The 63,974-nt window shown below is 32.1% G+C and overlaps 1 protein-coding gene across 1 annotated transcript; it reads right to left on the bottom strand.

The window, feature by feature from the left end:
- Positions 1-28,247: 28,247 nt before the first annotated feature.
- On the bottom strand, positions 28,248-56,341 carry LOC101243809 (phospholipid-transporting ATPase 3-like). The gene is made up of 27 exons (XM_004228317.5): positions 55,931-56,341; positions 54,087-54,152; positions 52,823-52,884; positions 52,303-52,384; positions 52,017-52,127; positions 44,361-44,438; positions 44,104-44,200; positions 40,144-40,250; positions 39,775-39,840; positions 39,324-39,445; positions 39,139-39,229; positions 38,970-39,047; positions 38,753-38,869; positions 38,416-38,562; positions 38,244-38,345; positions 37,255-37,397; positions 36,361-36,462; positions 36,213-36,276; positions 35,922-36,134; positions 35,091-35,256; positions 34,914-34,993; positions 34,593-34,832; positions 33,332-33,553; positions 33,084-33,251; positions 32,602-32,961; positions 32,418-32,524; positions 28,248-28,853 (listed from the first exon to the last, which is right to left on the bottom strand). The coding sequence occupies exons 1-27, from the start codon at positions 56,102-56,104 to the stop codon at positions 28,553-28,555; spliced, it is 3,666 nt and encodes a 1,221-aa protein (XP_004228365.2). The 5' UTR covers positions 56,105-56,341; the 3' UTR covers positions 28,248-28,552.
- Between the last annotated feature and the right edge of the window lie 7,633 nt (positions 56,342-63,974).

The following is a 63,974-nucleotide window of genomic DNA, read 5'->3' as shown; positions in this document are numbered from 1 at the left end:
ATCAAATATCATTAACTTTAATTTGGCTCGTACTATGACTACATGTTGCAAGAAATATTACTCCATCCATTCAGATTAATTTGTCATGTTAAATTTTTCAAAAGTTAATTTGACTAATTTTCAAAGTTAGATTAGATTACTTTAATTTGATATTTCAAACAAAATTTAGATAGTAAAATACTAAAAGAAAAATTACATTGTAAAATATTAGTGAATTTTTTTTTATAATTTGACTCTAAAAGAAGAAATTATGATAATTAAAAGTAAAATAAAAATAGTAAGTATGAATAATTAACCTCAATTTCAGTAAATAAAATGAATTGTGATAGAATTTCAAATTTGAACTAATCTAATTATGTATTGGTACATGGGATAATCTTTCTTTTCTTCTCTTTACTTTAATTGGTTTTGTGTATTTTCATGCACTATACGACACGACCACAACCCGCATGCCGCATTACAACTTTTTACGTACCTAAAATTACAACTACTTGATTATGTTACGAACTATATATTACAAGCATCAAAATTTCATTGTAAATAATTTTAGTTCTTTTTATAGGAGAGGGAAAGTGGTACTTATTAAATCCTTTCTCTATGGGGTGGGGATGAAAGCAGTGACAAATCCAAAGTTTTTGTTAAAAGAGTTTCTCAGTATAAAATGTAAAATAATCTAAATCAGGGTCGTTTTAATTTTTAGGTCACTAAAATCATCGCTTGGGGTTTAAATATATATATATATATATATATATATATATATATATGAGTGCTGCGATTTCTACTAAGGAAATGGCATGTTAGATGAATATTAACCTAAATTTCATAAGAAACAATTTGATGAAAATATGGATAACGAAACCATAAAGTCCCTTGAAGAATCTTCTAGAGTTGATTACTTTATATATGTAGAGTAGATCAAACTATTTTTTCATTTAAAAATAGATTTGAATTAATTGAAACATATAAAAAAAAATGATTTCTTATTAAATGGTAAAATATTGAGATATGAAAACTTTAAAAAAAATTATCTTAACCTTAAACTTTCTATAACACATAGTAGTTATTATGATACTGATGATTTAGATTTACTTTTTGAATTAAAAGTATTAAAAGAAATAATACAAGTAGAAGTCTAATGAAAATACTCAATCAAATAAAAAGTCATATTGCTTATAAGATAGTATTAATAGTTCATGTAACTATTACCTCAGCCAAAAAAGTTTTTTCGAAATTAAAATTGAATTAATCTTCTTTACGATCAATAATGTATCAAGAGAGATTGAATCAATTAAGTATATAACTTATAAAACAATTGATCATAAAATAGTACTTCATAATTTTACATCTAAAAGAGTTAGAAAAGTAAATTTTAAATAAAAATATACATGATAAATAAATAAATAATTACAGGAGCCCTCTCTTAAGTTTCATTTTAAGCCCACAATGTTGTTGGGTCGGCCCTGAGACAAACGAATCGTGGTCATACGGTGAAATTCTGACGTGGATCTGGTTCGCGGAATGTTTAGTTGTTTGGTGGACTGCGAAAAAGGAAAAAATGGGGTTTATTTGTGTTTGGGTCATTTAGGGTTTTTTTGTGTTATAATTATCTACGTCAATTTTTGGATTGATTTTTTAATTATGGATAAAATTAAAAAAAAATTGAATAGGCCTTTAAGATTATGAGATGTGTCCCTTCATTAGTTCAAAGGCTATATACATTCAAACACTTAGATGATAAGGTTATTAGTGTCCCAAAAATATAACGAAGATTATTTAGATACCATTTATAATAGTTTAGAGATATATTTATCTTTTTTCCAAGAAAATATATGAAAATATACTAAATACCACAATAATTTATGGCAATTCAAAATATTTAAAAAACATTTTTAAAAAATTATTATCAAATAAAATATCTTTTAGTTATTCAAATAGTCTAATATAAACAAATTGAAATAAAAAATAATAACTTCAACCATATGATCAAATAAAATATATTTTCACTATCCAAATAATTTAACAAATAATTGAAATGGAGGGGATCCGGTTAAACCCTCTTGTGACCAGAGACATTTTATAACATCAATCCCAATTAGCTGGTAAGGCAAGTAAGGCCAACTCTTTAGGGCCTCAAAAAATTGAAATGCCCCAAAATATACCAAGTATCATTATATATGTTCCATCTCTCTTTTCATTAAAAGTTTTCTTTTAGTTCATTGAAAAGAAATGTTTATCTATATTCAGTAAATTTTTTGTTTTAATATTCTATGTCGCACACTTAAAACTACAATAACTAAAAATATTTTCATATATTAGAGAAAAATAATATTAGAATAGAAGCGGAAGTCATCAAAGTCTTCAACTCTTGGAACCTCGATTAACTATTATTAGAACACTAAAATAATATATCATCTTGAGTTGATCCCATCAAAAGAGATGAAAATATGAGGAGTCTTCCACAATGCATTAATAGTAGTTAGTCGATCGACTCAAAGTCTTTGTAATTGGCAGCTTACCAACTTAGGGGTGTTGCTGAAGTTTGGTTCAACCAATGGAAGGAAGAGAGAGTTGTTGATCTAGGTCCTCTTGGTTAGGGGAAGTTTAATATTGCTTTTATTGATAGGTTCTTTTCCCTTGATATGAGGGAGGTAAAGATACTTGAATTCATTAACCATAACATGAATGCAAAAGATCGAGTATGCCTTTAAGTCCACAAAATTGTCTAGATATGCCTCTACTATGATTGTCGATCCAAGGGAAAAAATGAGCAAATTTGTTTCGATAGTGTCCGAAATTGTGGTTAAGGAATGTCGTATGGCTATGCTCATTAAGGAAATGGACATTTTTTGTCTAACGGTTCATGCTTAACAAATTTAACTGGAGAAACTTAAGGTATGGGGAGGCAAAGAGGGAAAATACCGATTATGGTGACTTTTCACATTAAAAGTCCGATGGACATGGTCGTTCTAAGTTCCACAAAGGTTTTTCGGTCAAGGTTCCTCCAATACTATGACTCCTTAGTTTAACAAAAAGAGGTATGTATAAACCTAAGCCTTACGGAGAAATTAGTGGTGGAAATAGATATTCGATTTTTGCATGCCGAGAGTGTGGCAAGAATCATCCCGAAAAATGCTTGATTGGCACAAACAGTTGTTTTAGTTGTGGCAAGAGTGGTCACCTCTTGAGAGAATGTCCATTTTGAATTGACAGGAGAAATGATGGTAAGCATGCTTCACCTAGTGACTCGAGTTCAACTTCCTAAACAAAACTGCATTTCAAATTCGATATGAGCAAGAGGGTTCTTCCGATGTTGTTACTGGTATGTTGAAAGTCTTTCATATGATATCTATTATTTGGTAGATCCCAGTACTACCTTGTCTTTGTGACGCCCTATGGGGCTATGAGGTTTGATGTTTCTCCCGATGTGTTGTTAGATATTTTTTATATCTCTACTCCTACTAGTGAATCTATTGTGGCTATGAGATTCTATGTTAGATTTTGATGTTATTCTTCGTATGGATTACCTTCATTCTTGTTATGCTTTATTGATTGTAGAGCCCGAGTGATAGAGTTTTAGTTTCCAAATGATTCCATCCTAGAGCGGAAAGGATGAAATTCTATGCCTAAGGATTAGTTTGTTTCTTGTCTTAAAGCCAAAAATATGATTTCTTAGGGTTGCATATATCACCTCATTCGTTTTAGGGATAGAGATTCTCAAAATCCTACTCTTGAGTTGGTCCCCCTTATGAATGAGTTTCTTCAAATATTTCTCGATGATTTTCTCAACGTGCCTCCCAAAATAGAAATACACTGTGATATTAACCTTCTCCCAGAAACTCAACCTCTCTATATTCCTCCTAACCTGATAGCTCCGACACAACTTAAGGAATTAAATGAGCATTGAAAATTTATTGGATAAGGATTTTACCCGGTCGAGTATTTCTTCATAGGGTGGTCCAATTTTGCTTGTTCATAAGAAAGAAGGTTTACTTTGCATATGTATTGACTACCAACAATTGAATTAGGTCACTTTTAGGAATAAGTATCCTCTTCTAAAGATAGATGATGTGAACTTCAAGAAAGGTCTTGATCCGATTTCAGTTGCGCTGAAGCAAGTGGTTCTTAAAAAGCCTGTAGAGGATTTCCCCAAGGAGAAGATGGTGTACTTCGGTATCAAGGTCATTTATGTGATCCCGATGTTGATAACTTGAGAGTTAAAATTTTATCAAAAGTCCATAGTTCTCAATATGTTGTTCAACCGGAGTCACCAAGATGTATCGTGATTTAGGGAGTTCTATAAGTGGAATGAGATGAAGAAACATTTTACGAAATTTGTGGTTAAATGTCTTACGTGTCAACATGTGAAAGTTGATCACAAAAAGTCGGGAGGTTTTTCCGAAGATATTAGTATACCTAATTGGAAGTGGAGAGCTTTGAATATGGACTTTATTGTTGGTTTACCCTGCACGAGGCAACAACACAACTCGATTAAGATTATTATGGATTGTATGATAAAGTTGTTTCATTTCATTCTTTTCAAGGTCTCTTATTTAATGAAGGACTATGTTAAGTTGTATCTAAGGGATATGGTTAGGTTGCATGGAGTGCCCCTATCTATTATCTATGATCGTTGTACTCAATTTACTTCTCAATTTTAGAAGTCTTTCCAGAAAGGTCTTGGTTGTGTCAAGCTAAGTATGACCTTTTATTCTCTAACTGATGGGAAAGCGGAGCGTAATATTCAAACTTTATAAGAAGTGTTGAGAGCTTATGTGGTTGACTTCATGGGTGATTGGGATAATTATTTGCCTTTGATTGAGTTTGCTTGCAATAATAGTTATAATTCAAAGCATTGGTATGACTTTATTTGAGGCTCTTTATGGTGGGAGGTGTAGATATCCTATAGGGGTGGTTAGATGGTAAGATTGCTTTGATAGGTCCCGAAATGATATATGAGGCTATGGAGAAGGTTTATCTTATTAGAGAGGTTGAAAATGGCTCAAAGTCGGTAAAAGTCCTATGTAGATGTTAGAAGAAGAGAACTAGAATTTGATGCTAATGATTGGATCTACTTGAAAATTTTACCCATGAAAGGTGTGATGATATTTGGAAAGAAAGGAAAACTTAGTCCTGCTTATGTGGGACCATATCAGATTTGAGGTGTATTGGTAAAGTTGCTTATGAACTTTATTTTCTTAATTATTTAGATTCGTACATCTGAATTTCCATGCCTCCTTATTGAAGAAATGTGTTGGTGATCTGACATCATTGTACCATTGGAGAGTCTTGATTTAAAGGAGATTCTTTCCTATGAAGAATTTCATTTGAGAGTTTGAACCGGCAAGTTAAATGTTTCGATATTCCCATCTCTTTCCCTTCGATCCTATTATACCTTGAGGTATTTAGTTCTTCATGGTTCATCCCTATATCTTGGTCATTCTTATGTTTCCTTACGCATGCATGCTCATGAAAAGTATGACTTTTGAAATTTGGAATTTGTCTTGATTGATTGGTTCATGAATATGTGTGATTGAGCACGATTTGCATATATGTCTTACGAAGTGATGTTTAAATATATTGTAGCTTGGAATCGATGTTCGTATTTGATTATACGCAATTTGATGAAGTTGCATTCATGTTGTGTTGTTAAATCTCTATCCCTAATGTTGTCTTGAGTATAATTCGAGGATGAATGTTTCCAAGGAGAGATAATGTAACACCCCAAATTTCAAAAAAATAAAGATTGTATTAAATTACAACAACAGGTCTACAAGATTAGTCTATGGTTCGTAAGTTTTCCTATGGGTCGTAGACTAGTCTCGTAGAAAGGGAGAAAAAAAATCAATTACACCAAGTCCCAATACCTATTTATCAAGTGATGTACAAGTTGTAGATAAGTCTTATTGGTGAGTCCATGACTTAGTTAAATTTTAAGGTCAAATGTTGAGTCCTACAGTTAGGGTCTAGTTACTGTCGAAGGTTTCCCATAAAAATTATGTAATTTCATGATCCTAGTACTTGGTCTAAGATTGACCAGTTCGCACCATAGAAGGTTCTAGGATCCATAGGTTGATTTTGACATTTATTTCGAAGAGTTTCTGAGTCATTTCCCTGATTGTTTTAAGTTAAAATTAAGTCATTTTGGCCATCATCCTAAGAACTACATAAGGCTTTTGAATCCTAAATTACCCTCTTATATATTTTGCTGAAGTGATTTTCTTTATTCACAATCTGATATATATATATATATATATATATATATATATATATATATATATATATATATATATATATATATATATATTTATATATATTTATATATAGCTTGATACAAATCAATCTAGCATCGCTTTATGTAAGAAATTGTGATCCCCAATTAATGGGATTCGATCTACTAATATGGAAACTAAATATACGAGAATATATGTACAAAATATGTATTTCTCAACACTCCCCCTCAAGTTGGAGAGTGAATATCATGAAATCCTAACTTGTTCTGTCACAAATTGATCTTTTCCCAAAGCCTTTGTAAAAATGTCCTCTAATTGAAAGTGTGTAGGAAAATATGAAGGACTTATCAGTTTTGCTTGCAACTTTTCTCGAACTATGTGACACTCTATTTCAATATGTTTTGTTCGCTCATGAAAGAATAGATTTGATGCAGTATGTAAGGCAACTCGATAGTCATAAAATAGTTTTACAAAAGTCACATTTGAGATCCTTAAGTCTTGAAGTATATAGCTTAACCATATAAGTTCTTAACAAGTGTTGGTCATAGCTCGATACTCTGCCTCTGCTGATGATCTACAAACAACTAATCGTTTCTTTGATTTCCATGAGATAAGTGAATTTCCAAAAAAAAATGCAGTATCCTGTGACAGACCTTCTTGTGGCCCGACAACCACCCCAATCTGAATCACAAAATACCTATAAAATAAGATTGTTTACTGAAGGAAATAACAAACCCTTGATATGTTTGAGAATTCTTACAACAGCATCCCAATGGGGTTTTCTAGGCTCTTGCATAAATTGGCTAAGTGTACGAACATAATAAACAATGTCAGGCCTTGTGACAGTGAGATAAATCAATCTACCAACTAGTCTTTAGTATTTTTTTTGGATCATTCAACACAATTCCATCTGTAGAAGTTAGCTTCAAATTTTGTTCCATTGGAAACTTTTCATGCTTTGCTTCTAAGATTCCTGAATATTGCAAAATATCTATTGCATATTTTATCTGAGACGTAAAGATGTAACGAGAAAACTCAATACCTACAAAATATTTCAACTCTCCAAGATCTTTAATACGGAAGCATTTGAGAAGAAACCTTTTGATGAGTTCAATTTTCTTGAAGATCATTTTCTCTTAGAAGTATGTCGTTAACATAGATAAGTATTATTGTGAATGATGAACCTTTCACCTTGGTGAAAAGGGAATAATCAGTCTTTGATTGTTGAAAACCAGCTTTACGGATAGCTTCTCAAAATCTGAGAAACCAATTTCTCGATGATTGCTTAAGTTCATACAATGATTTGTGAAGTTGACATATATTATTATCCCCCTATCTGCGGAGACTTGTGGAGGTTCAATTACATATACACCTCTTCATGTAGGGCTCCATGAAGAAAAGCATTTTGGACACCCAATTGATAAGCGAACCAATTTCTAGTAGAAAGAACTGATAGTAGACAACAAAGTGTCAGGAGTTTCGTTGTTGGAGAAAAGGTTTCTTGATAGTTCGATTGCCTCAATCTTAGTATATCCCTTTGCGACAAGACGAGCCTTATAATGCTCAATCGTTCCATCTGATTTGTTTTTAATTTTATAAACCCAAAGGCATCCAATGAGTTTTCAACCAACAGGGAGTGGAACTAAGCTTCAATTCTTGTTATCGTTTAATGCTTCTAGTTCAGTATTCATGGCTTGTCATCAATGTGGATCAAGAACATACTGAACATATGAAGAAAAGTCTGTGTGACCTTAATGTTATCTAGGAAAATGCAATGTGCTGAAGATGTGCGAGAGTAAGGAAGATAATGAGAAAGAGGACATCGAGTACCTGATATTGTTAGACTTGGCATAGCAGAAGATCAATTGGCTTGAGCTGGCAATATGTAGTTTTTATGCCATTCAGGAGTTTTTTTTAGATGAGCAGATTTTTTTAAGAAAGGAGATGAAGGAACCACAACCTCCGAAATGACTGGAAAATATTCAATAGCTTCATCAAATGTTGAATTTTGAGCGAGCTGGTTGGGATTGGCAAGATTATCATCTACCGTATTTGCAGATTAGGTGGGATGCCGAAAATGATTTCAGATTGGGTAAGATTACATGAAACAATATCTAATTAAGTAGGATTGCTAGAGACGTACTCTATAATTCTGGGTTCATGAATTTTACTCTCCGGATAGATTGAGGTTGAGAGATGATACATCTTCAATGACAGATGGTGGAAAGGACCAATTGTAAAATATACCAGAAGAGGATTGAGGTTTTAGTGAGGTCGAAGTTGGTATACTGAACTAAAAGGAAAGATAGTTTCAGAAAATTTGACATCACGACTTACCAAAAATTGCTTGATTTCCAAATCATAAAGCTTATAACCTTTTTGACCAGTAGGATAACCAACAAAGATGAAGTGTTTGGCTTGAGAATCAAACTTCTGTTTATGTTTAACAACAGTAGCATAACACAAACAACCAAAAACTTTTAGGTGACTAAAGGATGATGATTTATGATATAGAAATTCATAAGGAAACTTAGAATGTTATAATGGAGTTGGTAATCGGTTTATAGCAATCAAAACACATTAACCCCACAAAGTGATTGGCAAGTAAGCTTGAAAACGTAAAGCTCATGCAACATTTAAAATATGATGATGTTTGCGTTCAACTACCCCATTTTGTTGGAGTGAAAACACAAATTCGTTGGTATTCAATTCCAAGAAAGTTAAAAAAAAATCAAAGGTTAAAATTCTTTTCCATTGTCTATCCTAACTTTCTTAACTGAAGCAGGAAATTGGTTTTTAGTAAATGATATAAAGAATTGCAAAGTATGAGAAGTTTCAGACTTGTATTTCATAAGATAACCAAGTACATCTTGTAAAATCATCTAAGATAGTAAAAAGGAATTGAGTCCCTGAATCTATAGGTACTCGATGTGGACCCCAAATATCATAATTAATTATCAAAGAGAACATTACGAACAGGTACCAATGTTTTGTGAAAATTATATTTATTATGATAGGGTGCTTTTAGGTGAAATTACCAATGTTTTGTGAAAGTTTTTCTCACATATGAATATAATCATGACTTGTGAAAGGTAATTTTCACATTTTGATTTACATTGGTGAAAGGGTTTCTCATCCATGTTGAATTATGTTTAAGGAGAATATGTGTTAGGCTTTAGAATTAGCACCGGGAGAACTTTGAGGTTGAGGCACAAATAGGGTAGACTTTAATACCAACCTCTATTTTCTAACTACGTGCCTCCATAGAATTGTCTTAAGTGATCTAGTTAGTGGATCCACTTTAGCAAAAAGATGATATGTATGGATTCTACCTTATAAAGTAGACTTCCCTTCTTTCTGTATAAGGTATATACCAGATTCTATAACATAGCTCTCATGGTCTCGTTATAGATTAAAGCTAATATCCCACCAAAGTACCATGTTTCTTCAAAGTTTTTTCTATATCTCTTATTTTATTATCTTGACCATATTCCATATTTGCAAGTCATTTCTTCTTTTAAGTCATTAAATGTTCAAAGAATGATCATGCCTACATGTTTTAAGTCATTCATGCTATCAAGCCTATTTTATGCATATTTTCTCATACTTAGTAGTTAATAAATTTCAAGTATTAATACATACTTGTACCTACATGGTCTCACTAATGTAGGGTCGGACACTTACCCCTCAGTTTCATGGCTAGTTGGTTTCCTTGGCGTTCATGATTAATGTGTTTTCATGTTCCGAGGACCAAAACATTTTTGTAGCTTTATGTCATTTTCATTTTCAGAATTTTACGTCCCAATCACTCTCTTTATGATGTATTAGATGGATTATCTGAAACTTATGTTAGACTTCTGGATTCTTTATTTCTACTATATTATATGATGTATGATAAGCGACTTATTTGTGACCTTTTCGGGAGTCTATTCATTATGTTACATTGAAGGTATACTTTGGATCATAATATTACCTTTCATATCAACATATTCGATGTAGTAATGTTATTTGCGCTATATCATTTTATGATGTAGATTTCAACACTCTAATTTAAATTCACTAGCAAATGTTTCATTAAGTTTCTCCACTTTTTTCGGTTTGTGGTGAGTCCTGCTCGCATTCAGAGGACTTCATTTGTGATTTAGCTAATCTTATTCACTTCAATTGTGTTAGCTTTCATGTAGCTCGTGTTCTTTTCTCGGTAGACTTATCTATCTCAATTATTTTAGAGGCTTCATTAGACAGAGTTATGGGTCATAGACATTGATAGTCTCTGTTCTATTTCAAACATTTTCTTGGATGTTTTAATGTTCTTTATTTATAAAAGATCACTTCAGTAGCTTAGCACATTACTATAAATAGCAGCTTATACATTAGTCAATGTTCAATATTATAGCATGCAAGAGAAAGGGTTTCTTTGGGCTAAAAATGATTTCGAGGTTTCTTTGGGCTAAAAATGATTTCGAGTGCTGGCCAAGTCTAGGATGTAGTAATTGTGAATAAATTAGCTAGGATATCCTACTCTAGCTATCAAAAATACACTTTCAAAAAAAAAAGGCTTGTAGGATCAACTTAGACCTTGAAGAGTGAATCTCAATATCATCCCTAATGAAGTAGAGAGGAACACCCCTTTTTTGGCGTCACATGCATCCCCATAAAAAATGTAGAAAGTTCTCATCTATATTATCTTAAAATTATGAACTTCTAACTTGATGTTAAATTATTATAATATTTTTAATTTAGATCGTGACTTTTTCGATGAGTTATGACTTTTCTTAAAGGATTGTGATTTTTCTATGAGTTGTGACTTTTCTAAAGATTTATGATTTTACTACAGGATTGTGGTTCCTCATAAAGGTCATGAATTTTAAGATAAGACATAAAAATATTTGTCCATATGAGTGGTGACTTTTCAGATAAGTTGTGCCTTTTCTCAAATGGTTGTAACTTTTCGATGAGTTGTGATTTTTCAAAAGAATTGTGACTTTCAAAGGGTTGTTTTTTCAGAAAGGTCATGAATTTTCAGATAAAACACAAAAACAAGTGTTCATACTACTCTTTGTTGACTATAAATAGAGGGGCTTTCACTCATTTTTCAACCACAATTATTTTTAATTTGCTACTCTTCTTCTTCTTGTATTTTAAATTCTTTGAATGATTTACTTTCGTTGGGTGAGTTAAAAGTTTAGCAGAATATGAGGTAGCATTATTCTAATGAAGTAAATCGTTCTATCCTAAGAGGGTATATTCTCTAACCTCAAGTACTTAAGGAAAATAATTTTGATGATATCATAATTATTTTTTTCTAAATATATACATTAGTATTTAATGTTCCAATTTATGTATGAAGCTAGCATGATGTAATCCAAATTCATTTGTTTATGTTAAGAATTTCTCTTGAGATGCAAATATATGCTTCTGAATATCTTTTTTCTAAAATTTAAGGAACTGTCACGATTTATTTTTTATGCTCACGACAAAAGAATAATTTTCTTTTTATCGATGCTACTTATGTGATTAGATTGTTAGAAAGTTTTCTTCAAAATATTTAATACTACATAAATATTGGTCTTTTGTTTTACTTATTAAATGTTTCTTAATATTTGAGTAGTTTACTTTTTATATACACAATAAATATCATCTACAATATAAATTGGTCAGATACAACTAATTGCATGGTGAAACCTCATCAAATTAAAATAAATATGGACATTATTACATTTAACTAATAAAATTTTCATTGATCATCTTCATAGATTCACATGAATAAGATATATATATATATATATATATATATATATATATATATATATATATATATATATATATATATATATAATTCACATTGAACATTCACAAAAGAATCTGCAATACTATTTTGTACTAAGTTTGTTATTCAATTTTTTTTTTAAATAAACAATAGTATTTACTATGATATCTATTTATAAAATTGATAATCATAGACAACACACGTGTCAAAATACTAGTATAAAAAACTTGTGAACCCCAAGAATGGAAAGAAAGAGCAAGATGTACCAAGAAAGAAGTTAAATTCACATGAATACCTTCTCTTTCTTTGATTTCGTGGGATGAGAAACCCCAACCACTTCGAGACTGAACAATAGTTCGATATTGATTAGTAATTAATATGCGGTGTATTGACTTCATCATTTCATGTTTCTCTATTTCTCTTTCTTTGACTAATATATTAATCTCCCATCAAACAAAACAATTTTTCTAGCATTACTTATGCTAGTAATTCTGTAAATGTAAACCAGAGTGAGAAATATGAAAATGTAAATTTTGAGGGTCCATGCACATAAGCATTTAATTAACATACGTATTTACGATAAAAATGTAATTTTGATAATTCTTAACGTGTTAATAGTTTATCCAATAAGAAAATTGAGTGATTCATCCCCGGATTGATAAACTATTACTATAAGATTTTAATCTTTTCACTAACCATTAATAATCTCATAATCAAATACCAATAAGATAATTTTGTGATTGGCTTATTGGCTACGGTTCCATTTTGAACCATTGGACTTCTTTAGTTATTTTGATTTACTAATGATTATTGAAATGGTGCCTGGACCGCAATTCAAGTAAAAATAATAATTAGAAGAGTTTGTTGAATTTCTTTAACTTAAGACAAGCTTCTATATATAATATTCTTACATTTGTTTTTATACCCTCATTATTAGGATTCCTTATTCTTGCATTTCAATCTTCTATATAACATCTATATAACTTATTTTTATTGTGCTTAGTAAGTTTTGGTGTTAAAAATACTACTTTCTATTGTGCTAGAGGTTGACTCACTTGAAACCACTCTTTGTTGTAGGTAGTAAATTAAATTTCTTTATATACATGCTCACTCTTTTAAAATTGAAAATATATTTAAATATATACTTAAACATGAGTAAAATAGCGTTGTACGTCATCAAATAAATTGTCAAATCTCTTGATAACAGTCTTTTTTATATAATAATATTTTATAATATAACGTCAAATTTTCTTTTTTGAAATCTTTTTTTATTGTTGATATATATGATCTATATAATAACATGTCGTTATAACAGTTATGACATGTCGATATGTTCAGATAAATAACGTCATTATAAAGTAATTTGACTTGTATAATAAATGTAGATTGAGTTGTATTAAATAGGAATACATGGATTATTGGAACATAGGATTCCATGGATTATGGAATGTTATTGCACACATTCTTATTATATTATTCCATTTGAAAAAACAAATACTTAAGTCCTAATGCCATGGCTTATCTAGCACGAATAACCCCCAACAAAAACACTTTAAAAATTTTGTCGGAGAATCAAATTCTTTTAATTGCTTCAGTTTCAAGTTTAAAGGCATAGTTAGATTTGGAATTACATTAAAACCTCACTAAATTAATATAGGTAGAATCGTAAAATATTATTATTTTATAGAGGTATTATTTAAATGATAAATCAATTAATTAAAAAGTGTTTTCAAATTCATATTCAGAAATCCAGAGTTCAGAAGAAATTGTCGATATCATGGGAAAAATTAATGTTTGTGATGAAGTTGAAGATAATACAATACATTTGAAATCAGTTACGTACAAGAAAACACTTATCACATCTCGAACTTTTCGCAACTTTATAATGCAGTTCGAAAAGAAAACTTTAAGAAAAGTTAGCCATAAACTTCAATTAGATATAAAATTTAACAAAAACAAAAACAATAAAATCACAGTTCACTGAATTGTCTTATACATATTTATAATTTTGAAGAATTATTAATTTATTATATAAATAAGACCGTATATTTATATAAGAATCTTCTAAAAATATATTACCTTATCGAAATTAATAAATTATTTCTATTGACACAAGTCGAGATTGAAGTAAAATATTATCTTATAGAGATTATTATTTTATCGAATATTAATTTAGAAATATTTTATTGTAATTTACCAACATCATATATTTATGTCAAATCATATTAAGTAACTATCATGATCAAGTGATTAAACAAGGAGAGATATATATTAATTAACAAAGAGTAAGTGATAGACATTTTATGCGAATACATATTATGCATTCATTAATTTGATTAATTTGATGTAAGATCAGTGTAGGAGAGTCATTCTATGTTCAGGAGCGAATCTAATACGTAAAAAATGGTCTAATTCAAAATATAGTATTTTGGCTCACAGCTTATATTTATATATTTAAAATTAATTAGAAATAAGGAGATAGAGAGATATTAATTAACAAAAAATAAGTGATAGACATTTTGTGTAAATAATATTATGCATTTATTAATTTAATGGGAAATCAATGTAGGATAGTCATTCTGTGTTCAGGAGCGAATCTAATGTGTAAAAGACGGTTTAAACCAAATAACATTATTTTGATTCACATTTTGTATTTATATATTCAAAATTAATTTTGAAATATAGATAATAATATATTTTGAACTTGATAAAGTTTTAGTCACTACGATAGAATATCATACTCTAAAATAAAAATTCAAATTTCAAATTTGCTTTTATTATGGTAGCAAATCATCATATACTAAGAAATCTTAATTCTCTTTTGGTGATTCGTACATGACAACTTTTAGCACTATCCAACAACTAATTAAATAAAATTCGAGGGTTTTAAAAGTAAGAATAACGAACATGTGATATAAAGGTGGTCTTTTAGACCCAAATATTCTATGCCTTTTGAACCAATTATTATCGATTCGATTGTGAGGAATAAAATTATGGAACTTTTATGCCTAATCACCCTCTCTAACCAGGGTTACATTAGAGAGTTGGTTCATTCAAACTTAATAATTTTGACCTAATTTATTAAATAACTAGGTAATTTACTCATATTTTATGAGGGCATAAGTTATTTTTTTAATTTTTTGAACAACATTTCAAATAATCGCTTTTATAAGGGAAAAAAAGTAATTGTTATAGGTTTTTAGAACATTTCTAGAGAAATTAAATGATTTGATATTATCACATATTTTGAGAATTGTAAATATATAATTAATGATTAAAAATATTTTTATATCTAACTGTTTTTATCTTTTACATAATTTATCGTTTTATATGTTATATGATATAGTTGTTGTCTTGTTAAAATTGACTTATGTTTTTATGTAGCGACTAAACATCACATTTTATATTTTGTTGTATATGAAAAATATAGAATGTTATAAAAAATTTTTGGTTAAAATGACTCCTTGTGTAAATATATATGTGTGAATTTTTTTTATAATAAATATGAGTTATAAATAAATTAAGACTATCAAAAAATGTACACTGCAACAACATAAATAATTTTTTTAGAGACAATCTACTTGTCTGAAGTCAATCAAATGTTCACTACTTTTCGTTATTATTTAGAGCAACTTACAAAAATGACTATATTTATAGGGTTATTAAAGTTCAATAGATATAAGTATGTTATTTATAAAAAAAAATAACTACAGTTTAACTCTTTTTCTAGCTATATTATTGTATATGTTTTTTATTTTTCTATTTACACATTTATACAGTTTTAATTAAAATGAACTAAATAAGGAAACTGTAGTAATTATATGAATTCAAATTAGTATCTTTATTTATAAAATTTAAAGTATTAATATATCAAGAATACAAGTATTTGTAAAAACTTAATGTATTAATATATTAAACAAGATAAAGTATAACAATTTAGCATATGAACACGATAGTTTGAAAAATGAATACATTGTTGTTACACAAAAAATGAATACACTAATATAGTATACATATGAATACATTATTGTTAAATAAAGATGAATATATTTGACAATACAGAAACAAAAAAAATGGAAAATAATAGAATGTGTGCAAGTATTTGGTTATATAAAAAAATGAAAAAAATCAATAAACATCAATATCTTTTTGGTCTATTTTTTCTTATAATACTTGAGGCTTGGTGTTGACTCATGTATTTGTTTATAAAAAAATAGTATTAATGTATATAATTATACTTGTATTGCCTAATTAACCTTTAAAATTCGATAGATTACTTATGTATCCAAATATACTTGTATTTAGAAATTAGCATTTCAACTTGTGTTAGTATTACTATGTACATAACTATTCTACTATACACAAATTTGGTAATTACACAAACCTCAATCTCTTTTTGTTCATGAACTTCTTGTTCTACTTTTTTTTATAACTAGTCATTGTAATGTAGAAACAAGTCAATCAAAATCCTATAAAAATAGATGCAACATATATGTATACAAATATGATCTTCATAAAAAGGAGGAGATAATCAATCAAGTGATATCTGATGAATTCAAATTACAAAAATTGTTCCTAACATCATCAAAAAGGTCTTAATTTGAAAGAAATTTGGGAGAAAAATACATAAATTTTGTGATATAGGAAGATTGATGAAAGAGAAAGTATTAGTGAGGATAAACATGGGGAACCAATCACATAAACATGCCTAGACATAAAATAATAACTTTCCTATTTAATATTAATAACTTTTCTAATTATTTTTATATATAATTAACTTTGCTAGTAATTGTGTTATTATATTCATATAACATTAAAAAAAATTATAAAAAAAAAAAGAATTGTAGCTATTTATTTTAAATGTATATTAATGTTTGGCATATTTTGTAGTTTTTTCTATTATTAATCTAAACAATGAAAACTTATAGAAGGAGAATTATAAATTTGGAACAACAACAAAATTATATTGTTGACCCTTAAAGAATTCATTCTTAAATTAACTGCAGAAGGCCCTTTGGATGCTTCATCAATGAAACTTTATGACTTTTTCAAGAATATTTACGTATGATTGCTGCATTATGAAAATACAAATAGATCAAAATGTTTGATTCTACACTCATATCAAAGAAATATTTTCGAACATTAAAAATTTGAAAAAGAGTCTAACATAGATAATTCAAACGCTCAACAATGACTTGGTACATGAAGGATAACAAATCTATGTTAATAGACATTTCTTTTGTAGATTATAAGATATTAATTTTATTTAGAGTAGGTTTTATTTCATATTCTTCAAATTAAGCTTGACGAAAATAATTATAACTTACAACAAAAATATTTAAAAGAGCCGAATAAAAGGAAAAACATTAAAAGGACGAAAATTTTTATCATATTCAAATTATATACATACAATTGTAAGGAGACAACAAAACAGCGAGGAAAAACATACATTAAAGGGAGTAAATTATGGATATTCATTGATGATAACAAATCATTCTAACTAGTAAAGTTTCTATTGTTTTAAAATAAGATACCTTAAAAAATTGACTAACATTTCAATTCTTAAAATATTCATAATACCCAATGATAAAATTTAGTATAACAAATAACAATATGAAAACAAAAAAATATGGGCATGCAAAATTATTAACTCTCATAGAATTTCTGAAGAACACAAAATCGCATCCTTGTATGTAAAGCAATAACGTTCTTGATGAAGAAACTTGAGATTTGAAAGGGCTTTTTTTTAATGTACCTTCAACAATTTCAGTAGAGAAAAATTGCTTGAATATTCAATTGACATATGTTATTTAATTTGTAGTAACAACTATAACAATAACTTTGTATAAACATAAACAATAATGTTTAAAACATATACTCAAAAATGACAACTTATAAAATAAGCATAAACTAATGATTGTAAAAAACATACCAGGATATAAGGATGGCAGCGGGACCGAAATCGAGACTGCCGGAACGATATTAACCAGAATTGACACGGAACCGGAAACCACCACCCGAAATAGTTCCGATCAAATATACATGTACCCATTCCAGTCCGCTAGGGAATCAGTACGAAATTGGATCGGATCGGATCGAATTTCGAGATTGGACGGGATTAAATTTTAAAAAAAAATATTAAAATCATGTCAATGTTAAAGCTTATATCGTTTTAAAGTTAAAAGATTATATTTTCAAACTTTTAAAGTTAATCATTTATACTTTTTAAACTTCAAAGTTTGAAAGTTTGTAAGACTTTAAAGTTTAAAAGTTTGTAAAATTCAAACTTTCAAATTGTAAATATATAATTTAAATATTAATTTGAAACTTTGAATATAAATTTAAATTTTTATATTTCTTGTTTAAAATTTTAAACTTTAAAAGTTTGAAAATTTAAATTTCAAACTTTAAAAGTTCAAAAATTTAAAATTCAAACTTTGAGGTTATAAAAGTTAATTTCAAACTTTAAAAACTATAAAAATGTAAATGTCACAATAATAAAAATTAAATATAAGACAATAATAAAAAAAATAAGGCAAATAGTCTAGAGTTTTATTAATATTAATTTGATAGTATAATTTGATCTACAAAAATATTAGTAGAGTATTAAAAGTTGTAATCTACACAGCCACCTTCTAGGAAGGATTCTCTTTGAATTAGTTCTCGAATTATCATACTCATACTAATAGACAATTAAATATTTAAATGTAATAGTCGGTGCTACTATAGAGATATTTTCTTAAATCATTTAACATTTCTCTAGTAACATGATCGGGAATTGGTTAAACAGATAAATCCTCCATTGCTTTAATGTCATCGTCACTATAGTTTTGCATTATTTCATCGTCATTTTAAATTTGATCGGTAGTGGTTCGCGACCCAAATTTCTTCTCTCAGTATTAATCCGATCTCTAAACAATACTAATATCTCCAAGCTATCTGCTGCTAGTGAATGCCTATGCTCTCCAATTTGAAACATTGTTGCACTAAAAAAGTCTTCCGAAGCTACTGAAGATGCTTGAAAAGCTAATACATCTCGAGCCATCGGTTGAAGTTTTGGAAATTCTTTGCCGCGATTTCTCCACCATGCTAGAACATCGTCAGTAGGTTCTGTATTTTGATTAAGATATGCATCAAAATCATTTCTATTATTGTGATGAAGTTCAAGATAAGAATCTAAATAATCATCAATATTATCTTCATTAAGTCTATTCCTAGAACTTTCAGGTTTTTGATCACTTGATATAATTATATTAGAATTATATAAGTCATACAATTTTCTAGCTTCAGTTTTTATACTGTCTTTACCTTTTTGAAAACTGGGTATTTTATCCTTTTCACTATCAATATCCAAGTTAAAATATATTTTAACAACTGCCTTAGATGCACCTACATCTTTGTAATGAGGGTTTAACAAACAAGCGGTTAAATAAATTTAAAGTATAGGAATAAAATATTTTTAAAATTTTTCAATCATTTTGTTAATAGTTTGTTCATATACTGATTTATTTTTAAATTTATAAAATTTAGAAGAAATCATACAAATATCAGGTAAAATAGTTGTCAGCCGCGAGTGGCACCCACACTTACCCTCCTATGTGAGCGAACCAACCAATCTAAACCCCAACATTTCAACCATAATAAACAGAAAATAATGCGGAAGACTTTAAACTCATTGCTATAACCAATAAATAACTTCTAAAATTTAATACTTATTATTCCCAAAATCTGAAAGTCATCACCACAAGAACATTCTATCCTCAAATTACTAAATCTAAGAGTGTCTAAGAAGCTAAATTAAGTAAACAGATGGTCCATGTCCGAACTTCAAGGACATCAAGACCTGAATGAGAGAGAATCCAGTCCGAGCTAGGAACAATCGCTCACTCTGAAATCTGACGCGATGAAGACTGGCTAGAGTTGGGGACGAGTTGAAGTCGATGGCACGTTTGCTGCATTCCACAAATAACAAAGAAGAAAATTACAAGTAGGGGTCAGTACAAGGCGCAAGTACTGAGTAGGTATCATCGGCCAACTCAAAATAGAAAGCAATATATATCGAATAATAACATAAAACCAATCAAATACTTAACAGGTGACAACAACAAGTACCATAACCATTGGCCACCACACCAAGCACATCTATGAGGACTCAAGCCTCCACACCATACTCATTTGGGAAACAGGTTCTTTAAATCTGAGTATATTAGCATATTTCAAGATTCATTCTCTTTACTATCCTGGTGTCGGAACGTGACACTCCGATCCCCTCAATATTCATTCATCTTACTATCCTGGTGGCGGAACGTGACACTTCGATCCCCTACTATCCTGGTGTCGGAACGTGACACCCGATCCCCTAATCTCATTAATTTCCAGTTCATCAACCTTCTTTTATACCAAGGCATCATCATTAACAAAGTGGATTTAAGGTTTAAGATTCACAGCCTCATCTTTCCAATCCATTACAATTACATAATCACATCATGCAAACACACAATTAAGCATATAGAAGACTTTACAATACTACCCAACACATATCATTCGCTATTAAGAGTTTACTATGAAATAGCATAAACTATAACCTACCTCCACCGAAGGATCGTGATCAAGCAAGCTATCCCCCAAAACCTTTGCTTTTCCTCTTCGTTTCTCTCTTCTTTCCCTCGTTCGTTCTCCCTTTTTCTTTTCTTTCTCTTTTTCTTTTTACCCTAATTATCATATAATTCAAGTATAAAAGATGGTAAAAGTAACCCACTATTTATTTCAAGGTTATCTCCTTTAACCCCCAAGTAATTGAATTATTAACATTAAACCACTAACTTTATAATCATAAGCAGGAATAGTCCAAAACACCCCTTAAAAACTTTTAACAAAAATCCGACCCAGTCAGGGTTACGCAGCTTATGACGATCCGTCATAACTGTGACGGTCCGTACTGCAGGCCCGTCACGAAGTTCAGAGAGTTAATTCTGTGGAAAGATTTGTGACGGTCCGTCGTGCAAACGACGATCCGTCCTGCCATTCCGTCGTGAAGTTCAGAGAGTCGATCTCAGTACCCAAATTTCCAGGGTCTAAGTGTTTTGGAACGAGACCCCCTCGACGGTCCGTCGTACCCATGACGGTCCGTCGTGGGATCCGTTGACTTAGACAGCTATTACCAGAAATAAACTCTACTGCTCAAACGACTAAACAGGTCGTTACAATAGTGCAAATGGATGTATAATAAAGTGCAGATATTCTTTTGGTAGTTAAAAAAAAACTCTTAGGAAATCTATGAATTCATGTATGTCATGTCAATCACTATCATCGAGCCTATATGACATATCTGATTTATGAGCATTTCAAACCATTTGTAAGAGTTTTCTACATTCGTAAGAGACTACAAGCATTTCATATAAAGAATTCCATCTAGTAGACACTATTTTTGAAATTTTTCTCGGTGGAAGATTATATTTTAAACAACAATTTTGAAAATCTCTATGGTTAGACTTAATTTGACATATAAATATAAACGGCAAAGGGCCTAAAATACCCTTAAAATATTGAAAATGGTACAAAATTACCATTCATCCACCTATTGGTTCCAAAATACCCTTCCTACCCACCTATTGGATCCAAAATACACTTGTCATCACCCTTTTGGTTCAAAATTGACCACATATTTAACGGTTTTATATTTAAACTATTTAAATATTTTTTTAAATATGTGGCGCTCAACTATTGTTATAATTTAACTTATTAGTATAATTTATAAATCAATCCACTACCCACAGATTACTAATTAAAACCAACAAATTAATAAACCCGTCAAATTATTAATGCAACAACAGAAAAGCTACTGCCAATCGAGTATTTTTAAAAGTTTGAGACGAAAATATCTATAGAAGTAAATTATCATACATTCAAGTGTCTAAATAAAAGTTACCGACAAATTTAAAAGTTTGACTATGTTCATTTTAATTATTCTTACGTCTCAATTATGTGATGTTACTTCATCAGTAACTTTTTTTTCAAAATAATATATTAAAGGTTTTAAAACAAATCATAAATATTTATAAAAGTATATTTTTAAAAAGTGCATGAATTAATTCGGGATAGATTAATTCTTTATATTTAATCATAAATTTCTAATTCAATCTTGAAAGAGAATCCTATTGAAAGTGTCCTAAATAAGCGGCTCAACATAAATTTAATTGGGGCTTTGATTTGAACTCAAATAATTTTGGATGTCATTTTCACGAATCTATAAGTTCATTGTGTTTTAGTAGTGTTTATGACGATTTTGATATTATAGTTGGATTATTAATTGGGTGGGATTTAGTTAGTTTGAGTGGGTAGTGGGTTGGTTTATAAATGATACAAATAAATTAAATATAACCAATAATTGAGCATCAAGTATTTAAAAAAATATTTAAATAGTTTAAATTTAAAATCATTAAATAAGTAGTCAATTTTGAACTCAAAGGTGGATGACAATGATAATTTGGAGCCAATAGGTGGATGAAAAGGGCATTTTGGAGCCAATAGGTGGATGAATGGTAATTTTGTACCATTTTCAATACTTCAAGGGTATTTTAGGTCCTTTTCCGAAATATAAAATGACATGCATTATCAACTTTCGTGCAACCGTTATCATATATTTGTATACCATCTCTAACAATCAAATTATATATGTGTGCAGCGCACCTAATATGATAATCATCACCATAAACAGGGCAAAGAGAAGGTTTTAGCATTTGAACAACACCGTATCATTTGCAGCATTATCTAAGGTGATACTACTTATTTTATCACAAATTTCATATCTTTTTAAAATATTTAAAATTGTTTGAGCTATATAACAACCAGTTTTTTTACATCTGACAACACTTATAACCTAAAATTCTTTTTTGCATACTCCAATTTTCATCAATCCATTGTGCAGTAACAGTCAAATAATTATTTTACAATTATCATAATAAAATAAACAACGAAGATATTGAAAATGTTGTGCTTGATAATCAAATACAACCTTTTTAATTTTATTTCTAGTAAAACCTTTAAAATGTGGATTATACACAATTTGAATATAATATATAAATCTGGGATTTTCAGCAGAACTAAATGACAAACCCGCTAATTCTTCAAGATCTTTACTATACGACCATGGTAAACTATAGGTAGAGCCAGAAACATTAGAAGGATTTAATTGTGTTTGGACCATGTTAGAGTCGCATACTCCTACAGTTTCAGGAGGAGGGGGTACCATTCTTTTCAGATTCGGCTACCGCTTTAGCATGCAAAAATTTATTTTTTACAATATGACATTAAATAATTAGTCAAATGTCTCATCCCACCTTGTTTTTCAACAGTTTTATGATTCAATCTATGTTCACATTTATTACAAATAGCTTGTGATTTATATTTATCTGTATCATAAATTTTCACACAACTGATTTTTTAGCACGTTCAACATTAGGCCTAGGATGTACGGGGAGAACGGGAGAAGGACAACAAAAGGGAGCGGAACTAGGAGTGAGACTGGGCTACGAGTACTAGTAGTCGTAGGTGGCTCAGTTTCATCATCATCATCATCAAAATTAGGTGTATCAATATAATCATTAGTATCATTATCATGTTCATCATCTTGAGGCAAATCTTCATTAAAATTACCAAACTTTCTTTTTAAATGTTCATGATAAAGATATAATCCAGAATTTTTATCAATATTAAAAAAGTATCATTAACATGTGTATAATCCTCCATATTCATTCTTACTATAATTGATTTTTTAGTTTTAGATCTAAAAGAACTACCAATTTTTTTATTATCGGGGGATCTAAGGTTCGTCATATTTTTAACACGCTCGACTAAATTTTTTTTACCTTTTTCAACAACATTTTTACCGAAATTCATATTCAAATATTAAAGGTAAGTAAATTATATATAATACGAAAAATGTAATGCAAATAAATAATTAATCACAAAATAAATAAATAATTATTAAAAAAATGAGATGTACATTGTAAGTCGGAACGAATGTACCGAACGTCTACTTAAAAAAATAGACGTGTATGACCGCCGAAAGTGAAAAGTAAAAAGTTAAATTTTGAAGCTCCAAATCCAATTTTCAAAGACCAAAATTGAGATCTCAACAATTTTAAGAGATCAGAGAGTGCACAAGTAGAGAATAGAGAGTTGAAGTATAGAAGATGATTTTGTGAATTTGTGAGTTAAAAGAATGAAAGTTAAGGGGTATTTATAGGTAAACAAAAGGGTTAAAATGTATTTTTTTTTAAGTTTGGGGTATTATAAAAAGTTAGGGGGTGTAATTTGGAGTAAATAGGGGAAAAGAGCCGTTGGTGGGCCCCAACAGTATTATTTCAAAAAACCGGGACAAGAACAATTTATCGAACCGGGACTAACCGGTAAACTCCGGTTGCCGTCCCATTACCTGTCTCGAACCTCGTCTCTACCGTTCCATACCGGGACTAATCGGAACGGGACTGGACTGGTAACGGACCGGGATGGAACAGAACCGATTCCGTTGCCACCCTTACCAGGATATGCAACATTAGAATGAAACAAAATAAAAAAAATCAAGCCCACTGAATGCACAATCTAGTCCTCTACTTATAGACATAAAATGGTACCGTAAAAAAGTAATAATTGTGTCTTATCGAAAAGGTTACAACTCTTTAGAAGAGTTACAACCCTTTGCAAATGGCACACCATTTCGTAAAAGTCACAACTTTTCAATAAAGTCACAACTTTTCATGAAAAAAGTTATATTTTTTTATAAAAGTTGTAAATTTTCATAAAAGTCACAATTTTTCATGAAAGAGGAAGGCTAGTTTTGAATGTAAAATAAATTTAAAGAGAATCCTTGCTTGTGGTGGTGCCATATATATATTAGTTAAATTACATATGCTTCACACGTGATTGAATTATGTTATTAAGCTCACAATGATCATTCGGTAATATTCAGATTTTTGATATATACACTACATTGTCGAGATCATTTTATCTTAAGGGAATCCAAAATCTTAAAGTGCTATGTATTTTTTTAATACAAAAATTATGAGTGATAGAGTTTTTTTTTTTAAGTAAAAGAAAAAAGTATAAGAAATCTCTATGGAAATAGTTGGTCAGAAGTAATGGAACTTTCTAATTCAAAGAACTTAAAGTGAACAACATCAAACATTAAAGAAGAGACCAAAAAGCCTCAAACAACAACACTCCCAAATAAAGTGGAACATCACGTCCATACAAGAACATATTTCACTAAATTAAATGGAGGACCTTTGGCTTCTTTCTAAACCAAACTTTTTACACATACCATATTAATATTTCGAAGCATAATTTTTTGAGTGCTTGAACTCACAAATTTCTATAAATAATACTAAAGACAACTTTACTTTCCTAACAACCTTATTTTCCTAACAATCAAGAAGAAAAATGCATATTTCTTAATATATTTTTTAAAAAAATAGTCTATCGGACTTTATCCAAGTTTATAGTTCACAAATTTAATTGAAAGAAGCCAAAAGAAAGAGTTATTACTTCTTTATCAAAAAGTATAAACCAAAACTTGATCAAAAGAAAGAGTTATCACTGCGGAAAAAATGTTCTTTAGAGACAATTATAAATGTCCCTCGAAAAAGTCCATAGCAATATTGAATTTAATGACAATTAATTAATGTAGGTAAAAACTCTAGCACTCTTTATTACCGTGCATATTCATTGCCGATAAAAAATATTTTTGTTTTAGTGTATTTTGGATATTTATTTGTTTTAAGAAAACTTGATCTCTTATTATGCTTAAAAAGAAGAGACAAAGAAATATGAAAATTTGTTCACTTGCTATAAAAGAAGTGAACTAATTGTCTCTTTACTAATTTTCTAGGAAGGGTGCAATGACATATAAAATGTTTGTACCTAAGAATGAGCAATCAATATTAATTGTGGCAAAGAAGAGAGCAATCTGTTTGGTTCTTTTAACAAACTGCAGCATTGATTGTGTATTAGTTAGCACATATATATTGTTATGTGCTATCAAAAGTAGCACAAACCACGCGAAATTTTCTCAAAAAAATATACGAAAAAAACTATAGAAAGAGACAAAAAGAAAGATAAATTTTCAATCATCCTCACTAGAATTTTTAACTAAGTTAAAAAAAAAAGACACCAAAATAGAAAAAAAAATTGGAATAGATACATGAATTACTATAACTTACAGTTAAAGATTAAGCTTCATTAGATAGGAGGAAGAAAACTTTGAGAAATGAAACCCACTTCTTAAGAAGCTTATTTAATGTATTTAGATTCAACTCTCCTATATCGAAAAAGATCTACAAATAATAATGACAATAATAAATGTTTTGTTAATAAAGAACCCAATATAATGAATGAACAATTTCAGTAGTTTTGTGAGTTGTGGACTGAGAGGTGCAAGAGTATTAATGTCACACTGTGATTAAAATCATTTTCTTTGTTTAAAGGAAGAAACTTGTAGGAAGGGAAGAAAGAGAAGATCACTTTTTAATCATCCTTGCTGAAATTTTTCACAGAGTTTAAAAAAGGTCTCCAAAATAGTAAAAAGAAATTGCCACAGTTACATGGATAACTATGACTTACAGTAAAGATTAATCTCCATAAAGTAGAGGAAGAAAACTGTAAGGAATGAAACAAACTTCACAAGAAACATAATTAATGTATTTGAATTCGACTACCCTATAACGAAAAAAAATACAAATAATAGTGGCAGAAAATTCCTCTATTTATACTAAACAAACTGTAGGTCACAATTCTTTGAAAAAGTCATAACCCTTCGGAAAGGTGACAACCTTACATAAAAGTCACAATTTTTCATAAAAGTCGCAACTTTTCGTAAAAGTCATAACTCTTCCTAAAGGTCGCAACTTTTTATAAAAGTCTCAACTTTTCATAAAGTCACAATTTTCATAAAAGTTGCAAATTTTCATAAAGTCGCAACTTTTCATGAATGGGGAAGGCTAGTTTGGGTAATAGATAATTTTAAAGGGAAATCCTTGTTTGTGGTGGCGCCACATAGGCGGGTCTAGGATTCTCTTTTATTTATATATATATATATATATATATATATATATATATAACATAAATAATTGATTTCAAATCACATAACCAAATAAGTTAAAAGATTTGAATATCAGATGTATCCGATAGTCATACTTTCCTCTAAAGGTGATAGTCTTAATGTAGCAATATGGTTCATGGTAGAGTGGGCTTACATTGATTTTTGGGGTTGAGTTAGATCCAGATGTTATATCTTTACATGGTATCGTAGCTACATCCCCATTTAAGGTCTTTGTCAACGTGCCAGTAGTCTCACGTTGATTGGAGAATAAATTGGTGGTCTACTTATATGGATTTCAGCAATCCTCTCCTCATGAGTTAGCTTTTGGGATTGAGTTAGACTTAAGTATTGTATCTTTGGAGCTCTCAGTCCACGCATCAATTAGGCTTGAGCTTGAAAGGTGGTGCTAGACTGAGTAAAAGTCTCATATCGGTTGGAGAATGATCTGAACAATCTTTTCCTCTTGAGCTAGCTTTTTGAGTTAGGCTCAGGGTCATATCTTTGTTGATACTAAAACTTTTATTTCTATTACAACAAGAAGTGATTTCAAGGTATCCACCCTTCCACCACGGTTGATATATGAGAAGTATATCCATCAAATTATACACTACTTTCTTGACCTATTTCTACATAACCATATAGTTGAAGCACTGTTAATCAGCGATTTCTTAATTCTTCTGAAGATGTTTACACATATACTGGCATAATTTAGTATTTGTAATAATATAGTTTTATCACAAAAAGATTAACTGTAACAATTACCAGTCAATGGATGTGGTCACTAGTATTATTAAAGTGCGTTTAGAGACTATTTTCAAAAAACAATTACCAAACGCATTCAAGAGTTCGTTTTGCCATTCTATTTATTGATTCCATACTCTAAAGGTCTTACATAACATGTCGAGCAAGAATGAAGGACCTAAAATTGAAACACGATTACAAATCCCATAACTTTGGCTTAGATTATGCATATGTTTAAGAAATTACCAATAGTGCAAATAATAGGTTTCAAACAAGTAATTAGACGGGATCTGGTAGAATTTCGATTTGAAATCCATATAGAGTTCAAATTTTACCTCCGACCAAGGGCACATAGAGAGAGGGGTGGGTTTGGGGGGGGGGGGGGTATTATCCAAACACAACCACTGTATTACTACTACAACAAGAGTAATATATTAAGCATGTTTCTTAGGAATATTCAATCTATCAATAAGTAGATTTCAGTTACTTCTACTTCCAGATAGTGTACATATTCTTTTATAAACTAATTTTACTACAAGCTCACTAAACCTAATTGTGACTATATTCCAAAAAATCACAAGGGCCAGTAAGGTGTGTGAAAGAATAAAACTAGATGACAAGATATTACATATCTAATTCTACCTATAAGCTAAATTGTTTTGGGTCAAAAAAGTACATTACTGTTCAGGGAGGAAAATATGTACTATCTGGAAGTTAGTTTTCTCGAGCTAGCTTTGACTGTGGTTTCATACTTGCTCTCCTAGCTACATCCCATGCCTTTTGGGGGATCGAGACACCAGCCTGAGATGCAAAAAATGACTCGTAACCAGGTGAATCAAAGGCAAAACCAGTGTGTTTTGATTTCTGGCCGGGCAGTTGTCTGATTGCGTAACTCCTTGCTTCTTCAGGTGTAAGATCATTTCCAATCGCTAGTAACCCCATCCTACTGTCAATCTCATGCCTATGAATTTCCTGAACGATCTGATAATCATAAGGGAAAAACCATCTTTGAACCCTGGAAAAAGCAACTACTAATGTTAGGCAAGATCAAGACTATCAATTTACAATTGGTTTATAAATGTTTTGGTCGTACCAAGCTTCCTGTGGAATCAACATTTCTGTGCCGGTTCCTAATTCAAAGAATAAAGCAGATCCTACTGATTGGAACTATAATGACTGTGAATGAGATGACATAGAAAAATTGCATCCATGCGAACAATGTAATTCATGCCTCGTTCCTTTAACTATGGGTTTCTTCAGTGAGAACAGATTCGGTAGCTCATAAAAACATCTATCCACGAAATTCTGTGTGGTTCCCTTCAAAGGATTGAACCACCATGGTTAGCCAGGATAGATGGACAGACTAATTCTTGGGGCATAGCATGGTATTCTACAAGTATGCTACATCTTAAGAATTTCTGTTTGGTTCCTTTCATAGGATGAAACACTAGGTCTGCTTACTAGTGATGACTTGAATTTTATATGTATGTTTTATGTATATTTCCTATGTATGAATGGGTAGTTCGAAGATTTGTTTGTGGAAGTAGCTTAAGTTATGGATTATTCTGATATAGGTACAATTCAAGGGTCAAATGGAGCTAAAGGAGCTATTTAGGGCCAAGACATGGAGCAGGAGGATATTGAGTAGAATTGAAATTACAAGAACTAGATGCAATAGATAATGTGAATTAAACCAAAAGATGTTAGAAATTAGAGATGAGAGAAACAATTTTTACGAAGTAACACATAACCTTGCTCCATATGAACTTTGGACATGCTTTTTGGACTAATACTTTAGTTCTTGAAATCTAGTTCCAGTGGACCAATCGATTTGTCATTCTTACCTATGCATAACTTATGGTCATTCGATCACAGTTGCACTGCACGGAATACAACCAGGGAACTGAACCATGAACTCCAGAGTAGCCTGGAACTATCAAGTTAGCGCCACATGCTGGGCTTGGCACTTTGACACAGTCCTTCCCTATTTTCTCATACATGGGCAAAGATTTTCTTTTATTTATTTATTTATTTGTTTTTGTAAATTGGTAATTCGTATTCCTCATCATTAAGGGCTATGCTGGCCACCTCCAAAAAGATAATCAACAATGAGCCTAGGAAACTCAAACTTATTACAAGGATCCTAGGAAATCTATCAATTGAATTACATCATCTATATTTCCTTCTTTACACCAAAAATGGAAGTTTCTATCAGACTTTTGGAGGTTCTAAAGAGTATTAAATACAGGAGAAAATCACCGGAATTACAAAGATTTTTTTCTTTTCCTTATTTTTTAACTGTGATGTTTTCTTTAGATAATCTTGTGATTTTGTTAAGGTCATGCTTGGTGAACTCTTAAATCTAGAGTTATATGGTGAACCTGTCATGAATGATATGCATCCTATTGTTAGCGAGGTTGATATCCTTTGGCAACTCTGCCCTATTATGAAAGGTATAACATAGACAAATCCCACAAACCTGCAGACCTACTAACATGCTGGATCTATTCTGGAAGTTTGATTGTGCAGAAAAAGTGATGGAAGATGGTTTCAGCTTGCATCTGATAGAATATATGGAAGGAGAGGAACATAAGCAGAGGTGGATCCAGGATTTGAACCCTATTGGTTCAACCTTTAAGGTTCTTCTCATTTACCCGATATGATTTTGAAGTTATGGGTTCATATCCACAATTTGTTTATAAGTTTATTGAATTTTTACAAATAAATTTAGGCTTCAATTCAAATTACTAAGTTCAGATGAACCCGGTACCACAAGGGTGGATCTGCCCCTATACACTGTTGTTTGAAAGGATCTAGCAAATCCCATTAATAAATTTAGTTGAATTCTCTACTTTAGTTTCATTTTTTATGTGAATAATTCTTAGATGATATGGTTTCACTGTTAAGACTTAAGACACCAAGACGAACAAGGATATTTTTTGCTTTTTGAAATATAAACATGGCTAACAGCACACCCTTTGTGCTCTCACTTTCTATAAGATCACTACCTTTCTCACAAAAAAAAAAAAGCATTACTCTAGTAGTTAAACGGTAAGTCTTCTAAGGAGGGATATCTTATTCACATTATATTTCTTAATCGACTGCTCAAGGTACCTAGCATCTGCACTGGTTCTTGCTTAGGGAGTGCTTCAGTTCAAGCATTAAGATGCTAGTGTGGGGGTCTCAGCCACCATGGTTTTGTGCTGAAAAGGGCTGCACAAGATAAAAATCAACAGACTAGCAAGATTCTTCAAAACTTTAGAACAGTTCAAAGATACATCAACTGAAGCAGATTGCTTGATATGGTTAAGGAATAAAGAGAGCAAGTTTACAGTGAAAGCAACATACAGAGTACTCTCAAGCCCAAACAATCAGAGTGGGACCTGGCCTTGGAAAATGATCTGGAGGGTTAAGATCCCTCACAAAGTTGCATGCTTCTCTTGGTTGCTAGCCGGAGAAGTTGTACTCACACAAGATACGCTCAAGAAGAGAGGTTTCATTCTTTGCTCAAGGTGTTATCTCTGTGATAAGGAAGCAGAGACAATGTCTCATCTCTTTCTTCACTGCAGCTTGACTGATCAGTTGTGGAAGATTTTCATTAACTTGATGGGCATTAGCTGGACTATGCCCAGAAGAGTATCTGATGTATTGAAATGTTGGAATAGTGATATCAATCCCTCCAATCAGAAAGAGAGATTGAAAGTTGTCCCAGCTTGTATTTGGTGGACTGTGTGGGGAGTAAGAAACAAAGTTTGTTTTGAAGACAAAGCCATATTATGCAGAAACTAAAGTTGAAATGTTTAGGGCTTTTCTTTTTTTGGTGTAAACATAGCTTAATGGAGCAGTTCGAATCAGCTAACGATATACTCGACCCCTTACGAGAAGATTAAAGACTAGGAGCTTATTTTTTTGCTCATCTGGATGTAATTATGGGAGACTATAACACCCTTTGTGTGGTTTGTTATTAATACACAAAAACGTTACCTGTTCAAAATAAAAAATATAATAACTCTTGCACTTAACAACAGCTTTTTCAATTCGTGTTTTCATGCATTTCTAGTATCTTTAGTATCATATCTTTTTTCTCTATTATTTGTGCCTTTTTCTCATCAAGCTCATGCTTTATTTGCAGTTGGTGCTCAAAATCTCAATAGACCTCAGCACCTTTGTTTTTAACTTTTCAGCTTTGGAAACACTGGATCCAAGAAACTAGCAATAAAAAGTTTATCCAGCAGCATGAATCCAACCGAAAAACAAAATCTGCATTAATCAATGGAAGGCAGAGCGTGGCCTGAGCCAGCTTCAAATGGTTCAACTGCATGTTGGTTCATGCTTAATCAAACTGGCAGGATGGTTCCACAAATGGGGTTGGGTGTTCTCATGCACAAACAAATTCTATTATCAGTAGACTAATATTTTCTTCAAACGAAATTCAGATTGATTTGACAATATAGTAACACAGTCCAGCTAAATCCACAATACTGAAACACAAAAAATCATTTTCTTTTTGACACGTATGCCTATCATAATATTAGTTCAGAGGACTTGAAAATTAACTTGAAAAAAAAAATAAACTTACCCCTGATAAATGAAGTCACCAAAAAGAGCAGCAACAGGTACAAGGAGCAGAACGAGATAGAAATAAAATGTGCTCATTAAGGCATAGATGACCAAATAGATATTCTTCTGCAGTAAGGAGGAATATCAGAAATATTAGCATATGAACACTCTCAAGAATACAGGACATAAGTGACTAAACTCACCTGTTCTTTTGGCAAGGAAATACCCGAATAAATAAAGACAAATATGAACCACAATAATATGCTCCCTCCAACAGTGATGTGGTGCCATCTTGTAATTGTGTCACACATCATAAGCAGACGCAAATTGACAGTTACAACAACACAAGTGAAAGCCATTGTACTGACATCCCACAGGCCAAATATCTTCCCTGATGAATTCATGCCCTTTGTACTCGAATCAATTACAAAATAATACAAGACCAATGATTGATATATTGCAAAGAAAGCCCAGATGACGACAACTCTCCATCTGAAGAAAGTATTTCTTATTCCTTCCTTGTATAGCTCAGGATATTTCTTGGAGAGGGAAGCACTGACATCCTAAGTACACAATAGAGATGCAGCAACGGACCAAAACAAGAATAACATAACAATTAGAGAATAAGCCGACTTAATTGCCATCATTCATTGTTTCGCAGCAACAAAATACAATTATTACATACCTTCTCAAAAAGCCCAAGAACAATAACAGGAAGAGCTGTGAACATAACATTATAGAGAGACTGGAACCAATCATCATAGAACCTTTGACCGGAGAATCCAGTCCGGAAGGTAAACCAAAACTGAGTCAGGGTAAATGTAAGATTCTTGTAATAAAAATATGTGACAACCTGCATGAAAAAAACATCTAGATCAGTACTTACCCCAAAAGATATCATACATTTTTTGTGCACAAAGAGTAGAGGCAAACCTTGCATATTCTCAGATATGACCAGCGTCCATGGACAAGCAGTAAATCAGCGAGAAATCGGAACTGAGCTATTGCAAAATCACTAGCCATCACTGCTTGCATTCCCTCCTGTCCACTTATCCCAACACCAACATGAGCAGCTTGAATCATACTTACATCATTAGCTCCATCACCAATGCTGAGAGTTATTCTGTTTGCCCCCTTCTTAACCAAGCTTGTCACCTGAAAAGAAGTGCAAGAATCACTAAAACCTGATCATCAAAGGATTTGCAATAAGAAACTCATCCTAACTTCAAAAGAAATTACAATGTTTTATCAGTAACTTGAAGAAATACACTGTTGAAACTAGAAAATACCAAAGTGATACCTGAAAACCCCCAACTTTATATCATGAGATGGGAACCCCCAAAGAGAAATTTCAGAACATTAAATATCTAAGGATTATGAGGTTGAGTATTTTTTTTCCCAGAACATAAGAAATCTAAAATTGACGACCTCTTCTTCCTTTTTTTTAAATATGTTATCCCGAGAATAATGAGCCTTACTAAGAAGTGATATAGAAACTCTCTTTCTTACACGAGACAGAAAGTGTAACTACCGAAACTCTTTCAACTTTCGCATCTTTGGATAAGTATTACGGTTAAGTCAGTTAACAAGATGAGAGTTGGAAAATTGAAATAAGAACTGCTTAGTGATTCTTGAATGCTTCTAATTATGTAGATGGAGTCTAGTACACTACTTTATATACTGATAATTCCCAAGACAATATCATCTTATGTGATATGTAACTAGATAGTCAAACTTTTTTCCCCTATCTGATTCTCGAGGACAAAAGGTATAACATTACATTTTAACATACAAATGAAAGATAGGTCTCTACTCCATGAGGAAGAAAGTCCTAAATATCATCTAGATCGAAGTATTAAAATGGAACTAAGATGAAGCCTAAAATAAGTAGATAGACTCAAAAAAAACTTTGGTTCTCTGTCTAGAGTTGCATGACGGAATAACAGAGATAAAGATGGATGACTCTTTATGTTCATAAACCAAGCATGAAAAGCTCAATTCGAAGATACTACAGGTCAGTTTGACAATTCCAAGGCCGATGATTCTGCAATAGGAATAAAAAAATGACCTATTCAACTTCTTGGGACTGAGGCGATGTTGTCTATTTAACAAACAGAAAGACAGTTATAGAATGACCAAAGGCAAGATACTACTGTTCTAACCATTCAAAGAAAGACCATCAACATGACCTCACCTGCGCTTTCTGCAAAGGAGAAACACGGCAGCAAACCACTGCACTGCAATTCAAGCTTAAATTCAACAGCATTACACGAAGACTCGGGTCTAGTGCATACATCAAACACTTCCCATCAATTACTAGTGCTAATTTTGGTCCAGAAACAGAATGAAGATGCTCTTGCGCTTCCTCATAACATCTTTTAAGCTCGTTCTGCACAGTTTCTTTCATAAAACGAGCAAGCTCCACTAGATCACCCTGCGGATGAACACAAAACAAATTGTTAAACAGTGTATATTTTGAAACTGACAAACATGAACATTAAAAAGTAGTCCTCACTCTATCTTCCACTTCTCTGATTGCATCAGTTTCAGAACTAATGATAAATTGTTTCATGCTGTTATTGATCAACTTGCATGCTGCAATAGATACAAATGAAACTAGGATAAGATGGTGCAAGTAGAATCAAGATTTAAAAAATGATGAACTGTCTATCATAAATACAAAATTGCCAACCATAAGCTATATTTATCGCTGTTTCCAATTTGTCACCAGTAAGCACCCAAATCTTAATTCCAGCCCTTGAAAGAGTTTCTATGCACTCAGGTACACCTTCTTGAAGCTTATCTTCTATGGCAGTGGATCCAATCAAGACAAGTTCCTTTTCTATCAGTTCTGCCACCTGTAAAATGCTAAATGCTTAAGACTCTTTTGACCACCAACAAAACATTGACATCAACAACAACAGGAGTTGAGATTTTCAAGTTAAGCACATATTTGTGAGGGTAACCACAACTATGGTTATATAATTATCACCCAATATATTACTTCCATCCATTTATATTTGTGATTTAAGAATGGAGACAATATGAAAAGGAGCTTAAAATTTAAAATAAACCATTTAGTAGTCATATTTTATGTAGGTGATAGCTACATTAGCCAGTCTCCAGGATGATCACATTTTTTTCTTCTTCTTTGTTAGGATGAAGAGTCTAGAAAGACTAACAAGAAGCTTTTAATAAGCAGGACTACACAGAGCAATACAGAAGCAGTGTATTTGGCATCACAAACTGACAAAAGAAAACCAGCTCTCTTTAATTAAAAAAATTGTTAGATGATGAACATAATATGGCTAGAATAAGCAAATCTGAAGGAAATTAGGACTTAAATGCATACGAACATAATTGCACTTCGGCACTCAAACTAAAATGACACTACAAAACAGATGGATAAACAATACAGGCAAAAGTCAATTCCAGAAAGAAAGCAGAATCAGAACAATTAAGAAGGTGTACATCTGGAAAGAAGATACAAACTTAAAAGGGAAGTACATCACACTATGCTAACCTCATCCAATTTCTTCTCACGGTCCCGAAGAGAAGATTTTGCTTGAATGAATTTCTCATTCCATTTTTCATACTCATCAGCAGTTACATCTCTATAAGCCAAGCAAAGTGTCCGAAGTCCAGCAGCCCCAAATTGCTCCAAGTGTTCCCTAGTTCTTTTCTTCAAATCATTGTCTCCGTCACGCAACCTCTCATAAATTACATTATCGGCACCCTGAGAAAAGTATACTCTATGATAATATTCTTACTAGATTAATCTCCTAGAATGTATCATCACACATAAAGTTCGTACCTTACAGTAGAGAACCAATCTGCCTTCAGGATAGCGACAAACAACAGACTGGCGCTTTCTCGTACTAAGCACAATACAAATATATAAAGGTCAACCTCATTACAATCATGCAGGTAATCAGAACTGATATAAAAGCTAGGGTATACACCTGTTGAATTCAAGAACATTTAGAATCTCATAAGGAAAATCTTGAATCGTCCCCATCTTTTCAACATGTGACTCACGCACATAAATCATAGTTGGTGTACGTCTGCAGAAAATTTTGTAGTCATGGTTAAAAGTGACCCAGCTAATAACAGAAAAGATAGCAATAACAGTTCCACAAAGCAGTGTGACTAAACTCTTCGCAGAATCTGACACCTCGAAGATGTTTAGTAGAAGAACTCTAGTCCTAACACAATGTCCTTTTGATAGATATCTTCCACTAACCATCGACAACTCACTTTTCTTTTATTTCTTAAAGTTGGTCTATTACTCACCAAAAAAAAAACAATCAAAGTTCATTTATAGCTGACAAAAATAACGCATGTGACTCAGAAGTTGTCCACCATAAAGAAACAAAAACTATCTAATGTATTAGCCTATCCATCAATTGGAACGCTCTCCGCCCCTTCCCGGAGAACTCATCTCTGAAGCTGGCACCAGGAACGGCACCTTACTGCAAATGTTTCGTGATGATTCTTTCATAACAAGCTTGAATTAAATAAGAAAATAACAGCAGGAACTGGATACTACAGAGGCTTTTAGATGACAAGTACTCTCCAATCAGCTAATGACTTACATATATCAACACTATTCTCTTCACACATGCCATAATAAAATAACAAGAGGAACCAGATTACTGCAACAGCGTCCTTACGACAAGTGTTCTCTCATCAGATAAGGACTATTTTCACTACTTTGATATGTAAAAAACTTCATTGCTGAATCTTCCAACCTAATGGTGTATAACCTTCTACATTTATTTCATAGACGAAGTTTCAACAAAAGGGAGCCTTAAGGCAGACAACACAAATGTAACAGAAATTCTAAAGACACGCACTTGTAAAAGAAGAAGCCAAAGTTCTTTGCTGCTACAACCAAAGCAGACTCATCTGGGGATGCTGCTTGATATCGTATTTTTTCTGGGGTTTCTTCACCTTCAGGCAGAACAGTATGGCATATAGCAAGACATTTGAAAAATTCCTGAACAAACAACCTTGGCCTCATTAAACTAGCAATGTAGTTGCTAGATAAGTAAGTTTAGTGTACCCATGTGAAAGCTTTCTGCACAAGGACAACTCAATATGAAGCTGAAAATTTACACAGAAGAAGATACCTACAAGTTTAAACTCCCAAGTCCCTTCATAAAATTATACCTTTCCTTTTTCCATCATCTTAAAATAAATTTTGCTTTCCTAAGAATAAAGTTCTATGATATATTATGATAGGTGAAGTTACATCCGACTCACTTCAACCCTCGTAATGTAATGTTATCTATTTTGATACTATACAATCATTTTCCCCAAACAAAACCAGATCATATATATCAAGTCAAACATGGACAACGAGTTTGGAAAGAAATGGAAGTACAAACCACAAAGTGCTATACTATAAATTGAAGCCTTAGATTACAATTGTGGAACCACTTCATCTAGAAGTAGCAAGGAGGAACTTTTAATTGCATGATCTGCCTCTCCAAAAGGTTTATGTTATAAAAGTATACTTTATTGTTTGTTTTAAGTCTACACAGATATAATTAACATAAAAAAATGACAGAAGAAAGCAAGACGATAAATACAAATTTTCACTACTGATCTAGTGTTGCTTAAAGATTTGGGTGAATTTGATACCACAAACTTCACAAGTAAGAAGCAGAAAAACTTAAGATTCAATTAAGAAAACAAGAAATTATAAATACAGAATTTTATTTTATTTCTTTATCTTTTAAAAAGCAAATCTATGATATTTGATTGTTCAAATGTAACAATTATTACTATAAATGGAACTCATGTTCCCCTTTTCTTCCACACATGATAAGCAAATATTTACCCTGCATGAATCAGGATTAGGTTCATTCCTCCAGGCACCTCGCATCAGCCGAGCATCATTAAAATTGAAACCTTTTTCTCGTGCTTCTGTTGATGATTTCACCTGTAACAGTTCTCGATCAATGCAAGACAGAGCCATGAATCTGCCATATCTTGCCCAAGAATATATTTACCTCAACTTTCAGCCCATTTCGCTGAGCAGTTCCTATCTCAATTTCACTAACACCTGTACCATATATCTCTCCACCGATTGAACACTTGAAAAACTCCATCAAGTTCCTCGTAAGCGTTCCAGTTTTGTCAGAGAATATGTATTCCACCTGTCCATAAAGTAGTTGTCAGTGGCTCAAGAACTCATTTGTAACACACTGCGTTCAATAGTGCTGAGGGGAAAACTGAAGCAAATACTGTTGTTTATTTCTTATGCAAAACTACTGTTAATTTTAGTGCACATAGAGGTTGTCTAAACAAATTAATTTCAACCACTTCATAACAGCATTAAACATTTACCTGCCCAAGTTCCTCATTCAAATTAGATGTCCTAGCCTGAGCAGCGGTATTACTCTCAGCATGGTACATGTGCAAGTCGTTATTGATGAATTTATTGGATTGTACAAATTTAATCATCTGAAAGTGAAGAACAGAAAAAGAAAACCAAAGCAGATGGAAGATTAGACAAAAATTCAGCAAAGCACAAAATAAAAAACAAGAAACTGACATAATCTACCTCAACGGAGACATAGAGAGAGATTGGAATAATCGGTGAATACAAAGTGATTAAGGTGAACATGGTCAAAACTGCAACCTGAGCAGACGGCAAAAGAGAAATTAGAGACAGAAATATAAATACTGCACAACCAAATGAAAGATAATCAAGTCAGAAAATATATGATTACCACAAATCTATTGTCCGGGTCAGACTGTGGATCCGCATTTTTGCCAGTTTCAAAGCGCAAATAATAATACTTCTTATTTATAAAGATACCGCTGCAAAATTTCAAGCAAATCCAAAATTTTCAGCATGGAGGAGAATATAACAGAAGTTCCAACATGGAAGAATGGGTATAGCAATTGATCAAACCTGCCTATGGCTCCCAAGAGACACATGCACAAGAGAGTGCTAAAAAGGGCGATAATAAGTTTGTCAAGTTTCTTCTCCAAAGTGCTTCTCTTAGAAGGAATTTTCATAGAATTCATCATAACCTGTAGTTAAACTCATTTGGCAGAAGCAACTGAGAATAAGAACCAAAGTGAACAGCCAAGCAATAAAGGCCACAAAGCAAAAAGATGCAGAAACCAAAAAATAAATTATCATTTTAAAAAAGGTTGATACTGTAACTTTATACTACAAATGCAGCAATAGTTCGAGAGAACATCATTACTGAGTAGATGATGGCATTAACCTACTTCTTTGAAACTTCTTGACAAGAATCCTATATAAAAGGTACGATGATGCACCCTCAAAAAGAGAACAACAGAACAAAGGAAAGGGTAGAGAAAAGGCTAATATAACTTCAATTAAGATGTAATACCTTTGTTTCATGCCCAGTGAAAATGACAGCCCCCACAATGTACTGGGTGTTTCTCAGACTGCAGCCCTGGAAGAAATTCAGCGATATCAAGAAAAAACATGAAATTCAAATTCACCAAATGTACTATGAGTTAGAGAAGAAATATCACAATTAGCAAACAAAAGGTCAAAGATAAGTCACAAAAAGGAATTGACACAACTAGATCATGGTCGTCATGGATATTTGCTTGAAGATGCATATACTGTGAATCGTAACTAAGACACAACTTATGCAGTACTTTTTTCTTTTAAGTGTATAACATACAATACTTAACACCAGAGCCATAAAATAAAACAAATTGGAAGATACAACACAAAAAAGAGTTCATACCCGTAAAAGAAGTTGGTTTGGACTAAGTGGTAAGGTTTGCTTTTGAATTATCAGATTGCCAGTGAATGTGTACAATGAGTTATTAGGTTGCTCACATTGTAACTCACCTGGTAAAAGAAAAATGCAGGATATCACATCAAACAATTCGTTGTATAAAGGTAAAGTTGGAAACAAATTGATCAGGCTTTCCCTATAGAAGAGACAGAATTGACATTCGTCATCATAATTCTTCTATACAATAAGCAATAACATTTCTGCTGGGAAGCATCTGCAGGAGATCGTGATACGAAAACATCTTTCTTTGATGTATATAGACTAGTTCTTGAAAAATGCATTGCATGTTGTATCCTGTGTTAGTTATTTCTCCCTCCATCCCAATTTTAGTGTCTTACTTTCCTTTTTAGTTAAAAAGCGTCTCTTTCTATATTTAGCATTAAACTGCTAATTCATCTCTATGTTACATTCATGACAACCGTGTTAAAATTCATATTTAACTATAAATGTTTAATCATCTTAAAGATTAATATTCTTTTTTTCATTTACAAAACTTAAACTTTTTATTGTTCATATATATGTCATTCGTGTTTAGTATTAGATTTTATAAAATTTATGTTACTTTCAAATATCTAAATTATATTGAAATTTTAAGTTAATTATAGCTAAATAAAATTTAAAAATTAAGCATATTAACTTTCAATCCGAGAAACAATCTTCAATTTGAGATGCATGGAGTATTTTCTCGCCCTTCAATTTTATTATAGTTCTAATGACTGCCTACTTCTGTTGTGTTGTTAGTTATCTTGAAGTATAATTATGGAGTCAAAGATGTTTAGTTGATTTTTTAATTAGAGTCTCTCCCAAAACAGTTTATCGGGTTGAAATGAAAAAAGGAAAAGAAAACAGAAAACAAAATACATTAGAAATCTGTTGTTTTTGAAATTGGTAAAAAATAATTTTTTAGCTCAAATAGAATCATATCAACGTATACTATGCAACAAAAATTATCATCAGCATCATTTGGCAGACAATTCCAATATTTTCCGGACAATTTGTCAAAGTTCATAATAATGTAAAATTACTCAGAAGTAGAATGCTATAGTTAGTTAATTTCAAGGTCCTAATATTGGAAAAAATAACAGGGAAGGTATTAACTTGTGTTATGTAGTATTTGTTCAATATTCATGTAAAAACACATTTTAATTGTGTGGTTTGATGGTATCCGATGTATATCAGATCCTTGGAAAATATTCTGCATGCAAATTTAATGCTCCCTTCGTCTCAATTTGAGTGTCTTAGTTTGGATATGGAATTTAAGAAATAAAGGGATACTTTTGAATCTTGTGGTCTTAAATTAAAGATGTGTTTAGTCCTTTAAATCTTGTGATCTTAAACATGCCATGTAGGATCTTAGAATCGGGAAACTTTCCTTGTCGCAGTGCTTTAAAGTTTAAATGAATAGTTTTATTCCTATTCTTATAACTCAAATATTTTTATAAAATATATAGTTAAAATTCATCATTTTGCGATTTTATATTTTTAATAATGACAAGAGATACTGCAGATTTGTTGAACCAGATATATCAAATCCAAATAATTTGTTCAAATATGACAAAAAGGTTAACACTTATTTAAACCAGCCTCAAATGTATATCTATTACCTTGTTAGTTTAGATTACTAGGCAACAAATTAATAAGAGATGACAAAGAGCTCATTGTTAGACAACTTTATACATCTAAGAAAGTCTTCTACCTAATTGATGCTTACACTGCGCATCCATACACACACAAAGAAAACCATACAAATAGTTGAATACACATATAGAAAGAACGATGAAAGAATATATACACATGCATATAATAAAAGCAGTGACTGGAGCATCCGGTGCATCAATTTTCTCTCCTTTTCTTTTTCATATTAATTTATATATACCTACACTGTCTCTTTTCAGTTGATGTTAATTCAACATAATATTCTTCATGTGCTCACAAATTTGGTTTATTTCAACTTGAGATGCAGTAAGCTAGCAAGCTAGAACACTAATTAAAGAACGATCAAATCCCATTTGATATTTTCTTAATAAATCACCAAGGGTCACATCCGGAGTTTTTTTTTACAAGAACGTGCCAACAAAACTAAAAGGTAAGTTCTACAAAGTGACAATGGTTAGAGCGACTATGTTGTATGGGGCAGTTGTCCAACCACGAACACTCATGTCCAAAAGATGAAAGTAGCAGAAATGAGGACGTTGAGATGGATGAGATAAGATTAGGAATGAAGAGATTCGGAATAAGAGTGGCCTCCATGGTGGAGAAGATGCAGGAAGGGAGGTTGACATAGTTCATACATGTGCAGAGGAGATGCATAAATGCCTCAATCAGGAGATGTGAGGGGCTGATCATGGTGGACCTAAGAGAGAAGGAGAGGTAGGCCCAAGAAGTCTCGGGACAAGTGATTAGGCAGGAGATGTATAACTTCAGCTTACCAACGGCATGACCCTTGATAGGAGGGTGTAGAGTTCGAGTATCAAAATAAAGAGTTAGCACGTCGTGGAGCGTATATTTTTACTGTATTAGGAGTATTAATATTATTATATGTTTGCTTATTCTTTGATCTCTAGTATTACCTGACTGTTTCTTTCACTTTCTTTATTATACTATTTTGTTGTTGTTACAGGCCGTTATTACTGCTTTGTTCATATCTCCTTGAGCCGAGGGTTTATCAAAAACAACCTTATCTACCCTCACAAGATAGGGGTAAGGTCTACGTACCTCTATCCTCACAAAAACTACCATTTCAAAAAGACAATTGTCAGGAATTCGATTATGTATCTTATGCAAATTGAGTATGAATATTTACATATTTTGAAAGTAAACATAGCTCAAAAGCGCTTATTGACTATTCTTTCATTCATTTCTTATCATTCACTTGTTTTACATTATTTGACATGAAAATATAGACATTTTTAGTTTCATTCTCCCTTCATGTTTATTTTATTAGAATCCAGTACAATTAGAGGGGGAAAAAACAAATTATTACTTTCTATATCGATATTAATTAATTACTTCAGAACACGATCCATAAAAGCCACATTGAATAACTATGTATAATTATATTATAAAATAACGAAGAGTTGCGTCTTTTTCTCAGAATGAGTTAGGTCCTTTCAATAAAATGACTAAACATTTCAAAGGTTCTTTCCTAACGACCAAGTAGTCTCTTAGAAAATTAGTTACGTAATGAAAGAACAAAAAGTATAAAAACAAGACAAAAGATGAATCAATACTTTTTAGTTTTTATTGAACTATTATTATTAAATGTAGTTGTACACAAATAAAAAGGTATAGTGGTCTTCCAGCTTTTTAGTTCATGTTTTCCGCTCCACTTCTATAATAGTATAGAATATAGAGATTTTTATTTGATTATTCTTCTTACATATATATTATTAAAAAGGCATTTTGGTCTTTCAACTTTTAGTTTAGGGCTTCCAACTTTATAAAAGTATATAGAAAGAGAGATAAGCAAGATATATATAGCAGATAGTAATTTGAATTTTAATGTTCTTCTCATGGATAGTCCGTGCACAAGGGCTTGACTGTGCACTTCATGCTGAGATCTGAAGATATAAACCAGATATGAACTTAGAGGTGAAGTAGTTGTAACTAACAGCGCCTATTCGTGTTACAAAGTACATTTTAAGAAAGAAAGCAGCTATAAAACTACCTCGCTTAACTTTTCATGGCCTAAAAACAAATCTAGCACGTCGAAGGATATCAAGCAGCAAGCATTGGAAAATCTGGAAAGAAGGAATACAACATGTCTATTTTGAAGGCTATATGCTACAAGTGGATCTTCCACTAGACTAGAAGTAACTTCATTGCGCTAGTACGACAAAATGTCAATGTTACAGGCATTATCATGCAAAATCATTTGATTGGTCATCAGCAGCAGAGAAACCAAACCTCTGAATGTAGATATTTTCTCAGGAGACACATAATCCCAGGTCCTCTCCAGTGCTTTTCTGATCTTTAAATTAGTTTCACCATCCAAATTTGCCGTCTGAGGAAATCCATGTGCCAGTTAGTAAAGAACATGATGAAAAACATGAGAACCAAACATTTCTTTATGACATTATCCAAACACCTCTTCTGCAAATAATTTAGATCAACCTATCTTTTCGGACAAGTAAATAAGAAATTAGATGTGGATCAAGTACAACCTCAATGTAGCAGACCCCATCTGGGTTTGTGCTAGCAAGAAAAATAAGATCTGCCGGAAAGAACTCATCCTGCTTAACCTGCAAGAAAAAGGAGAGCTTGTACAAACTTACATTTTTTCGAATAATGAAAAGAACTGTCATTCATTGGTCTTCAGAACTTGTATAAAAAAACCAAAGTGCTAAAACTACATTTGAGGAACAGGATTGAATTCCTTCCCAATTCAAATATTTAGGGAGGAGCTAGTAAAGAGCATTTTCTATTTGTGAGGCGCCTCGCGAATGCCAATCACATATCTGTTATGGCCTACTCCCATGCTGAAAGGATTATAACTAAACTGAACAAGCAGACTGTATTTTTCGTAGAACCCTTCAGATTCAACCATATTGAAAAGCTGTAACATTCTAAATAACTGGAGGTCCACGCTCCTCTCTTCTTTTCTTTAATCATTAGGTCCAATAACAACAAAAAAAAATCCCAAAGTGGGAGTCTGGGGAGGACGGAGTGTACCTTACCTCTACTCGTGGAGGTAGAAAGGTTGTTTCGTGAGACTCTCGGCTCAAGTATTGCATATCAGAGCAGTAAGAAAAAGAAAAGACAAAAGCAAAGAATACATGGCAAACAAAAGAGAAAGTATTACATAGCGTTCAGAGCAAAGGAACACTAGCAATAGCAAAATAGAGCGACAACTAAAGCACAAGAAATAACATGTAGCAACATATAATGAAGGACAAAAACTATACAGGATACTACTGAGAGTGATGTGCAGTGAATGAATAGCATGAGGTGAGTTGTTTTACACAACACGGGGTTAAACCACAACACGAGGCATAAGCCTTATGGATCCTCAACAATTTATTACCAAGTAAATAAGCAAAAGTAAATTTAAGTTGCCAGATTTGAATAATTAAAAAGTAAGTTTCTCAATAACTTTGCAAATAAATTCAAATACATCACGAATAATATAGAAAAAAATTATTATAATTTTTATTTGAGATAAGCAACAACACTAAAAATGATAATAGTTGAGAAAATCTTTAAAATGAAATTAGCATCCACTACTCCATCATCGACCTCCACATCTACTAGTCTTTCCCCACCCTCAACTAATATTTGAATTGATTTTTATTGATGTTAGAATCCTAAGAATATTCTATAGCATATGTAAATATAGTAGGTAGCTTAATTTCCTCCTAGATTTACTCTGCCTTGATTTAATATTGATTTGTATTGATTAGGTATTGATTTCCTTTCCTTTTCAGGACATGTAAACCTAGCTATTTAAACCCCAATAGCTTGTGGGAATAATCAAGCTGAGTTCTCTCACTAACTCTTATATTCTCACTTGGTATTAGAGCTTTCTTTAGTGAGGAAGCAAGAATAATAAGAGAACGAAATTGCTGATTCTTTTTCAGCAAAAACCTCCACTGTTCTGCGATTCCGACACTCTCCAGGGGTATTGTGCATATACCAGTACCGCCATTATGATCGGAATCCTTGCAGATTGTGTTTTTCAGCCACATTTCTGGCAGTCTTTTTTTTCAGCAACTTTATCCGGCAAGACAGCAAGCAGATCTCCAGTTTAGCAAGCAGATCTCCAGTTCCTGTTCTTCAGGGTTTTTTTTCTCCGAGAATTTACTTTATTTCTTCTGAACACTAATAAATCTGTTTTTCTTGTCTCTCGGATCTGATATGTTTAGCACTAAATCATGGCATCACCACAGAACCTTTGACAGGTAGTGCAAACTATTTATCTTGGTTCTCCTTTGTAAACAAGGGACAAGTATTCAGGATCACTTGGTTACACAGCCCAAGTATTACTGAAAAAGATAGGGATGAATGGGAGAAGATTGATGCTCAATTGTGTAGTCTGTTATGGAAATCTATTGATCAAAGTTGATGCCATTGTTTCGACCATTCCAGACTTACTTTTTAGTTTGGGAAAAGGTTCGTGGGCTGTACACAAATGATATATCCTGCTTTTATAATGTGATTTCTCGGTTGACTAATCTTAAAAAGCTGGAACTTAATGAGTTAATGCCCCCTACTCCAAATGTTGAAAAGCAATTAGAGCAGTGTCAGAAGACGTTTCTAGTTGTTACACTTGCTGGACTTCCATCTGATCTTGATTCAATGAGACATCAAATTTTGGCTTGCTCTACTGTTCCAGTTGTGGATGACTTGTTTGCTCGATTGTTACGACTAGCTGCCCCACCTATGCCGTCTAGTCATCCAGTAACACTTGCAGGTTCTTCTGTCCTAGAAGAACAGGCTGCATTTCAGACCGAAAATCGGCATGGAGGCCGGCATTGGAAGCAACGACCAAGATGTGGTTGTTGTAACAAATTGGGTCATACCCGTGAGGAGTGCTACTCTCTACATGGTTAACCAAAGAATGCTCATGTGATCAAATTGAAAACACTAGTAATCACATCAATCAATTGTTCTCTTTGTTTGAGATAGAAAACAATGACTTTCTTCAGTATCAGGCGAGTAAGCACACATCTTCATTTATAGCTTCTAGTGCCCAAGTTGGTAATCCTGTTGCTTGTATCTCATAGTCTACCACAATTGGCCCTTGGGTTATGAAAACAGGTGCTTCTGACCACGTTTCTGGTAAGAAATCTTTATTGGCTAATATTACTTACTCTCAGTCCCTTCCCACTATAGCATTAGCCAATGGTTCTCAGACTATGGTAGCCGGAGTCGGTCAAGCCAATCCTTTACCTTCCTTGACTCTAAATAATGTTTTTTTTGTCCCTGGTCCCTTTAGCCTCTTGTCAATAAGTCGTTTGGCTAAGGCTTTAAATTGTTTCGTCTTATTTTAATAGTGACTTCTTTGTCATACAAGACCAAATCCATGTATGGGAAGGATGATTGGTGAAGGGCATGAGTCAAATGGACTTTACATTATCAATTCTCACAAATCACTACCGTTTGTTCAATCTCAGACTCTCTAGATTTAAACCACAGACGATTGGACATCCTAGATTATCCAAACTTCAAAAGACGGTACCTAACTTGTCCAAATTGTCTAAGTTTGATGGTGAGTCATGTCAATTGGAGAATCATACCCAAGCTACTTTTCCATGTAGTCCTAATAATCGTGCAGAGTCTCTTTTTCATTCAGTTCATTATGATATTTGGGGTCCTAGTAGAGTCAAATCTACATTGGGTTTTAAGTATTTTGTTACTTTCATCGATGATTACTCAAGGTGCACTTGGATGTTATTAATGAAAGATCATTCTAAAATATTTTCCATATTTCAAACTTTTTGTGCTGAAATAAAAAACTGGGTTAGCGTCTCTATTCGCATTTTTAGTAGTGATAATGCACGTGAATATTTATCTTGTCCTTACACTGCACAACAAAATGGAAATGCAGAGAGAAAAAACAGGCATATTGTTGGAGACTGCACACACTCTTCTCATACAAGCAAATGTCGCATTGCAATTTTGGGGGGACGCAGTGATCACCTCTTGTTATTTAATTAACCGTATGCCTTCCATTACTACTCATAATTAGGTACCTCAATCTGGTTTGTTTCCCAAGTCAACTTAATTCTCTCTTCCGCCATGCGTCTTTGGGAGACGTGTTTTGTCCATATACTCGCTCCAGGAAAAGACAAATTTGCTCCTCATGCTCTTAAATGTCTTTCTCGATTATTCAAGGGTACAGAAGGGATATCGATGCTTCTACCCTAACCTTCAGCGATACCTCATGTCAGCTGATGTTACTTTTTTTTAAGGTCAGGCCTACTTTACATCCTCTTCTGCTGAGCAATTAGACATTTTTGAGAATCTACCAGTTCGGTCCTTTGGGGTTCCCACCATAGTTCATCCTTCCACATCATCTCCTATGACTCCATCTACCTCCTCTGCACCTCCACCGCTATTAATCTATCATTGTCATCTGAGCTCTGATGAGCCCTCCACCAGAATCCTTGCCTGTTGAGGGCTTGTCTACACTGAGTTCTTCATTCCCACTCGAAAAGGTAATCGCCCTACTCGTAACCCTCATCCTATCTTTACTTGTTTGAGCTATCATTATTCGTCACCGGCCCATTCTGCCTTTTTATCATCATTATCATTTGTGTCTACAAGCTATGATCGAAGAAATGTTTGCCTTACACTTAAGTGGTACTTAGGAGCTTCTTTTCTACCTCCAGATAAATCTATAGTTGGTTGTCGGTGGGTATATACAATGAAGGTTAGGTATGATGGATAGATTGATCGCCTAAAAGCTAGACTAGTGGCCAAGGCTTATACACAGATTTTTGTTCTTGACTATGGTGATACTTTCTCTCCAGTGGCCAGGATTGCTTCAGCCCGTCTCTTTTTATCCATGGTTGCGGTTCGTTATTGGCCTCTCTAACAGTTGAATATTAAAAATGCGTATCTTCATGGAGATCTCGAAGATGAGGTATATATGGAGCAACCACCTGGTTTTTTTGCTGCAGCGTGAGTCTAGTAACATGGTGTGCAGACTACGATGAGCACTTTATGGCCTAAAGCAGTCTCCTCGAGCATGGTTTGGGAAGTTATCATGGTTATTCAGGAGTTTGGCATGGTACGAAGTGAAGCTGATCATTCTGTGTTCTATTGTCACTCAAGTGTGCATGTATTTGGTAGTGTATAGATGACAGAGTTATCACAGGTAATGATAAGGGAATTACCAAATTGAAACATCACCTTTTCTGGCACTTTCAGACTAAGATCTTGGTCGACGGAGGTACTTCTTGGGCATTGAGGTGGCTCAATCCAAATCAGGAATTGCCATTTCACAGAGAAAGTATGCACTTGATATTCTTGAAGAATCGGGGATGAAAAATTGTAGGCTTGTTGATTCTTCGATGGATTCAAATGTCAGGTCGGGGGGAACCTCTTAGCGATTCAAGAAGATATAGAAGGCTAGTAGGGAAGTTGAATTATCAATCGGTTCTTGAATTCTTCTGGTGACGGTCATTGAAATGCAATTAGTCGCATTCTTTGATAGATAAAATCTGCTACAGGGAAATGACTTCTTTACAAAGATCGAGGACATGAAAAAATTGTTGAATACTCAGATGCAGATTGGGCAGGATCACCCTCTAACAGACGATCCACTTCTAGATATTGTGTTCTAGTTGGGGATATTTGGTGTCTTTGAAAAGTAAGAAACAAAATGTGGTTACTAGATCTAGTGCAGAAGCAGAATGTCGGGCTATCGTGGTGGCAACATGTGAACTCATATGGATCAAGCAACTACTGAATGAGTTGAAATTTAAAGATACTAAAGGAATGAAACTTGTGTACATAATCAAGTTGCACTTCATATTGCATAGAATCCAGTATTCATGAGAGGACCAAACATATAAAGATTGATTGTCATTTTGTTAGAGAAAAGGTACTTTCAGAAGACAGTCACAAGGTTGGTGCAGTCAAGTGATCAGTTTGCAGACATATTCACCAAGTCCGTAGTTGGTCCCAAAACAAGTTATACATGTAACAAGCTTGGTACATATAATTTGTATACACCATCTTGAGGGGGAATGTTAGAATTCTAAGAATATTCTATAGCATATGTAAATATAGTAGGTAGCTAGATTTCCTCCTAAATTTAGAATTCTAAGAATATTCTATAGCATATGTAAATATACTAGGTAGCTTGATTTCCTCCTAAATTTACTTTATAGCTTGATTTGATATTGATTTGTAGTGATTAGGTATTGAGCTCCTTTCCTTTTTAGGACATGTATACTTAGTTATTTAAACCCCAATAGCTTGTGGGAATAATCAAGCTGAGTTCTCTCTCAAACTCATATCTTCTCACAATTGATGTATTAAATAGGAGAGAAATAAAACGTGTAAGAGCAATGACAAAAGCTGGATAAAGTTGACTCACAAATATAGTGTTATCGAATTCCTATCCTATCAATTTCAGGCATAATCATCTCAGGAAACAATATCATTTTATATGAGAGTTGTTTTCCCTATTCATATACTTGAGAAAAAATCACTACAATGTAAAAACATGATAGCATATAGTATAAATATCACTACACCAAAATTAAAGAAGATACAGAGCAAATATATTTTAAAATAACAAACATCAAATTTGACGCTCAAGGTATAATATTTTGCTTCCGGAGCCTACGCCTGCGCCATATGGATCTATGACTTCCAGTTATGCCCCGAAACATTTTTAGGACACCCCACCCCGAGACTCTCCCCAAAAACACCTTTGAGAACAGAGTCTAGCACTTTTGCACAATTGAAAGTGAACACTAATTGTATCGTGTCTTCTACAAATGCACTTTAGTTCCACCAAGGTGAGAAATCTAAGATTAAATGACTTTTGTTTCTTTTATTTATCATTGCCCTTATTTCAATTTGTTTGCCTTATTTTGATTTCACATGGAGTTAAAGAAAGTAAAGAAGAAATTTTTGACTTAAATTAAAAATATGCCGAGTACCGAAATGTCTTTAATGTTGTGGTCTTAAACATATCATATGGAAAGTTGGAATTAAAAGGTCATCAAAAAGGGAAACAGACATTCTATTTTAAATGGACTAAAAAGAAGAGTAAGAAGAACAAATTGAAACACAGGTAGTGAGTTTCCATAGAACATCTGGAAAAGCATGGCTTCTACCAAGATTAAATGTTTCAGTCGGTAAGTAGTGAAGCGACCATGCCTTACATATGAGGTTCTACAAAAGAAGGGGAGAGTAGTAGTGACGATGTTTTTTGTGCAATGAAACTAGAGAGACAATTAACAATGTCTGTTTTGCATTGCAAGTTCACTACACAACTGTGAAACCTATTCCTCATTCTTACAAAGATTGAATGGACAATGCCTAAACATACTGCAGTGATGAGCTCCTGGATGAGAAAAGGGGGTAGCAAGAGTCGGAAAAAATGGTGGAGGATAATACTGTTATGCATATGGTGGACGGTATGGAAGGAAACGAATGGAAGATGTTTTGAAGACAAGATCAAGCCCATTAATGATGTGAAATGGAACTGTTTAGTGTCTTTTTTCTTGGTGTAAAGGAAATTGTATAGAGGAAGTAGATGAGATGATAGCTGTCTTAGGTTAACCATACTACCTTGTAATTTTTGGAGGTGGCCAGCATTCCTCAACAGTACTAATTCTCAAAAAAAAAAAAAATTTATAGATCATCTTCCCCATCTCAAGTGTTGATGACTCAAAACCTACATTTGAAAGGACATAATAACACTAATTGGAGTCATGACCAGACATTCAGCTCCAAAAACACCACGCTAATGTTTGACTTCTAGAAAAAATCAGAAGAAGCAAACCAGAATATGTATCTTCATTTGTCTGCTAATTATCCACAATAATCAGTTCCAACTATGAGCTGAACTTCTTACACTATGATGCAATCTATGGTTCTAGTTACATAGGTTACAGAGGTTGCCTAGCAGAATGTTAGTAGGGGAGGTCAGTGGCATACTTCATATGAATTCCCCAAAATATACAAAAAGCCCTCAAGAAATTCAATGTGTCCATGCTGGTAACACACTTGTAGATATACTCACATCCCTTGCTCATATAACAAAGCAATTGGCATAACAAGCTAAATAAAGATCTAGAAAGCAGATATAAATGGATGTTGATGATGAGCATCAAAACAACATGAAAGTTGATACTTACTCTCACGATATCTCCAGCCTGCAGCTTCTTCCAAGGTACATTTACCCATTTCTGATCTTGCAACATGTCTATGGAGGAATTATTAATAGACTTGTCATTCTGAAAACGTTTCTGTTATAAAAAATGAGAAGGAACAAAAAAAGAAAGCATAAGCATATAGTTTCTAATCAAGAGGTAAAAGGATAAAGGTGTCATTAGCAAATTACTCTATTTAACGAATATCATATACATAGAGTCAGTTTAAGAACCAAAGGAAAAAGAAGGCAATGAAGGAAATAGTACTCACCCAGTCCTCCCAAGCCTCCTTAATAAGAGAAACGAGAAGCACCATGCTCAAAGGAAGCACATTTGTTATTGGACTTACAGGACTGTATTCAAACAAGACTTCTTTTTCAGGTACAAATCATGAGAAAATATAGCACATGTCATCAAAATATAAATTAATTTCCATTACCGTTTAAACACACACACACACATATATATATATATAAATTCTTGAAATAATTTGCAAACGCCTTGCAAACCAAAAACAAAAAAAGTGAAATTTTATTATTTAATGATGAAGGCAAACAAGCACCAATAGCATCACAAACAGTGAACTCTAATCTTGTCAAGATGATTAACACAATAGAATACTCTACACTAGACTTTTCACACTTTTTTTTAATGACCGTGGTCGCCGGGACAGTTCTCGCCCATCTCGATTAATTCCACGGGAAACTTGATAAAGTTTTCACTCATTTTCAGCACAAATAATGCATACTATGAGGGAGGGGGAGGAGGGGGAGTTAATAAGGGTTAAATACCTGATTGGTGTGCATGACAAAATTGAGATCATAAGGAAGTACAGATTAGCCACCCGCCTGAACTGTCAGAGTAAAGAACAGAGACAAGATGAGGGCTATAGAACAACATGCTTTGAACAATATGGCTGCATGGCATCATTCTTCAAGCTGAATGAACTTGCTATATGTAAAATGATTTTGTTGAAACAACATCTTTAATTGCCAAAAACACTAATAGACACAATTCGTTTTGTTTTTCAGACTTCAGGAAGGTAGATTATATTTACTAATAGACACAGTTGATACGGTTTTCGTCTTTTCTTCTTCCTCTAGAGCCAAGCTAAATAACTAATAAAAAGAGAAGGTCCAGCTGAACAGGCCTCAATCCCTGTACCATCATCATCCATTACAAACCAAGTCAATTTCAAACTCTTTCCCCACAGTCGAGTCGAGATGCTACTGACAATGCAAAGGAGATGATCTAGGCCATTGCCTGAACTTACACACATAAAATACCAACTAGTTTACGTAAATTTGTTTTGACATTTCTCCCTTTGCCACCGGAGAAGGAAATAAAAACAGCTTCTTAGTGCCCTAGAATTCCATAGCAATAGGTTTTAAAAGGCAGATTCTTGTCTAACCAAAATCTTATAGTATTATGATTTAAGTGAGAACATTTTCCCAAACCTGATCTACACAAAATTGGCTAACATTATATTATGCTTGTAGAGGACTTCAAATATTTCAGCAACCTTTTTCAAAAAGAAAAAAAATATAAAAACTAACAGTCATGACCACTTCCCACCAAACAGAAACAGGACAGTTTACAAACTTAGTCTGCGTCCATTTCACAAGTTACGAGGATTAACATGAAGGAGGGAAACCACTAGCTGCTATTTAAAGAAAGATAAAATTTGGGAGGGAAGTCAAGAAACTATATGATGAACTTCTTAACAACCGATAGCATATCGAAAAAAAGACATTAAAAAAGGCTCAGTAGTTACTTTAGGAACTTCTCCCTCTTCATTTCCCATTAATAGGCTGGGGAACTTAGTTATGTCACACTCATCAAAGTTGTCTGCAAGATCTGCTCTTGGCACAACAGGATTGTAGGAAATTAAGAAATTAGAGGGCTTTTGTATGTGTCCTTTAAATTATATACCAACACTGCGTGGTTTCAAATGGAAGAATAATTTACTGTTTAAGTTGGAGTAAATACGTAAAACCTAATTCAGCAAAAGTAATAAGCTTAAAAGGACACAGGAAAAGAGCAAAGCCAATTTACCTGTTCAAATAACCCCTTTGGCAGGAACGTTAGGACATCATACTTTGTCGTTGAAACAGAATTTCCCTGAAAATAAAATTATTGCAACTAATCAAGATCAAAGCTAAAATATGTGTATAACAAACTTGGTGAGGAACAGAATTGATACACAAGGGACTATAAGATACCATTTGACAGTTTCCTTAATACATCACTTAACTTGCACCTTGTCAGCATGAGGCATGTTTTTATTGTGTGTCAGCGAAAGGCATGTTTATATTTTATTACACTTTACTAAACCATCCAAATAGATTGACAGAAAAAGCAGCTGAATTTCCTTGTTTCTCTTATTTGTTTTTCCATCTCCTTAATCAGTTGACCAAACAACTAGCTTATATAACTGAAAGCTTAAGAAAAGTTTGGAAACTTGGTGCACAGAATCAGCTGTATCAGCTCCAAAGGAATAGAGGTTTAAGTAAATTAGATGAAAACAAGGAATATTTTTCTTCTTTTTCGTATTCTTCGAGTGTAGAAATAAGCACACACCCAAAGCACATTTAAAATAATCAAAAAGCTTCAGAGAACACAGAAGTAACAGATACTCTTGCAAGAAAGCAATAATTATTTTACTTTATTTCAATCAGGTAAATGTATAGCGACTAACACTTAAAACTACACTGATAGCATAAACAACCTCTAGACTGTCAGTTTATTTAAACTAGATCCAAATAAAAAGGGTTTAACTAATAAACATTGACAACATGAAGATATTTCAACATAATAGAGTGTTTCATTTAAAGTAACCCAAATTTTTGTCCTTAAGGCCAGAAAGAAATTGGAACAAACATTTACTTCTCCTTCTAAATGATTACTCCCTCCGTTTTAATTGTTTGGTTTGACTTGGCACGGAATTTAAGAGAGTAAAGAAGCCTTTTGAATTTTGCGATCTTAAACTAAAAATTTGTAGAATGTACCAAAATACCCTTTAAGTTTGTGTCTTAAATATGTCATGTGGAAAGTTAAAACTAAAGAGTTGCCTAAAAGAGAAAGAGGATTTTTTTCGCAATGGGCTAAAAAAGAAAGTAAGACAAACAAATTGAAAGGGAGGGAGTACTTTACTCTAAGCATCTCTTGCCAACTAAAACCTTAGATAAACTCAATAGTTCCAAGTTCTCAATCAATTTCGTCAAATCCCTAGACCCACATTCACCACTTCAAAAACTTCATCCCCATACCGAGCATCTTTACCGTAGAGATAAATAAACTAAACTAAAATAGAAAATTGCTCAGTGGAAGTAATAAAGACCACATTTTTATATATAAGTAAACATTAATACTACCCAGTCAGTATTACCCCGTATCCACCAACTTAAAATTTTAAAATAACCAAATCCACTCAGGAAATAACAGATACAACAATCAGATGAAATGTACAATTTTTTTAATCAGACACTCAATGTTTTCCCCTTCAATCCTAAGAACGTACAAGAATAACAGCTACTATGTCTCAGTCTCAAGTTAGCTAGAGTTAATCTATATGCATCCTCACCATCCATTTGCTTCATTTGAACCCATAAAAGACAATAATATATGCACAAACACCAGCCTTTGCTTTGAACCTATATTAGCTCAAAAATGCATTAATATGTATAGATTTTAATTGTCAACTCAGTAACGTATACGAACTATGGATTTGGTTATAGTACAGAACCTATAAAATTCAAATCCTAGCTTCACCTACACAAAAGCACTCTCTCACACACACTAAGTAGCGTCTTTATCCATCCAGTACTACTGATTATCCACTAACAGAAACCAATCCTCAGTCATTTCAAAAATAAGTAAGAAATTAGAAACAAAATTACCTTGAATTTAGCAAGGGCATTAGCATCACGATCATTCAGAAAAACAGTTCGATGACCTGGTGCTTGAGGTTGTACTTGACCAAGACGAATACTTCGAGACGATGAAATACGATTAAGTATCGGTGCCCTATTTGTACTAGCTGCCGATCCAGATCCTCTCCATCCTCCGCCCATTCTTCAACTCCTACTCGATCTCGCCGGACCGGAGAAAATACTCGCCGGCGATAAACTCGTACTTCGTATTATTCTTTTTCAAGTGATATTTTGTTGGATTTCTCTCTTTAGTTGAATGGAGTTGAAGAAAAAAGACTTAATTGGAACTTCTTCTTCATTGTTCTTTCCTTTCTTTGTGCTACGAGATATTTTCCTTAAGAAGCGCGTGAGAAAAAAATTAAAAATATATTTTATTCTGATTAGCGAGTGTGTACACGCACTTCATAATAACCGAAACGTTGTCGTTTCGATGTTTAGTACTTCGCCTTTTCGTCGGCGTAATTGCAACTGTTTCAGTTTGAACCTATCAAAGTTTCAGGTTGTGGACGTGTGACGTGGGTTTATTTTTTATTTTGTTTTTGGTTTATTTTAAGAAAAAAAAAGTGGAAAGAAAAAATATAGTCCGAACTATAGTAAAATAGTATTCAGATATTCTCCGTCATATTCATGAGAAATTGGTGTCCTCGTTGTCAAAAATTAGAGCATATATGTTACTCACTCTTGGAGGACTAAATAAAAACATGTGATGCAATCTTATCCGTCGATCTGATAATTAATAAATGTCGAATCGATAGATAAAATTATGAAATATGTTGTCTGTTAGTATAAAGGTATATGTGCTCTAATTTCTAAACTATAAGAATATCAATATTTCAAAAATATGACGAAATATATCTAAATTTCATTTATGATAATTCAGGTTATACTTATTCATTTCCCAAAAAAAAAAAGGTGAAGTATGACCGAATGAAATTTGTATTCTCCTTTATCATAAAAAATCTTATATTATTGAAAGTTGTATAATATTATGAAATGTTAAGTATGACACATTTAAGTTTGTATTCTTTCTTTATCTTAACAAAAAAATTGTTTTAGTTAGCTTAAGGATTCATTTCACGTAGAGTTGTCAATATGGATTGGTTCAATCCATAAGGCTAATTCATACTGTTTTTGCAATTTTATGGGTTGGATGGGACTAGCCATTTATATGTAGGCTAAAAATGGTCGGTCCAGTCTATAAGTACATGAGCTATGGGATGACTGGGTCAACTCTCTTTTCTTAAAAGTATATTTTTTTATAATTTTTTAAGTTAAATTATAATTTTACAATATTATCATAAATATCGACAAGACAATATTACATGCACTATTGTTACTATTTGTTAATCAAATCTACAAATAAATTTATTTTTATAATATTAATTAAGTTTGATTTTAAGTAAAAATACAAATAGCTAAATAGAAATGTTGACCTAATTGTTTTCAAATGATCATAATAAAACACAAAACTATGATAACATTTCATAGGTTACGGACTATGTAGTGATACCCTAGAAATTTTAGAAAATTTTTATTTTTGTGTAGTACATATTTTATAAACATAATATGTAATGAAATTGTAATATTTCAAACTTTAAACAAATTTTGAGTTTAGACTCTTGTTATTTTTAATATTCTATTTTTTTTAATTTTTAATCAACTTGTATTCGGCACATGGGCTAGCCCTATCCATATTTCTCAAGTTTCACAAATCGTCAGACTCAGTCGGGCTAAAAATTTTTTTTCTTAAATGGACTTCAAAAATTGTAATTCAACCTATCAAATCACGGGTCAGATCAGTCTGACCCAACGGGCTTAGCCCATATTGACGGCTCTAATTTCATCATGCTGAGTTTCTTGTGGTCTATGATATTATGTTTATTTTTGTTTTTTTTTAAAACTATTTCTTAAATATATTTATTACGTGGTATAAATAAATGTAATTTTTAAATATTTGCCCCTTCTTAATATTAATTACTTTTCAATTAATAAATTCAAATTAGTTTTAAGAAGCTACTTTAATTTTGAGGGTCTCTATTACTCTCATACGAATTTAAGGGTGTTCACATGTCGAATTTTGATCAACTATTGGTTAAAATCAACAAAATCAAACAAATTTAATTGATTTTAAAATTATCAAAATCAAATCAAACCAATATAATGTGAATTTATCAGTTTCGATTCGATTTGATTCGATTATTCGGTTATTAACCATTCACACAAATTATTCAAAACGTGAAAAAGTAACTATAGTCCATTAAAAAATGAAAAATAGTTAGAATAGAGGACAATACAAAATTTTCGATCATAGAATTTAATATGAATAAAGTTTCAAAATTCACTATTATGGCCTAGAAGGAAGAGAACCGACATTTATAGTCCAACAAAGAATCATCATATACATTGATATACATGAACCAATAAGTTAAATATTCTCAACTTGGCAATTTTTCTTTCATAAGTAAACTATAAATAAATTTTGATGATAATTTATATAAAATCTTTAAAAATATTTATAAAGATAATATATTATGTATGTATAATAATAAAATACATTTATATAATTGTCGATTAGGTATGATTATTTCTTCCAAAAAAAATAAAACAAAAAGCATATTCAAACCAAATACTATAAATGTTTCTAAAAACCAAATAAAAACTGATTTATTTATCAATTTAGATCAATTTTCTTTTAAAACTATGACACCCAGACATACCATTGTTCAAAGTACATCTTTGATATTTTTATATAAAATAACCCACTTTAAAATATACGCACCATCCACATGAGTCAAAATAATTATAAAAAATATTTTTTTTTCTAAACCCACCCCAAATATCTCCATATATAGCACTTAACACGCCCCACTTTCACACTTGGTGTTACGATCCAAAAATAGATATGGTAAAGCTCATTTTATCTCATTAGAACAAGTCAATCTAAAATTAAAATATCATGATAAAATGCAGAAGTAAAATAAAAAATGAAAGTTTAACAACAAATATAATGCAGATAACAAATCAAATTAACTAAATCCTCAAAAATTGGTTGTCATGTGCACAAACTCTAACATATTACCATAGATTTGAAAGAAAATACAAGTCTCAAATGATGTTTCACGTGCATAAGCCTCTAATGTATTATAATAGACTTGAAAGAATACATAAGTCTCAAATGATGTTGTCTCTAAAGTAGAACAAGATCATAAATATGAGTAAGAAGGTCTACTGAGATGAAAAATTATTTCCTCACAAATGTTTGTAGGAAGTCTTAGACAAGAAGAGAATACATAATATCACGAAGATCTAGCTCGTAACCTACATCAATGTAGAAGTAATGAGTGAGTATCAAACCACATGATACTTAGTAAGCAAACTCCTAAACACAAATCAGGTAATACAAAATATGAGTACTACCACTCCAACTAAACCTCCACAACTACATCCTGCATAAAACCAACTCAACCTTACAGTTCACAATTTAAATAGCAAATAACTCGATAACAATACATTAATAGTACTTTCACTCAATTTCAATATATCATATTAAATCCCCGGTTAATATGAATTTTGAGGGACACTCTCTAACAAGATTTTCTTTATATCTAAGGCTCAAATTTGATACCTCTGGTTAAGGATGGATGAATCATATACATCCCACCATAACTTTTATTGATACTAATAATAACTTCATTTACTTTCTCTAGAATATTTGATAATATGTTGAATTTATTTGTTGTGTTCTACAAACAATGATTATGGTTGAGTAGAAGTTACTTTTCCTTTATTCGAGTTTAATCGAGTCCCAATATAAATACCGATACGCAAGTATAAAAAGGTTTTCTTCTTTTACTTATAAAAATAAGTCATTTTGCGAAAGAAATTTGAGGGTGAGCTCAAAGACTATAAGATTAAAATCATCAATCTTATATTTTTTTTAGTGAATAACCCCTTAATCTCCTTAATAAAAATATTTACTTTTTTCCTTTTTGTGTTATCTTCATATAAACTATTGTCTTCATCTTCTTCTTTTTTTTGTGCTATTAATTTAGAGTCATTTAATGTTGATAATATAAAAATATTTTGATGGAAATTAATTTTTTATCAGTTAGATTAATTTTATGCCTAGTTTTTCTCACGGTATATGATGATAATTTTAATAGCTTCAAAATAAAATTTCATGTTCTTAACCTATTAATTAACATGGTACACAATCGAATAATTGGGCAACCTATATATATCTAGAGACAAGTGGAGACATAAGACTTTCAACTAGAACAAAATATCTGTTTTTCAAATTAAAAAAGCACTCTAGAAGAAAGATAGTATGTGGATAAATATAAGTTATTTTTCTTTCTTTCTTATGTTTGACATTCATTTGAATCTTATAATCATGGATAACTTAAATCATTATTACTTGTCAAATTATTTTGCAATTCTTTTAAAACAGACTATTTATTAAGAGAATTTGAATTAGCTAAGCTGACAAATTTCAAACACTGGATGATTAAATAACAAAGAAGGTATCCAAATTATAACATTTAAATTTTTCGTTTTATTCTCCTAATACACACACAAAAACAAAGATGGAAATGACAAAACTTGATTAGCTAATATCATTTGCTCTAAAGTAAAATTAGTGGAAAAATTCACAAGTACCCTCCTAGACTATGACCGAAATTTCAGAGATACACCTTAACTAAACTAAGGTCCTATTACCCCCCTAAACTTTTTTTTTTGTAATTTTGTGTACCTTTTTAAGTTACGTGGCATCCAAATATTTCTCACGCGCCTCAATTGCGTGGAATCACGGAATGTGCCACGTAAGACAAAAGGTGCACAAAATTATAAAAGAATAAGTTGAGGGGGATAATAGGACCTTAGTTTAGTTAAATTGTGTCTCTGAAATTTCGGTCATAGTCAGAAGGGGCACTTGTGCATTTTCCCTTAAATTAATATACCAAATCATGCATACTATCATCATGTGTATGAAGGTGAAAAGAGAAAATCTTAAACATGCTTCCTACAAATGAAATGCCTAAATGCAATCTCTTCAGACTTATACCCCCAAAATCAAAGGTGATACAAATCTGTTGGAGGCCACTAGATAATGAATAAGGTGAATTGTAATACATATGGTACATCTAGAAAAAATCGTGACAGGGGATCATGAAAATTTTATATGAGGAATATGAATGGTAATCTACTTGCTAATAGGGGAAGAGAAATGAGTATATTAACAATAATCGCACAAAAAATACGACTATACTAAGACAATGATATATAGAGAGGAGAATTAATATCGACAGGTAATAGTTGAGATTTACTCCTTATTGTTAAGGATTTTTATTCTAAAAAATTGGGAGGTGGGAGGTCTTCTGATCGATAATTGAAGTAGTATATTAGATATGAACGAGGATGTGTAACAAGAATATCTGAATAACTCATATTATAAAGGAAGGCATCTGATAGGCTAATCAACTCCGAATACAATACTAGATGAAGGAGGAGCAAATACATAGTCTTTTTTTTATTATAGGGAAGGTTAATAATGATAAGCTAAATTTTTCTTATTTAAGAATCAAATTATATAAGAGATGAAAAGTTGGGGTGAAAAATGGACAAAGTTCACTACTTACCATGAACAAATACTCTAATGAAAGAACATGATGAACAAGACTTTTAACTATTCTAGTTTCTTTTATTGCAAGTAGACATTCATGGAGGACAAACAATAACAACAAATATGGATACACATAAAATAGTAAATAAACAAATTTGGTGTAATCTTTCTTGAATTGGCTAAGTTAAAAACCTGTTAATTGAACTGCTTCAATATATATGAATCATACAAATGATGCACCAAACTGCAAACCTAAAAGAACTCAAGAATCAAAATGCAAACACATATATATACAATATACAATAGACAATACACAAGCAATTACAAAAATCAAATAAGCAACACAATATGCAGCTTAAATTCAAGCCCAATTTCAATTTTACACTTCTAGGATTGGTTGATGTGCAATATGTGATATTTTTACCTTAGGATGCTATTTTTATTGTACAAAAATCAATCTTTTTAAGTGCAGAATTAAAAGAGAGGAAAATATTATTCTTGTTGTAGGTCACATTGTTTAAGAAAAAAATGAAAAAAAGGAGAGAAAAACTCACTTATCAAGCATCACGAAGACAAAAACACGGGGGATGAATCATAGCTAAAGGCATGAAAAAATACAAATAGAGGAATTAACTGTTGATCAACATCAAGAAAAATATTAGGAGGCTAGATCGACTTCAAAATAGAAAATCTCAAAGGAAACCTCTAGATGAAACTCTCCACATCTAAATACTTTCAACAAATATAACTCTAAATAATCCTAAAGAACATTTTTTAAAATCAGATCGACAATTTAAAGGGCACAATAAACACATGAATCAGAAGAAATAGAGTAATAGAATAGCAACACAAAAATATCTCAAAATTGGCAAGAACATGGGGGAAAATATATACATGTTGGCCTGTTGGCAATCAAGAACACAAGTGAACATTTGAAAGTCAAGATTGCTATATCTGAATTTTGAGCTAACTAAACATCATGTAGTCAACCTGGAATTTGACGTATGACGAGGAGAGACAAAAGAGGCATAAACGAAAAAAAAGTTCGAAAAAACTCAAAAAGATATCAAAATAAAAGCTTTCGTATTCAAGACAAGGAGGACATGGATCACAAACTTAGTTGGTCCTAAAAAAGATGTCAAAATTGTCAAATTGAAGTTCAGAAGAACGGCTGAAAATGCAAAGCTGGAAAGTTTTACACTTTTCTAATTTAATTTGAGAAGAAATTTACTATACTCTTTGCTTTTTCTGTTTATTTTTTATTGCAAGTCTTTATTTATGATGATACAATTGTTAGTGAATCGGGATCCCATGACCTTGTATTTCTAAAATAGAATATTAATTATCTTCACTTGTTATATGTCATTTTCATTCTTCTAGTCCTTATTCAACATTACTTTATTGAATTGGTTAGCAATAAAACCTTTCTATTTGAAAATAAGTAATGATACTTGAGAAAATCTACACACAAATTTATCTAATAATAATCATTCTCCTAAAGTGTTTTTATTGTTATCAATATCAAATCATTCTCAAATAATAGAACCATATAAAAGGTAAGAAATCACAAATAATCTAGTACTTGGTATGTTGCAAGGACCCAAACTAACGTTATTTAAATGCATCACAAGTGGTGTTTGAAAATTTTTTAACGGGTGCAAAATGAAATTTTGGAACAACCGACCGAATTATTATATTTGAAAGTATCTGGGTTGGCATCTGGCCGCCATATCTAAATAGACATCTCCCTCTATGTAGTGCTACTATACCTCTTGCTGGGTTGATGAAATTAGACCCTATATAAAGTTATGTCTTTTATTTTTCTTCCCACTTTTCTGACACAAAAGGTTACTCCAAAAATTCTCCTCAAACACTTTAAATTAAAGGGTAATGGAGGATATGAATTTCCATATACGACTTTCAGTCCACGTAGGATTTGTCCCAAAGAGCAAAGTGATTACTACAAAATTCTTCAATAGTTGTTTGACACCTGTTGAATGTATGGTTAGTCGTGGTGTAGTTTAATGATAAATTTTATTTGTTACTGTTGGCATTTGATATGACTGGGTGTTACCTTGAGAACATAATTGAGGGTGATTGAAATATAGAATTTGGATAATTAAGTCAACAATTTCAATCACCAAATGATTATAAACAAATACGAGATCCAAGTTATAATATTTAAGTTTGTTGTTTTCATCTCCTAATAGACATACAAAAACAAAGACAGACATGAAAAAGCTAGGTTAGCTAATCTCATTTACTCTAAAGTGAAATTAATATACCAAATCATGCATACTATCATCATGTTTATGAAGGTGGAAAGAGAAACGCTTAATACAAGATGATTATGAAGGTACAAATAGAGTACCTTGATGCAATCTCTTT

Source organism: Solanum lycopersicum, chromosome 1 (assembly GCF_036512215.1).
Source record: "Solanum lycopersicum chromosome 1, SLM_r2.1".
Taxonomy (NCBI): Eukaryota; Viridiplantae; Streptophyta; class Magnoliopsida; order Solanales; family Solanaceae; genus Solanum; species Solanum lycopersicum.
The sequence above is the reverse complement of the archived record's forward strand: the minus strand, read 5'-3'. Positions and strand labels throughout refer to the sequence as shown.

Coding starts and splice junctions, on each gene's coding strand:
- LOC101243809 (XM_004228317.5), bottom strand. CDS start 56,104: ATGGGCGGAGGATGGAGAGGATCTGGATCGGCAGCTAGTACAAATAGG. Junction 44,439..52,016: donor AGGCTGGAGATATCGTGAGA/GTAAGTATCAAC, acceptor TTTTTCTTGCAG/GTTAAGCAGGATGAGTTCTT. Junction 39,230..39,323: donor CTCTTGGGAGCCATAGGCAG/GTTTGATCAATT, acceptor GAAATTTTGCAG/CGGTATCTTTATAAATAAGA.